We start from the raw sequence: 72,089 nt of genomic DNA on the forward strand, positions 1-72,089 counted from the left end.
TTCATGTATAATAAATATGCATTCATTTATGTTATGACATATCACAACTCATTCATGAGAACTTGACAAAAGTAATTAAAGTAACATTAAAAAGATTTCAACGTTTCTTCATTACCATCAAAATGTTAATATGATTTTTCCACAATTCTATAATCAACTACCAAAGCCATGAGCTATTAAATAAAAAAGGATCAAATGTTTCATTCTGAACAAACAAACATAAACAGGAACAAAATTCTATTTCAGTCTAACATCATCATGTCTATATCAATGACTTCATTTGAAAAATTTATATTTTAAATATATCACTTTTGACTTTATGTAAAATCATGTTCTACCAACTCAGAATTTGGAACTTGCCTTCAGAATTTGAAAATTAAACCAATGGATGTTGCATAATTCTATAACTGGAAATTTCTAAGACTCATTGAGACAGAATTTTGCTTCATCTCTTTGACATACCTTGAACTCAGTATGTAGACCTCACTGACCTTTGCCTTTTCCTCCCAAAAGATGGCATTATTATTGGGATGTTCAGATAATTTCCCACATTTTCCTCTTTCAAATTTACTGCAGCTTCCTTAGTTATTACATTTTTGTTTTCTACTCTTCACTTCTCATCCATCTTTCCATTCACAATTTCTGATTTGTCTCCAGTGATTGCTTATCATATCTATAAGTTACAAAGTTGGTTTTACCACATATAATTTAATAAATATTTATTACCATGACAGTATAGTCCATTAACACATGACACTGATTGTTGTGTTTGTTAAATTCTCACATGACAGCCTGCTAGCTCAACTTAAGCGCATTTGATTGAAAGTCCTTAATAAAAATATACTCAATTTTTTCATGATGTTAAAACTCATACCTCCATTCAAGAAATTTTCCCCTCGCCAATGTGTTCAATGATATTTCTCAATTTCTCTTCTATTAGATACATCATATATCATTTTATGTGTAGGTCCTTGATCCACTTGGACTTTATGCAAGGAAGGAGAAAAAAATGATCAATTTGCATTCTTCTATGAGCAGACTAACACCATTTGTTGAAAATGCTTTCTTTTTTCCACATTATGGTTTTGGCAACTTTGTCTAAAATCAACTGACCATGAGTGTGCTGGTTTATTTCTGGGCTTTTAATCTTACTCCATTGATCTACCTGTCTATCTGTACTAAACCCATGTAGTTTTTACCACTATTGCTCTGTAATGCAGCTTGAAGTCAGGGATGAGTGATTCCCTAGATAACTAGAAATGTAAAGAAATAGGGATCCTATTTATATATCTTCTGTTTTTTTCCCTTTCTTGGCTGAATATTTTTTTAATTTCAGAGTTTATTGTTAAGTAACTCCACCTTTGAAATGAGTCAATTCAAGACAGATTAAAATACACAGACAGGATTTTGGGGAGCAACTCTCGGTCAGGTTCATAAGGCCCAAGGAAGAAGGCCAGGGGATTTCAAAGAGAAAGAGCAAGAGAAGGAGCATGTGCAAGCATAGAGAAAAGATGTATATATGTTGGGTATAAAACCCAATAATTATGTAACCAAACAGAAAGATGATCACAAAATTTTATTAAAATACATAATCATATTTCAGAAGAAGTTTTTTGCCATATATATACATACATATATATGGACATATATTTCAATATATGTATATATTCATCTATATATGTATATATAGATAGATTAGATATAGATATAGTTCATACATATCTCATATATACATTATACATGTACATATACACAAAACACATATATGCACACACATTCATATACATATTCATACAGAGAGAGAGTGCTACAGAAAATATCTGAATGCCTGGATTACATAGTAAAGAGCTATTAGGGGAGGGGAAGCTGGAAATTTCTGCCCAGTATGTGGGATATGCTAGCCTACCTTATAACAGATAAGGGCTGAGGGATGCTGGAAGAATATGGAGGCCGGGGCCACTTTGGTATGATAAATACGCACCTCAGCCTCTTGCCCAGGGTCTAAAACCCAACAATTATGTAACTAAACAGAGAGATGAACTTTCACAAAACCTTATTCAAATGTTCAATTACATGTTAGGATTTTTTTCCACAGTTAAATATATGCAGTTTCTATGCTGAAAGCCTCCACACACTAATAACAAATAACTATGTATATTATAAATTTTGCTTTAAAGGAAGTCATTTTAAATTTTTGTTAAATTAGTGGTAGCTTCTAGCATTGTATAAAAGTTTTCACTGAAAATTTATATAGTGTTAACCTATCATTTGTTTAATTATTCTAAATAAATTATGACATTTGTGGTTATAAATATTTCTCCAGATCTGTATCAGGAGAGTGATGAAAATGAATATAAGCATAAAGTACCTCAATATGTTACTTAATCAAGATGAAGTCTTTTCCTACATAGAAAAATGTTTAAAACGTTGGTTAATAATCATGGGTAAATATACCTTTATAAGATATCCTGATCAGTTTTTGCTGTCAATTCAATGCAATCTAAAATCACTAGGGATGAGTGTCTCATTGAGGTTGAGACTTTCTTTCCCAAATCTGGTTGCCTGGGAACATGATTGAATAGCATTATATAGAGTTTTATTTGATATAGAAAGATTAAGACAATTGTAGATGGCATCATTCTCTAGACAGATGGTTCTGGACCATAGACAGATCAATAATTGAAAACAACCAAGAAGGCAAGACAGGATTCATATATCTTCTTGATCTTGTCTACTGACACTATTTTAATTATTGCTTGGAATCTGCAAAACAATGGATGGTGTGACCTAGATTTTTAAGCCAAATGAAGCTAGAGTAGTTTTTGTTTGGGTCCTTGTCAAAGGAACAGAAAGAAAATGAAACATGGAATGTGAAGGAAGTTAAATACTTTGAAAGCATTAAAATATATTTTTATTAATTGCAATTAAGAGAAATAATATTAAGTGAGCTAATGAGATAGCTCATTGGGTAAAATGTTTGCTTCCAAACATGATATTCCAACTGGACTGTAGAATCTATATGGTAAAAGTAGAGAATGAAGTTTCACCCATTTTTCTTGAACATCTCCATTTGTTATGGCATGTATGAGCACTATAAACACTCATAATAAAAATAACTAAACATCACTCTCACACAATAAAACTTCTTATTATATCAAATAATTACAGAGTTACTAATAGTAAAAAATTTACTTTCTCAGGTAAAAGAAAATAGTAAATCATTATTTATTAAATAAACATACATAGAATACTTGCAAAGAGTTCATAGTTCCAATTTAAAATCTGCTAAAATGTTATTTTATCAAATTGCAATTCACTATTTCTGGCTTCCAGGTCTATTTCATGTGTCATGTCCAAACTCCTAAGAAAGCAGCAGTGAGGAGCCCTTGATTCACAGAACCCCGTCTTCTGTAAGTCTTATTCACTGTATCATCTGCTCAGTTTGTGTTCAGGACATAAAAAAACAAAGCCACTTCAAAAAAGCATTTGCTTTTTTAAAAACAGTTAAAGAGTCTATGATTTTTGAGAACAGTCTTTGGCAAAGAGTTGATTGAAGGAAGGACTGAGGGGACCATTTTCCTTTTCTGTTTTTCTTAAATAATTTTTGCTGCAGGAAGCTTAGGAGGAGGGCAACCCTATAGGAGGATCAGCCGTCTCAAATAACCTGCCCCTCCCCTTCCTGGAGATCTCTCAGACACTGGATCACCAACCAGGCAGCATACACCAGCTGATATGAGGCCTCCAACACATAGACAGCAGAGGACACCCGGGTCTGAGTTCAGTCAGAGAAGATGCACCTAACCCTCAAGAGACTGGAGGCCCCAGGAAGTTTAGAGGTCTGGTGGGGTGGGAGGGGGTAAGGAGTTATAGGATGTGGAACAGTTGGAGGGAAGTAAAAAACTAGAGTGTAAAAATAAATAAATAGATAATAAATAAATAAATAAATAAATAAAATAATATAAAAGAACTTTTGCTTCCAAAATTTTCTTCTTTAAGGAAATTTTTCATATTTATCATATTTCCGTTAAAATACATTTCTCTTATTTCCCCTTCCCTTTTCCCTCCAATGTCTTACATGTTAATCTAATCTCACTCTCAAATTAATGGCCTCGTCTTTCTGATAAATTTTGTATATAAACACAATGCATAGACATACAACATATATATTCCTTAGAAATATATATATATATATTTCTTACATATGCACACATATACATATATATATGTCGTCATTACATTATATATAACATATTGATATATGGAATATATGTGTTGATATATATGAATAAATGTATAATACAACCTGTTAAGTCTCTCTCTTTCTCTCTCCTCTTTCTCTCTAGATAGATAGATAGATAGATAGATAGATAGATAGATAGATAGATAGATATAGATATAGATAGACACACTGAGAGACAGACACACACAGAGAGACAGAGACAGACACAGAGAGAGACAGACAGATAGACAGACAGACAGACAGATAGATATGCATATAAACAATACATAAGACAAACTGCTGTGTCTATTTTGTTATTGTGTGTATATGGTTTTAAGCCTGGACACTTGGTACTGGATAACTTAGGGAATATCCCTAAGAGATGCTAACATGTCTTCTCTCAGCTGCCAATTTATTTTGCCTGCAGTTATTCAGCTAACAACAGTACTTCATGAGACTTTTCTCACATTGTAAGCATAGCTATTGCTACTTTCATTGTTCTAGGCTTGTTCCTGAAACCATTTTTAAGAGACACAATCCTACAGAACACGTCCTGGTCCTCTGCCTCTTCCTGTCTTTCCTCCCACGCTCTCAGTGACTTCTGAGCTCTATGTGCAGGGGTTGTTTTGAAGACATATCCACTGCAACTGGGTTCCCTAGGACATTTTAATGTCTGCATTGTGTCCCATTGCAGTTTTCTGTAATGATTTCCATTTGTTGTAAGGAAAGGGTATCTAATATGAGACTAGTGTTACACTTGTATGCAAATACAATATGTTTTTGAATATAGTTAGTAATTATGTTGCTTTTGTACAGTGGAGTAGCAACTTTTCTTGTATGATCTATGATCTCACTAGCTCTGGAAAGTTGGTTAGGTTTCTAGTGCCAAGCATAATTCCCATCCTGAGTTGTGAACCTTAAGTCCAATTAGAAAACTCTCAGTCATAACAAAGATGTGGGTGCCACTTTTGAAACATTAGGGATATCTTATGCTGGTCAGGACTGGGCTTAATAGGAGTCATAGCTAGAAAGGACTGCAGATCACTTCCCTTCCTTAGCTTGCTTTTTGATACTTTGTAAAGTAGACCCCAGAAGGAGGCATTTTGGTTAGATCTAACTTGAATCATCTGATTATGTTTATTCCCTCAGTGTGTGGTGTCTTCAGCCATAGACTTACTTTCAACTTTCAAGAGACAAATAAAGGCAACAGCAATAGTTTACATTGTTTTGAGAGTCACTTGGGGTACACTGGACAGAAATTGGGGGAAAGGGCTTCTTAAGCAAGGTACTAGGGATTCTGTCAGATAGTCTATAGCTTTCAAGGAGAGCATTGTCAGCTAAAGATATGTGTCTTCCTTGACAATTATGTATGTTCGGATAATCAAAAGTTTTTTTCCTTTTATATACTTCAAGTATTAGATCTATTGAGACATAGCCAACCTCAAATACACACTTTAGCAATGTCCAATAAGTTCTGTTTTCTCCATTACATTTTTAGTAGCTTGAATGAACAAATTTAGGGATGTCTGTTTTACCTAAGGTAAGGCTCAGATATAATTTCTCAGTAGTAATTTTTGAGGTATGTCACATGCGCAATTTAATGTGGCATTGGGTTATTAAAAATTTCAAACACTGAATTAAAATATTTATCTCAAGTATCCAAATCATGAACATGGATCTGTCAAAATAAAATTAATGCTCAAACTACAGAAAAAAACTTAGAACTGTCTAAAAACCTGTATAACATGTAATTTAAAGAAATCAAGAGACAAACAAACAAAATATCTATGCTGTCAATAATATTTCTTATGAATTACTACAGATATAAAAGTTCCTTGAGAAAAATTCTTTTGCGTACAACTTTTGAAGTTTTCTTAAGTCACTGCCTTGTGGTCATAGGCATAGCAAAATTAGGTTCAGACATACACGTTCTCACAGGTTCATCTGCTCAATTTAATTAAACAATTTGGGCTAGTTATATAAAAATATATAGAAATATGTAATACTTGCATACATTGGAGATAAACTTATAGAAAATAGCTAATTAGTAGGTCTATGTATAATAGTCTCTGTGGTTTTAAACTACCTTAGAATTTTAAGTAGATAAATTGGAATTCTGATTCAAAATTCTCATAAGAAACAAACAAAAATATTTTAAAGCATTGAATTTCAATGTTTCTTAACATAAATTATAAATTTTTTATATTCTTACTAAATTATAAAAACAAATGAATTATTTCTTCTGTTGAGATTTGTTTTTTTATTTTATGTTGTTATTTTTAGCACTTATAATCAACTTTACTTCAAGAAAGGATAAATGGTTTTTATTCTACAAAATAATTAATGGAAAACAGTGCAGAGAAAAAAGTAGCATCCATTGAAAATGAATATGAAGTAGTAAAAGTTAAAACCAATGTCATTTTTACAACTTTTTGACTCCATGAAACTAAAATTAGATAAACAAAATGATTAAATTTAATTGCCATTCATTTATATAATAATTGCGTATGCCATATAGATACTGATGTAGTACATAAATCTTTTCTGGATATTTTTTGGATTTTCAGGTTGCTTTTAAAACATACTGAAAGTTTTTTAGCAAAAAAAGGGACATCTGAAAATTTATTTATATGTTCTGGATATGTCAATATTCAGAGGATGCCACTGTTTCATATTGCTGACTTGTGTAACTTGAGATGAGCAAGGTGATGGGTGTTTACAATGGACTGCTGAGTGTGTAAGAGCAAGAACTGGGTAGGATTGTCAGCGATGGTGGGAGGCAGGTACAGGACACTGCGTCTCTGAATCTCTAAAATCTCCTTTCTTATGAAAATGTTGCTTTTGGAGGTGAATGCGACTGTTGGCATTAAAAATTCTCCATATGCCAAAACAAGGTTTTGAAGACAGCAATTATTCACATGTTTTAAATAAAGTAACATTGCACATATGCTACCATCAAGAATCTGAGGGCATGGAGAAAGAGGGCCAAGAAAGGAAGCTTGGGTGGTGACTACGACGAAAACTACATGATGTTCTCAAATAAAAATGTCTTCCTGAACCACATCAACTATGTACAATAAATATATGTGTCTAGAAAAGAAAAACTTTAAATGATAGAATTAATGTGAAAGACACTGGACTATGGCTATGCATATCAATAACTAATAATTAATGGTCACCAGTTAGTGGAAATTGACGAGTATTGTTGTTCAGATGTATTTTTTGTAAATAGGAAAAGCTATCTGACTTTTATCATGTTGTAAAGAAAACTCCTTTGGACTATTAACGCATTTATAATCCTGACTAATTATCTGGATTGGTAAACAATATTTGGGGGATGTGGAGACTCCACAACTGAAAGAAATTTGATTGATTTGAGAATCTACTTCTCACATGATAGTAAAAAAATGAGAGAGGAGATAAGTAGACTCAACAGAGACAGAGAATCTCTATGGGCTTAAAAAGAAACACTGGCATCATGAAATATCAAAGGTTGTGAAAAATGATGAATAATAATCCGTAACTGACTATTTGAAGTTGATTAATTTCATTAATTGGAACTGTGGAAAATAGAATCACAAATTGATTATTATCTTTCAGAGTCACTAATTTTCTTTTTTTTTTTTTTTTTTGATTCTTTTTTTCTGAGCTGGGGACCGAACCCAGGGCCTTGCTCTTCCTAGGCAAGCGCTCTACCACTGAGCTAAATCCCCAACCCCCAGAGTCACTAATTTTCAGTATCATCCATTAGAATCACTAATTGATTATTGTCAGATAATCATTGATCGATCATTTTAAATCAATTAAATTCATTAATTGTAATTGAAAAAGTAGAGTAACCATCCGGAATTGCCATAAGGATATAAAAAGAAAATGACAGACAGAAAGGCTCTGGCTGGATCTATGGCTATTCTTCTTTTATCTCCTTTTCTGGAAGAAGGTGGGAATGGAGTCAGAAGTATTCTAGGCTGACCTTAAGGTTCACATGTAGGGAAGAATTACCTTGAACTTTTGACCTACCTGGTTCTATTAGGGCTACATTTATATCATGCTCTGTATCAAATTGTGGGTTTCATTCATGCAAGAGCAAGCATTTTACACTGAACTCTATTCAAGAACTCTCTCTTCTTTAATGTAAGATTTAAAGGTCAAATGTGATTTTTCTATCCTTTATAATGAGGGCTATATTATAGGAACTTTTAAAAGCTTATTTGTTTCAGCATTAGGAGAGAGTTATTTTGACAGCCAAGAACCCGTCTGCTGAACATCTTTTGAGAATTTGACACACAATAAATAAATGTTAGGCAGTAGGATGCTCGCATATTCCTTTCAAGTGATCTAGTGATAACGGTGTGAACATTACATAACCCTAGGGAAATATTTTCTTTCTTTTCTTCTTTTTTTTTTCTTTTAGAGAAATTAAATTTTTCCAAGCTAAAGTTTTCAGTTTTCAAGTCTGGGTTACTATGGCAATGTTATATCTTCCTACAGCTTCTAACTTAATTTTAGTTTAAAATTGACATGAGGTAATTTAAAGAAGGATTTTTAAACTAATTGCATGAAAAAGATTGTTTTGAATTTCACACTCTTTTAAAAGTTCATGTGAAGTGTATAAGGGGCACTTGATTATTTTTAGTTTGCAAATGAATAGCTTTTATTATTATAAAATTCATGATTTACGATTCATTTAGATTTTAATCTAAGTTATCTAAGGATGCTAGATCATTTGAACATAAACAAATATATACAGAATATCACCTTTTCAAATTATCTTACTATATTATATTTCTCTGTATAAATGAGGTTTTTCTTTGGAATTTTTGCTGTTCTGTTACAGGTGGTATGATTATGTGAACACTTTTCTACAGTCTTTATCCAATTGTTAATAACCTTAGGAATGTTACACCACTCATGGAACAGGTTTTATACCTAACACAAGTAAGTAAACAATGATCTGAAAGCAAGGTTTGATGTTTGTGAGCTCTTTCTACAGGCAGAAACCATATCACTTTACCACTTGAGATGCTAATCAACACGGTCTGCTTCACAGCATTTCTAGCTGTCTTTGTAAACTTTGGCAGCCATTTTTTTTTTCAAAATAGTGACAGTCTGTGTTTATAAAACCTTAAAATCTTTATTTTCTAAGCTTTATATCGTTGACTCTAAAGAACACAGACTTTTAATATTGAAATGTTAATGTCATGCTAAGGTTTTGTAACTGTTTGAATAGTCTCTGTACAATTGAAAACTGTAGTTTATGTGTTGTTTAAAATTCGTTGTTGCTTTATTGGTAATACCCTAAAGAACTTAATTTCTATAGTTCTGTTTTTTCCTATAATTATTTCCTGCAATATGTTGTATGGAAACTTAATCAACAACAGTACTTTATAGATATGTACATCTGAGATACGTATATAAATTTGAAATGTAATGCTAAGTTATTTAACCCAAAAGATACCTCCAGGTACTAGCCACATGTAGTTCTAAAATTATAGTCTCTATGAAAATAATTTCTGTAATTCTTTCTCTTCATGTTCATGTTACACATTAAATTTGAATTAAATTTTTAAACTATCACATATATTTTTCACTCTATACTAGAAAAACATATAAAAATTGTCATACCATCTCATCTGTTAATAACCAACAAAATTAGAATAAATAATGCTTTAAAGATTCCTAGGTAGTGAAATGAATATGAGAATATGCCAGGACTTAAAATGGCATGTGGCAATATATATGTCATAAGTCATATGGACTGTACAAAAAATAGGTGAAACATGTATAAAAATAAACTAAATTTTCTTCAACTGACAAATGGTTAATCAAAACTTGATATATGAACTGTATAAAATAATATTCACCTCTAATGAATTTTAAAATTTGCACATAAATGAAAGAATATAAAATGATTATATTGATTGAGATAACTCAGGCCTAGAAAACATAAACCTTGCATGTACTAATATGAGCTCATAGCTCAAAGTCTTCAGATTTGACTACATATGCTGAGGTAACTTCAGAAATTAGAAAAATAGAGACTAGTCAGCTATAATTGTGTGTGTGTGTTTGTGTATGTGTGTGTATGTATGTGTGCATGTGTGTGTATGTGTGTATGTATGTGTGTATGTATGCGTGTGTGTTTGTGTGTGTGTTTGTGTGTGTGTATGTCTGTGTGTATGTATGTGTGCGTGTGTGTGTGTGTGTGTGTGTGTGTGTGTGTGTGTGTGTGTGTGTGTGATGAAGTTATCAACAGAGACCATAGAAAGTAGTAAGGCACACTTGACATGATGGTGAGAAATATGTAAGTAGGGATCTTTAATCAGGGATGGAAGTGATAGATAAATAAGCAGAAGAAAGATAGAGGAGGATAAAATTACACAAGGTATTTCTGAAAAGTCACAAGAATACTAATAGCTCCCTAACTAAAATAGGTGTAATATACCTAAGTTGGTGAATAAACATACATATATAATATAAATTTAAATTTTCTCATTTCATCCCACATGCTCCTTGAAAGAGACGAAATATCATCCAACAAAACCCTAAAACCAGACGGGAGAACCTCCCCTTCAAGTTGTTGTTTAGGTTAGCTCAAGTCTAGGCCATTACTGATTACCGCTAGTAGCTTTCCTTGACATCAGAGTGGAATTTTAGTCCTCATGCTGAATCCCCTGCATTTCTTACATAGGTGTCAAAGACCCTATGAGGCGGAATTGACCTGCATGAAGACTAGCTTTGGCCTTATGAGAATATGACAAGTAAGTAAGTAATGTATATTAAAGAAAGAAGCAACCAAAAGTTCTACCCATGTTTGGTCCAGTAAGCACACCTGTGACCAGCATTGCACAATAACTCTAAGGGTGCATTTGTGGCACAAATGCTTTGATAGTAACGAACAACTCTTTAATTGTTCTTAATTCCTAGTCAATAGGAGGAAAATCATGTCTGACTGGAAACCTAACCTACTACCCACAGCCAGTGAAGTAATAGATCTAGGAACAGAACAGTTGACACTTTATCTAACCAGCATATGTCCTAACTATGTGTTCTTTTATTACCTACAGATGAGTGTAGTCCTTGACCTCACCAAGAAAACATCTCAGTAAAGGCCATTATACAAAACCACAACCAATCACGTGCAGAATTACGGATCCTTGTCTAAACATATTTAGAAAATAGCTTTTACCCCTCTGGCTCATGGAAATATTCAGAAAAGTTGATTGGAGGAAATGTGAGAGCTGGAAGAAAAGAGTTTGACAAGAGATTTGACTCCTAAAAATATCAAAATACTGGGTTGTTTAGGAATCTCCACAGGAATTCCTTGGCTAATAATTCAAAAACAATACAATCCAGTTTCACCACTGGGATCCTTGTATGTCTAAAAAATATGTTCCTCACTAGCTTTACCAGCGTAGATTGTAGGAAGTGTCCACTGCACCAGGTTTCCACAATGCTTATCAAATTATAGAAGTACCCTTACACTATAGAAGGATCTCCCAGAATTCCTTCCCTGAATCCTCCTCTCCTGAACTCTCTCATCCCCACTACCCCTAATTATTCTACAGAATCTATTCTATTTATACTTCCCAGGGAAATCCATGCATCCTCTCTGCATTTTTTCTATGTACCTAATCTTGCCTATTTGGATTATAACTCAAATAACATTTACTTAACTGTTAATATCCACAAGTAAATATGTGCCATATTTGGCTTTCTGATTCTTGATTTCTTTTTCTAATTGCATCCACTTGCTGGGAACTTTTTTGATGTGATTTCCTTTAACTACTGAATAATACTAGATTATACCACAATCTTTTTATTCGTTCTTCAGTTGAGGAACTTCTTTAAAAACTGACAGGAGAACATGATTCTCAAGAACAACTTCATTTAGCATAGAGAGAGTTGGATCCTTCACTCTTATGTTCTAATCTCTTTGGCAGTTGAAGGAATTCTGCAGGTTATGGAAAGAGAAACCTGAACACCAACCTGCCACAAAATCTTTCATCTGTGATAGGTCCTGTGTGCAGGATGTGCTAGGATAATGGTGTCACAAAACTTGAGAGAGTAGCTAACCCATCAGCCAATGTTTGCTTTAATTTGAGGCCCAATCCAGGAGAGGGAGTCCTACACTGCCTGAATAGCTAAGAACCAGAGACTGGATTTCCCAGAGATCTAGGGTAGAACAAAATACAACAGAAAAAAAAAATAAAATGATTCTAATGATATTCTGCTACAATCATTTTCTGCTATACTCATCATTGTTGTCTTGCTTAGTCATTATCAGAGAGGCTTCCTTCACCCAGAAGCAAATGGAGGCAGATGCAGAGACCATCAGCCATACATTATATACAGAGAGCTAGTTTAATTATGAGGTATTCATCAGGTCCCCTCAGAGACCGGGGAAACCTGGAGAAAATGAGAGGGATGATTGTAGTTGTCAGATAGGATGAAACACAGGAGAGATCATAGCCTACTGAATGGTCTAAGCCAGTCACATATGGGCACACAAAGACTGAAGCTGTGGCCAGCAAGGGTTTGCACCAGATCCTCTACATATGTCATGTTCTTGGTTTGCTATTTTTGAGACTCTTCATTCAATTGGATTGCCTTTTTAGCTTTGATATGAGGGTTTTCATCTTGTTTAGTTTTGTCCTATTTGGTAGTTGTTTCTTGGAGACCAGTTCTTTTCTGAAGAGGAAATAGAGGTGTACTAGATCTCCAGGACAAGAATTTTGTGGGGACTATGAGGAGTGAAGTTAGGGGAAACTGTGGTTGGGCTGTATTTCATGAGAAAAAAGTCTACTTTCAATTGAAAAATAAAGGAAAAATGTCAAAAGCTATATTCATAAAGCCTCACTAATTTCACTGCTTAAACATCAAGGACAGATCAAGCAGATCAAGGACAGTAACAGTGATTGCTAGAGTAAACAGAGAAAAGCCTAAGCAATCTAAACCATGCATAAGATATGACCAACAACTCTCGCAGGCTGAGAGTTGGAGAACAGGCTTCTGCAGGGAAGCGGACTCCGTTTTGTTATCCAACACTAAATGTTCATCTCTGAAAATAGGCGTGCGAGTACCATTCTGCAGATTGAAGAGGCTACCCTTCTGTCTTTAGAAATAAGTGTGTGGGGGACGATGTCATACAGGTGAGGCAGGTACAAGATAGAAAGAGGCCTGTCATTTGACGAGAAGGAAGGATGGGCAGGAGAGAAGTTTGAGGGAAGAGGAGGAGACTGGACCGGAAAGGACAGGAGACTGGAGGACACTGCAGAGAGGCCGCCGAGAGAACATGGAGGCTGGGGTGTACGTCTAGGTGGGCAATTATATCTTATCAATTGGATCAGAGGTTACTGTGATGTGTGTTCTTTCATGTGGTGATTTATGTTTAAAAGAGTGTGTGGCAACAGAGGCACGCATCAACAATTAAGGAAAATAGGTCATAAATTGATCATAAAAGGAATAATGAAATTTGAAAGAAGTGTTTAGAAGTGAAAGTACAGGAGGAGTGATGTAATAGTATCAAAATATCAAAAGCTAAATATTTTTTAAAAATAATTGAGTGAATACTATTGTAAAGTGCTTAGAATACTACAATGTTAAGTATATAATTTGGTGAATAAATTTCTAGGATCTCTGAAAAATAAAGATGATATTTCTGAAAGGTATATTAATTAACCTTCATTGCCAATCAATTATTTCATGTTCAATCCTGCCATGATAATGAATTTTGAGAGCCACAATTTTTATCTGACATCTTGGTCTTGTTGCTAGTACCATGTCCATTTCAAGAATACAGGCTTACCCATTGCTCCAAGATACTCTTTTTCCTTTTATCATTTGTTTTAGTGTTTTGAAACTGGATTTCATGAACTGTGACACGTATAATGCCAATAATTCACAATGGTAGACGGGAGAGCATTACAGCATCAGACAAATGTGTTCTTTGAAAAGGGTTTCTATGTCAAATTTTAGTTGTATTTTGTATAATCAGGATTATTTACCACAATATAATATTCAGTAATGGTTGATTTTATTTTAACAATGTGCTACAATGATCGGTTTTTGTTCAAAGGAACCCACTCTGATTTCAACTTAGAACATTCAGGCTTATACAAAGAGAGCAATTGCAAATTATCTGCTTTAAAAATGACTTGTAGAGTCCTTAGAATACTACATGTATGTCATTTTTAACATTATTCAGATTGCAAATATTCACAAAAAACTTCAGTGGCCAGGAACTTTGTGAATTATAGTGAAAAAAATTGTCAAAATTGTATGAGTTGGAAAATTTGTTCATTATTTTCTAGCTTAATGTTGGCTAAATACCTAATATACATATACAGTTTCATGTTCAATACCTACTGGAGCCCTCACAGCAATCCTGGACATCCTGAAAGTGCTTTAATCACTTAATAAAGGAGGAGATTAGAGACCAGAAATTCTAAAAGACTTGCCAAATGTCGTGCAGCTAGTAAGTAGCAGAACTGGACTTGGAGGCTAAGCTCGCCAGCTGCCAGAACCTACAGCTACTTCCGCTCTTTGCCAAGGACATGAACATCAGAAGCCAAGTAAGAATTGACCTTTCAGAAAATAATATAACTAAAGGTTCAAACAAGGTTAAAGATAAAATCCATGTTATCCTTTTTTCCTCTCCAAAATACATAGAGAGAATTTAATGACTTAAAGGAAGATGAAAATTTTTGGCTCAGTGTTTAAAACTTGATTGAGGAGGACATGGGAGAGCTCATGGCTGCAGAAACTTGTGGGTGGGACTCCTCACGCTAAAATGGTTCTGAAGTGGACATGAAAATACAGATGCTCACCTGATGTTTTTTCATCTTCCTTTTATATTCAGCCTAGAACCAAAGCATGGGATGATGTTGTATTCATTGCAGCTGGATCTTCTTTGATGATGCTTTCTGGAAGAGCATCCACAGCACCCTCACATATATGGCTAAGTTGGTTCTAGAAACAGGAAATCTAACAGTGATGATTTACTGCAGAATGGGTTTCCTCCGCATCAGGAAAGTTCTGTGCTTTGAATGCTCACTCCTCTGAGACTTAACTTAGTTACTCGCTAGCCTCTTCTGCACTTTTGGCATGATGCCTTGATCAAGCTGGTCGGAAACAAGAGAAGCAAAGCCTCTTCAAAGCTGTGAAGTTTTGATGAAACCCTTCTTTCAACACTAAGGTTCATAGTTTTTACTGTTCTAAACTATGGTATTATGTCATTTGAATTTTCTGACTTCACTACCATATAAATATTGTCTCATCTTGGCTATGTTGTTTATCCCTATATATTACTAATACAATCAAAAAATTGTAGCTTAAATATCACTTTGCATTACACATTTTGGATGAAAATGTTCTTTAATAGGTATGAAGGAAAGCTACATTCTAAATATTCCATAAATGAAGAAATTTCTATGATCAGTATCTATTATGCTTTTGTATGTATTATATCGTGATATATAAAACTAAGAAATGAATTATATTTCATAGTGTATGTTTTCTCCAGCGAGATGTGGGGCAGTAGAGGGTAGCCCACAGAGCATGGTTGGGGTGGGGCTGGTTGCTACCAAAATCAAGCTTTGGCCTACTTATCTCCACAGAGACAAAAGGCCGTGGATGTTAAAGCCAGTTAAGCATCTGTTTTCCTGCCAGAGAATTGGTTTCTCACAGATCATATGACAGCATTCCGTTCATCTATCCGATAGACTTAGATGGTCCATGCTTCCCTCCCCAACCACACACACACTACAACACTTTTTCTCTTACCCTTTTCCTGGCCTTCCCCTGAATCCTAGCTATATAATCTAGCCCTTCTATTTCAATAAACAGTTGTCCTCGAGCACAGGCTCTCCTGGTCCTTTATATAATGTTACTCACAGTTTCCCAGTTCCTCTGCAACTTAAGACTACGAGTGTTCTCTCAATCGACAACAAGATCAGGGGACTCAGTGTGGTTCTTGTATTTTTACATTTAACTAGAGAACTTAGATTTAAGATGTTTGCCTGAAATTTGTTGGTTTCCTAAAAGTAGTGCCTGACATAATTATTAAAAATTTAGGTTGACTAATTGAACATTAGTAGTCAAGTGTGATACAATTTTGTCTACCATCAGTATATCTCAAATTTTCATACCTAGGGATATAAACCATATATATAATTATGTGTGACATGAAATTAGCAAAAAGACACGTGGTTTGCTCTTTATTATTTAGGTAGGCCTTGAAGTATTCAGATAAACATCCTATAGAATTACAATAAGGGGGGCAGTAGAAACTGATAACATTTCAAATTTTATCCTTTCATTCCACAGAGAGTCTCCGGGTGCCTAAGGCATCAGGAACAAATTGCAGCGCTTTCTCCTTTGCTCTTGCAGTATTTTATGATGAGAGACCAGTCTCAGCAGAATGCCAAGGGCAACTTTAAAGGGGGAGAAGTACAAAATACACTGCTTAAGGAGTTCACAAGTCATGCTATCTATATTCTCATGTGGTCAAGAGACATGATAAAATAAATGTATAGCAGTCTCAATGTTCCTTCAAATGTTTTCTTTTCTTATTATTAAAGCGTTCTGTTGGAAAATAGAGAAAGTGATGTTTCACATATTCTGGTTTCACATACACATTTGCACATAAGTGATATCTAATGATTAAGACAAATTATATATTAAACTTATACTAGTACCAATAATATTTAAAAGGTTCTATTTTAAGGGATTTTAGCTTCTGACAGGTATCATTTAAATTTTTTTCAGTCTTGGTCCTGCACTCTATCTAGCATCACTATCATATATACATCATAATTATGTATTCTTTTCTTTTTTATTATTATTATTATTTACTTGAGTATTTCTTATATACATTTCGAGTGTTATTCCCTTTCCCGGTTTCCGGGCAAACATCCCCCTCCCCCCTCCCCTTCCTTATGGGTGTTCCCCTCCCAACCCTCCCCCATTGCTGCCCTCTCCCCAACAGTCTAGTTCACTAGGGGTTCAGTCTAGCAGGACCCAGGGCTTCCCCCTTCCACTGGTGCTCTTACTAGGATATTCATTGTAACCACGAGGTCAGAGTCCAGGGTCAGTCCGTGTATAGTCTTTAGGTAGTGGCTTAGTCCCTGGAAGCTCTGGTTGCTTGGCATTGCTGTACATATGGGGTCTCAAGCCCCTTCAAGCTCTTCCAGTTCTTTCTCTGATTCCTTCAACAGGGTTCCTGTTCTCAGTTCAGTGGTTTCCTGCTGGCATACGCCTCTGTATTTGCTGTATTCTGGCTGTGTCTCTCAGGAGCGATCTGCATTCACATTTTGATCATCTGTCTTGAGTTTCATTTGTTCTAGGCATCTAGGGTAATTCAAGCATTTGGGCTAATAGCCACTTATCAATGAGTACATACCATGTATGTCTTTCTGTGATTGGGTTAGCTCACTCAGGATGATAGTTTCCAGTTCCAACCATTTGCCTACGAATTTCAAAAAGTCATTGTTTTTGATGGCTGAGTAATATTCCATTGTGTAGATGTACCACATTTTCTGTATCCATTCCTCTGTTGAAGGGCATCTGGGTTCTTTCCAGCTTCTGGCTATTATGAATAAGGCTGCGATGAACATAGTGGAGCACGTGTCTTTTTTATATGTTGGGGCATCTTTTGGGTATATGCCCAAGAGAGGTATAGCTGGGTCCTCAGGCAGTTCAATGTCCAATTTTCTGAGGAACCTCCAGACTGATTTCCAGAATGGTTGTAGCAGTCTGCAACCCCACCAACAATGGAGGAGTGTTCCCCTTTCTCCACATCCTCGCCAGCATTTGCTGTCACCTGAGTTTTTGATCTTAGCCATTCTCACTGGTGTGAGGTGAAATCTCAGGGTTGTTTTGATTTGCATTTCCCTTTATGACTAACGATGTTGAACATTTCTTTAGGTGTTTCTCAGCCATTCGGCATTCCTCAGCTGTGAATTCTTTGTTTAGCTCTGAACCCCATTTTTTAATAGGGTTATTTGTCTCCCTGCTGTCTAACTTCTTCAGTTCTTTGTATATTTTGGATATAAGCCCTCTATCTGTTGTAGGATTGGTAAAGATCTTTTCCCAATCTGTTGGTTGCCGTTTTGTCCTAACCACAGTGTCCTTTGCCTTACAGAAGCTTTGCAGTTTTATGAGATCCCATTTGTCGATTCTTGATCTTAGAGCATAAGCCATGGGTGTTTTGTTCAGGAAATTTTTTCCAGTGCCCATGTGTTCCAAATGCTTCCCTAGTTTTTCTTCTATTAGTTTGAGTGTATCTGGTTTGATGTGGAGGTCCTTGATCCACTTGGACTTAAGTTTGTACAGGGTGATAAGCATGGATCGATCTGCATTCTTCTACATGTTGACCTCCAGTTGAACCAGCACCATTTGCTGAAAATGCTATCTTTTTCCATTGGATGGTTTTGGCTCCTTTGTCAAAAAATCAAGTGCCCATAGGTGTGTGGGTTCATTTCTGGGTCTTCAATTCGGTTCCATTGGTCTATCTGTCTGTCTCTGTACCAATACCATGCAGTTTTTATCACTATTGCTCTGTAATACTGCTTGAGATCTGGGATAGTGATTCCCCCTGAAGTCCTTTTATTGTTGAGGATAGTTTTAGCTATCCTGGGTTTTTTGTTATTCCAGATGAATTTGCAGATTGTTCTGTCTAACTCTTTGAAGAATTGGATTGGTATTTTGATGGGGATTGCATTGAATCTGTAGATCGCTTTTGGTAGAATGGCCATTTTTACTATATTAATCCTGCCAATCCATGAGCATGGGAGATCTTTCCATCTTCTGAGATCTTCTTCAATTTCTTTCTTCAGAGTCTTGAAGTTCCTATTGTACAGATCTTTCCCTTGCTTGGTTAAAGTCACACCGAGGTACTTTATATTATTTGGATCTATTATGAAGGGTGTCATTTCCCTAATTTCTTTCTTGGACTGTTTCTCTTTGATCTAGAGGAAGGCTACTGATTTGTTTGAGTTAATTTTATACCCAGCTACTTTGCTGAAGTTGTCTATCAGCTTTAGTAGTTCTCTGGTGGAACTTTTGGGATCACTTAAATATACTATCATATCATCTGCAAATAGTGATATTTTGACTTCTTCTTTTCCGATCTGTATCCCTTGACCTCCTTTTTGTTGTCTGATTGCTCTGGCTAGAACTTCAAGAACTATATTGAATAAGTAGGGAGAGAGGGCAGCCTTGTCTAGTCCCTGATTTTAGTGGGATTGCTTCAAGTTTCTCTCCATTTAGTTTAATGTTAGCAACTGGTTTGCTGTATATTTTTACTATGTTTAGGTATGGGCCTTGAATTCTATTCTTTCCAGGACTTTTATCATGAAGGTGTTGAATTTTGTCAAATGCTTTCAGCATCTAATGAAATGATCATGTGGTTTTGTTCTTTCAGTTTGTTTATATAATGGATCACGTTGATGGTTTTCCAGATATTAAACCATCCCTGCATGCCTGGGATGAAGCCTACTTGATCATGGTGAATGATTGTTTTGATGTGCTCTTGGATTTGGTTTGCCAGAATTTTATTGAGTATTTTTGCATCGATATTCATAAGGGAAATTGGTCTGAAGTTCTCTTTCTTTGTTGGGTCTTTGTGTGGTTTAGGTATAAGAGTAATTGTGGCTTCATAGAAGGAATTCTGTAGTGCTCCATCTGTTTCAATTTTGTGGAATAGTTTGGATAATATTGGTACGAGGTCTTCTATGAAGGTCTGATAGAATTCTGCACTAAACCGTCTGGACCTGGGCTCTTTTTGGTTGGGGAGACCTTTAATGACTGCTTCTATTTCCTTAGGAGTTATGGGGGTGGTTTAACTGGTTTATCTGTTCCTGATTTAACTGGTACCTGGTATCTGTCTAGAAATTGTCCATTTCCTGCAGATTTTCAAGTTTTGTTGAATATAGGCTTTTATAGTAAGATCTGATGATTTTTTGAATTTCCTCTGAATCTGTAGTTATGTCTCCTTTTCATTTCTGATTTTGTTAATTTGGACACACTCTCTGTGTCCTCTCGTTAGTCTGGCTAAGGGTTTATCTATCTTGTTGATTTTCTCAAAGAACCAACTTTTGGTTCTGTTGATTCTTTCTATGGTCCTTTTTTTGTTTCTACTTGGTTGATTTCAGCTCTGAGTTTGATTATTTCCTGCCTTCTACTCCCTCCTGGGTGTATTTGCTTCTTTTTGTTCTAGAGCTTTTAGGTGTGCTGTCAAGCTGCTGACATATGCTTTTTCCTGTTTCCTTCTGCAGGCACTCAGCGCTATGAGTTTTCCTCTTAGCCCAGCTTTCATTGTGTCCCATAAGTTTGGGTATGTTGTATCTTCATTTTCATTAAATTCTAAAAAGTCTTTAATTTCTTTCTTTATTTCTTCCTTTGACCAGGTTATCATTGAGTAGAGCATTGTTCAATTTCCACGTATATGTGGGCATTCTTCCTTATTGTTATTGAAGACCAGTTTTAGGGCCGTTGGTGGTCCGATAGCACGCATGGGATTATTTCTATCTTTCTGTACCTGTTGAGGCCCGCTTTTTGACCAATTATATGGTCAATTTTGGAGAAAGTACCATGAGGAGCTGAGAAGAACGTATCCTTTTTTTAGGGGTAGAACGTTCTATAAATATCCGTTAAGTCCATTTGGCTCATGACTTCTCTTAGTCTGTCTAACGCTCTGTTTAATTTCTGTTTCCATGATCTGTCCATTGATGAGAGTGGGGTGTTGAAATCTCCTACTATTATTGTGTGAGGTGCAATGTGTGTTTTTGAGCTTTAGTAAGGTTTCTTTTACGTATGTAGGTGCCCTTTGTATTTGGGGCATAGATATTTAGGATTGAGAGTTCATCTTGGTGGATTTTTCCTTTGATGAATATGAAGTGTCCTTCCTTATCTTTTTTGATGACTTTTAGTTGAAAATTGATTTTATCTGATATTAGAATGGCTACTCCAGCTTGCTTCTTCTGACCATTTGCTTGGAAAGTTGTTTTCCAGCCTTTCACTCTGAGGTAGTGTCTGTCTTTGTCTCTGAGGTGTGTTTCCTGTAGGCAGCAGAATGCAGGGTCCTCGTTGCGTATCCAGTTTGTTAATCCATGTCTTTTTATTGGGGAGTTGAGGCCATTGATGTTGAGAGATATTAAGGAATAGTGATTATTGCTTCCGCTTGTATTCATATTTGGATGTGAGGTTATGTTTGTGTGCTTTTCTTCTCTTTGTTTTGTTGCCAAGACGATTAGTTTCTTGCTTCTTCTAGGGTATAGCTTGCCTCCTTATGTTGGGCTTTACCATTTATTATCCTTTGTAGTGCTGGATTTGTAGAAAGATATTGTGTAAATTTGGTTTTGTCATGGAATATCTTGGTTTCTCCATCTATGTTGATTGAGAGTTTTGCAGGATACAGTTACCTGGTCTGGCATTTGTGTTCTCTTAGGGTCTGTATGACATCACTCCAGGATCTTCTGGCCTTCATAATTTCTGGCGAAAAGTCTGGTGTGATTCTGATAGGTCTGCCTTTATATGTTACTTGACCTTTTTCCCTTACTGCTTTTAATATTCTTTCTTTATTTTGTGCGTTTGGTGTTTTGACTATTATGTGACGGGAGGTGTTTCTTTTCTGGTCCAATCTATTTGGAGTTCTGTAGGCTTCTTGTATGCCTATGGGTATCTCTTTTTTTAGGTTAGGGAAGTTTTCTTCTATGATTTTGTTGAAGATATTTACTGGTCCTTTGAGCTGGGAGTCTTCACTCTCTTCTATACCTATTATCCTTAGGTTTGATCTTCTCATTGAGTCCTGGATTTCCTGTATGTTTTGGACCAGTAGCTTTTTCCGCTTTACATTATCTTTGACAGTTGAGTCAATGATTTCTATGGAATCTTCTGCTCCTGAGATTCTCTCTTCCATCTCTTGTATTCTGTTGGTGAAGCTTGTATCTACAGCTCCTTGTCTCTTTTTTTGGTTTTCTATATCCAGGGTTGTTTCCATGTGTTCTTTCTTGATTGCTTCTATTTCCATTTTTAATTCCTTCAACTGTTTGATTGTGTTTTCCTGGAATTCTTTCAGGGATTTTTGTGACTCCTCTCTATGGGCTTCTACTTGTTTATTTATGTTTTCCTGGAATTCTTTTAGGAATTTTTGCGATTCCTCTCTGTAGGCTTCTACTTGTTTGTTTATGTTTTCCTGTGTTTCTCTAAGGGAGTTCTTCATGTCTTTCTTGAAGTCCTCCAACATCATGATCAAATATGATTTTGAGACTAGATCTTGCTTTTCTGGTGTGTTTGGATATTCTGTGTTTGCTTTGGTGGGAGAATTGGGCTCCTATGATGCCATGTAGTCTTGGTTTCTGTTGCTTGGGTTCCTGCGCTTGCCTCTCGCCATCAGATTATCTCTAGTGTTACTTTGTTCTGCTATTTCTGACAGTGGCTAGACTGTCTTATAAGCCTGTGTTTCAGGAGTGCTGTAGACCTGTTTTCCTGTTTTCTTTCAGCCAGTTATGGGGACAGAGTGTTCTGCTTTCGGGCGCGTAGTTTTTCTTCTCTACAGGTCTTCAGCTGTTCCTGTGAGCCTGTGTCTTGAGTTCACCAGGCAAGTCGTTTGTAGCAGAAAAGTTTGTCTTACCTGTGGTCCCCAGGCTCAAGTTTGCTCGCGGGGTGTTGCCTATGAGCTCTCCACGGCCTCAGCAGCCAGGAAGATCTGCGCCGCCCCTTCTGGGAGGTTTGGTGCACCAGGGTTCCAGATAGCTTTTGTTTTCCTCTGGGGTCAGTACTGTGTGCAGCGTGCAGTCTCTTCTGGTTTCCCAGGCGTGTCCGCCTCTCTGAAGGTTTAGCTCTCCCTCCCACGGGATTTGGGTGCAGAGAACTGTTTATCCGGTCGGTCCCTTCAGGTGCGGTGTCTCAGACGCAGTGGATCTGCTGCTCCTGGGCCCTCCTCTACGGGTACCCAGAGGCCAGATACAGTTTCCTCCTGGGCCAGGGATGTGGGCAGGGGGGCAGCGTTGTGGTCTCCTCCGCTCTGCTGCCTCAGGAGAGCCCGCCCGACCAGGCGGCCAGAACTCCCCTCCAGGGGGCCTGGGAGCAGAGAGCTGCTGAAGGCAGGGATCCTCTGCTGGTCCGGGAGTCTGGCCAAACACCGGAAGTGTGATGTATTCTTTTCTATACAGAGGAAAATTAAGGCTTCAGAAAACTTGGATCTTAGCCAGTTGTACAGATCAGTAAGGGAAGAGTCTGGCATGAAACTTGAGTTAGACATCCAACTGCATTTTTTCCACCAAAGCAGAAATGTGATCTTCTCAACTCAGAGATCTATTAGATATATTTCTTGCAAATATTAAAAGAATCAAATTCATGTTTTTCGAAGATAATGATATTTTAACTATTAACTGAGTAGGTTTTGTTGTGTGACTGAGGGTTTTTTTAATTTTTTAAATTTCTTTCTTTTTGAGATTATAAGTTTATCATACACCTTTTTTCTTTCCTTTGTTAATTCATTGCCATGTAGCATTCCTGTTTCTCTTTAAATTCACAATGTCTTTTTTCATCAATTGTTGTTACATGCATATATGAATGTATATGCATATATACACATATATTTTTGTTTAAACACACATATACACGCACGGTATCGAGTAACCAATTAGCATGTTCTGCATTAAGAAACAAAGTATCTAACATTCTCATCATTCCCTCATTGTCTGGAATTTTTATGTAGAGTTGAGACATGCTGACTTTTTCCTATCTCCTTTAGCAGGTCTATTGTTGTCCTTATGGCTGATATTCATCATGCCCTGCTGGTAAAACTATGCATTTAGCTTATGATATTAGGAGGAGATGCAATCTCATGGTAAACGCTCTGCTTCTCTGGTACTTGCAGGTTTTTTTTTGTTGTCTTTTCCACACTGTGCCTTGAGTCATAGACTCAGAGTTGTTTTGTAGATGAGTCCAGTAGGGCTGGGATCTACATCTCTGCATTTGGATTAGCTGTAGCTCTCCATAATGGCCTCTGGTGTTCGCAAAAGAAATTTCTTTGATGAGAGATAAGGACTTTACTTGCCTCTGTATATAATGATATATATTTAGAATGTTGTTTGTCAGTAGGTTGGGTCTGCAAAATTGTAGTCATAGGGTCTACATCAGGACCATAAGTAATGAATAAATAAATGTAAAAAATATAGGAATAATCACCTGAACAGATGTCAATATAAGAAAACATTTCCAAAGTATGTTACATATTAATGTCTTTTGAGTTGTTTTATAATACTCTTTGACCTGTCATCATTTGCTTTATTACCAAGTCATGAACACATGGCTCCAGATGCATATGTAGCAGAGGATGGCCTTATCTGGCATCACGGGAGGGGAAGTTCTTGTTCCTGTGAAGGCTGGATGCCACAGCATAGGGGAACGGTAGAGTGGTGAAGCAAGAGTAGGTTGGTGGAATGTGGGTCACTGTTATAAAAGTAAGGGGAAGGGAGGATAGGGGTTTGTGGAGAAGAAACCAGGAAGGAGGATAATATTTGAAATGCAAATAAATAAAATAACCAATAAAAGTATACATAGTTATTGCCTTCATTTCTAATTCAATCACCATTAACATTCTGTAGACTTTATAAACAGTTTGGAATACTCTTATGTATTCATAAATTCTGGTGATTATATCATTGTTTTATAATCATGTATGATAATTTAAGAAAATTCAGTATTGACATATTATAGATATGTTAAGCAAATCAAATATATTTTATGTATGCAAATTATTTTAAAGGTAAATATATAGTATGCTAAAATATAATTTACAATATAAGTGCCTCTGTGGAAATTATATTAAAATGATTTTCAGAACTATTTTGTTCTGTTCCAGAAGACTGAAAGTCTGAACTATGTTGAAAGTGACTGAAAGCCACTACTAGTGGCTATAGTTCAAACTCCTTCCTTTTCTGTGTTAATTGTTCTTGCCAGAAACATTAGCATTCTTTGTCTGATATGCATCATTATTGATATATGCAAGCCTCTTTATTGTGTGCTTTTATATTTTTCCTTCAATGTCTATGTTCCAATTCTCAACTATCATATGCAGGATGACCATTAACCTCAGAACTCATTTTATATTCCTTTTATAAAGTGTGGCATATTCTTAGATAATATAACTATTTTAGAGGAATACAATCCAACTGAGGACATTCATTAACAACAAATATTTAGATCAGAGTTCAGGGTCTTTTCATAGTGAAATGATTCTTAGAAGACATTAGAAAATATTAAAATGTCTTTAGTAAATAAATTAAATTAATACAACAACAAATGAACTTATATGGGTAATAACAAAATACATTCTATAGTACTATAAACATTTAAGGATAATATATATATATATATATATATATATATATATATATATATATTCAACCACATAGAGTTTCTAACCCCGCAGACCTATCTATGTAAGGTATAAGGATTCATGCTTTTGAAAGTTCTAGAACCTAGTTCTGAATTTTTCCTGTCTTCACTACCTGAATCTTGTTCTATATTATGAAAAGTAGAGAAAATTGTTTAATATTTACTTGGCTCATGCACTTAAGAAAATGACCATGAAAAGCAATGATAAACTAAAAATATCTGTTGATTTGCAGGTGGATATATAACTGAAACACAGAAAAGCAGATAACAAAATCCGTTTTTGAATCAGTTATAATAGCCCTAGTAGAATGGCTTTAAATATGATTATATTTTAAGTACATTCTCACTAGAACCCTTAATAAATAGAACTACTGAACTAGATTCTTCCTAACTATAATTAAGTATATGAAGGGGAGCTTCATCTTAAATAAAAAGAATGTGGTTGGTGAGTATATAGGAAAAGCACTACCATTAGATTTCATCGGTTCATTAAAAAAATGTAATATTCTCTAACCAAAAAATGTAGATGTGAATATACTACTGATGCAAAATGAAAATTTAAATAAAGACATTCCTACCTACACAAAATATGACTAATGTGCCTTCCCAAATGTGAGTTGAATGAAGATTAAAAACTAGTGGCCAGCAAAAGTGGACAAAGAAAATTCTGTAAGCCCTCAAAACTACTCAAACATCTATTCCATACTGAGAAAAGCTGGGAACAGAGGTGATTTTTACCAGAGATGAGCAAATACATTCGTTGCCCAGGGCCAAGTTGTCACATGGAAAACATAAATATTAGCAATATTTTATGTACTGAGCAGATATATAATTATTTTTATTTATACATGTGTGTGTGTGTAGAGATATTCAATGTGTATATGTAATAACAATTAATGAAATAAAAATTTCATGATTTGGAAGAGAGCGGGATGAGGTTTATGAGAGTATTTGAAAAAAAGTAAAACTAAAAGAGTTATGCAATTACATTAGAATCTCGAAGAAGAATGGGAGAAAGAAGCAAGTCTCAAATTTAGTAAATAGCTTGTTGTATCTAATGTTAATTCTAAGGTTGTTATTTAAAAAAGCATGCAGTTGCCACCTTCAATTTCTTCCTACATATTTCCCCAAAATTATTGAAAAAATGACTGACTACAATATATTAACAATTAATGGACCCAGATGAAACATAGCCTATTATACATTAAAATGTTTCTTCAATTTAACATAAATCTAACAATCCTTAAAAATTAAAGCTAATTTGAAAAAAAAATGCAGTCAACAACAGGATTCTCCCAGTTCTTTGTTTTACTTTTTAATCATAGGAAGCTTCTTGATATATTTAGAATCATAGGAAATAAATTCTGAAAATCTGTGGAAGTTTCCATACAACTGACAATGCACTCAATCTTGAAATCTGTAGAGTTCCTGAGAGCAGAAGTGGAAGAGATCTATACTGGGTAGGCCAATGAGTCAAATACAAAGGCTGAGCACTCTTCTCTTGCTGTGGACAACAATAACTGCGGTTCATGACTAACTTGCTCAGTTCCCAAAGGGTGCATTGGAAATTGAAATAAACGGTTCAGTGTCCTGAAAAATATATCAATAAAAAGAGACTTGTTGAAAAACACTAGGTGATAATTGAGTTATTTATATACAAAGGAATATTATATGCAATTAAACAATTAGATTATGATTAGCATTCAAAAGAGTATTAATCATTTGGAGAAATAAATATCAAATATTTGAATTAGTATTACCCAAGTGTGATATAACTAAATGAATGAATTTATAATCAATTTAAATATAAAGATGATATAGAATATTTACAGTTTGGAAAGAATTATTGCAAATACCTAGTAAACATTATTTACTGTGAGGTCTCAACTAGTATATTTAATGCAGTAGTACAAATAGCAGAAATCTTTTGATTGCAATCTAAATAGGTATACAATTTATTTGGGCTTCTGAAGATGTTTTCTATGGTGTTTCATTATGAATTTTCTCAATATAATTTGTCATATGTAAATAGTCTCTGCAAAAAAATTTATATAAATATTTTATTGTCTATTACACTACATGTGGTGAACTTTCGTGTGTAAAATGAATGTGATATTCAACGTACCATGTGATAGACCATCGCATTGTTGCAATTTGGGAGATTAAAATCAGTTTAGATTTATCAGTTTCCACATGCATCACTATTTTATGTTGAAAATAGTATTCTGTAGTCATTTAAAATGACACCGTTCAGTGTACTACACAGTCTACAAAACTCCTGACTCTTATCAATTTTCTGGGTTACTGCTTTATTTCTGTGAAGAGGCAACAAAGCAGAGGCAACTCTTTAAGAGATCATTTATTTAAGGGCTTGCATGTACCTTCCAAATTTGAGTTCATTATCATCATGGTGGGGAGCATGTGGTGATATGCATGTAGTCATGGTTCTGGAAAAGTAGATGAGAGAGCATTACATACAGATCCACAGACAGTAAGAGGAGAAACTGTGGAAGTGACCTCTGGACTCTCAGAGTCCAGTCGCAATGATACACGTCCTCCCAAAAGGACACATCTCCTAATCCTTCCCAAACTGTTCATCATCTAGGAACTAAGGGTGCAAATATATGGTCCAATGAGGTCAATCTCATGCAAACTACCATACCTAACTGTAGAATGGTGTTATTGACAGAAGTCACCACCTGCAACACTTGTACTCCCTAATATGAAGCAATCACTACTTGATTCTAGAATCATTGGTTTAATATTTAATGTTTTGCCTATAACTCAGAATATGTGCTTTTCTATATTAATGTCTGCTTTTCCTTACATAACATACAGATCTATAGTTTTCTTTGCAAGTCTATGGAAATAGGATGATATACATGGTCTCTGGTATAATTTTTCACTTGTGTTTTTAATGTTTGAAACTACATGTGATGATTAAAAATAATTTTATTGCTTAGTTCTGTTATAATTAAACAAATGGGGATTAAATGATAATTCTGCTCAGAATATTGAATTCAAACTTTAAGTTAAATAGCAGATACAAAGGTCTTGTCCAGGTTCTTTTTATGTTTTTATGTTTTTATGTGTTCCATTTATTTCAGTTTATGCTTTACCAGAAATATGTTTGGCAAGTTCAGCATCTTTTGACTCGTGATAGAAAATATTTTCATTCGAAAATACTTTCTTGTAGAAAGAATGACAATAGTCAAAAAAGGACCAACAAGAAAAGGAAAACCCACTAAGTATGCTACAAATCAATATTTTGAAAATAGCAAGAACTCAACTTTGAGAAAATAATATGTAAATTTTTAAAAAGCACCTTCAAAATCTATAAGCAGCAATTAAATGTGGGAACTTTGGTTCAAGACAGAATTAAAATTAGTTAATAATGAACTGAAAACTGCAGTCCCATCAACCCACAAACTGCAGAGGTTTGGGGTGGAGGTAGCATATACCGTAAAGTATGGGAGCCGATTCTGCCATGGACATATGGATTGTGTGTAACAGTGGAGGTAGAAACCAGAAAGGAAAGAGCCAATGCTGTGTGCTTCTGGAGTTTACTTAATTTTGAGGAACAAAATATAAAGTCTTCCCAAAAAAATCAAACAGTGTGTAGCTGTAACCATAAAAATCACAGAAACAGATAGTAAAACTACTCTAAATATTCATGTGCAACTTAATAAAATCATTAAAAATTGCTTGGTTGTATAGTTATTTTATCAAAGTATATTCATGAGTACATTATAAAGTGTAGTAAAAAATGAAGAAAGCATTGATATATTATAAGGAGTTATATTTTGAAAAATTTTTGTGATTGAACATCAAATGTTACCGTCAGATAAACGGTACCATCATATTTAACAGATATGTGTTGCCAAGCAATGTGAAAAAAAATAATAGAACTTCTCCAATTAAATAAACAACCCATAAGGTAAATGAAGAAAAAAACATAATCTTAACATGGCTAAATACACTAATAGCAGAATATAAATACAATACATAAAGCACTAACTACGATGGGTGTGAAAGATTCCTAACATTAAAACTGAACTTAATTGATAGCAGGAAAGAAACTACTATGCAAATGTAAAGTGCCAAATGGTCACTCATGAAAAGAAACATGCAAATAACATTGCATGAGCTGTTAAGGTATTATTTGTGAGTACGTGTGTACATATGCTTAAAAGAACAATCAGAGAAATAAGAGGTTATGATTTTAAGGGAGAGTGGGGCAGGTTTGGTGAGGATTTGGAAGGAGGGAACGTTTGGAAAACAAAGGGAGTGAGTTTAGAGCTCTAGAAATGATGGACCTTGGAGAATGGATTCCATCCTGAGAGGATTAAGTCTCCTGCAGAGTGTGAAAGCTTCAGTCCTGCTTAGGAGGGGGAACAAAACAATCAAAAGAGGTAGATGGAGGGACGTGGGGGCAGGGTCAGGTGTGGAGGAGACAAGGGAGAAGTACAGAGGGTCAGGAACCTGAACAGAGGTGTGTAGAGATAGAGGAGGAGGAAATGGAGGTAGCCACCGGAAAGTCCCAGGTGACAGGGAATAAAAGGCTCCCAGGACCCAACAGGGATGACAATAACTAAAATACCCAGCAAAAGGAAGAGAGAACCTGTAGAGACCATATCCAGAGGCTAGGAATGGCCTCTCATTGAGGGATGAGGGCACCCACCCATCTCAAAAATATTAACCCAGAATTGCTCCTGTGAAAAGGAAACAAAGGGCCAAAAGTGAAGCAGAGACTGAAGGAAAGGCCATGCAGAGACTGCCCCACCTGGGGATCCATCCCATTGCAGACACCAAACCCAGGCACTATTGCTGATGCCAACAAGTGCATGCTGACAGGAGCCTGGCATAGCTGTCCCCTGAGAGGCTCTGCCAGAGCCTAACCAATACAGATAGGGATGCTTGCAGCCAACCATAGGACGAGCACCAGGTCTCCAATGGAAGAGTTAGAGAAAGGACTGAAGGAGCTGAAGGGGTTTGCAACTCCATAGGAAGAACAAGAATATTAACCAACCAACCAAAGAGTAGACTTGGAGAGAACCATGGGTCCAGCTGCATATGTTGCAGAGGATGGCCTTATCTGGCATCAGTGAGAGGGGAGGCCATTGTTCCTGTGTAGGCTTGATGTTCCAGAGTGAGGGAATGCTAGGGAGGTGAGGCAGGTGTAGGAGTGGTGGTGCTGGGGGAGCACCCTCATAAAAGCAGGGGGAAGGGGAGGGGGAAGGATGTTTGCTATGGCAAAACTGGCAAGGGGGATAACATTTGAAATGTAAATAAATAAAATAACCAATAAAACAAACAAACAAAAAATGAAGGATCAAAACTGAAAAAAAAATGGCCACAGCTTAACAAGTAAAGCCGCGAGACGAGATAAACCCCAAGGAGCTATGTCATGCCTTACCTAGGGTCCAACTGGTTATTCAATTTCTTATTAATAACATTGGTCAATATAGGTATCTTATATGTGATGATATGGCATACAGAGTATATTATAAATATGGTTTTCATATCTACTTGTAGAGAACAAGAAATTAAGTACCTTACTTTAAAAATCATTTCTTTGGTGATCCTGATGATCAAACCAAGGACAGACACATGATCAAGAAGTTCTCTTTTACAGAGATATACAGCCAGCCCCAGCCGCTCACTTTACGGAGTTTCTTACTTTATTGCACTGATCTGTAGCTAAAGCCTTGAAGTCTCTGAGGTATGCCCGTGCTTATGTGAGTAGCACTGCAGTAAATTTACTTGCAAGCACATTGACATGCATTCATAGGAATTTATTCTACTACAATATTGAGAGAGGTGAAATACCATTAGGTGACAAGGCTTTCTTATTAACATCATAATCATCATAAGTATATAGAAGGAGCTCTATCCTATACATATATTAGATTGTGGTATGTGAAGACATAATTTTTCTGTGTATGTCTTATAAAGGAATACACATCGACATCTAAATTCTAGTCTTTTACGTTTATATTTTAACAAATCCGGACAAGATAAGCAGGAGAAGCAAAACTACAGTTTTTCTAATAGTTTCATTTAACTGTGCAATCCTAGAGCATTAAACATTAATTTTATAGTGCTTTATTCCACATATTACATAGTTAAAATTACATAGACATAATTTCAAGAGCCCATATACAGGAAGATTTTACAACAATACTTTGCTTGCTTTTATACAAACTACTGTTTACAGGTTTATATCGAGAACTTTTAATAATTAAGATGCATTATGGCTTGAATACCTATATACTTAACTAATAATTAATTAATTCTGAAGCTCTTTAGTCTTAGTATACTACAAATGGATAATAAAAAATAACTGACTTTATCATTTTTGGCCAATACATTTCACTTGCTCTGCAATGCAATCTTCTTTAAACAAGCCTCCTACCGTATTTTACACAACATATAATCTTTTATGAACTTTTTTGTGACCAAAAAAAGTGTATTTCTTCCCTAAGTGGTAAACAGTATGTAGGTGCACTGATTTGCCCTTTGATGTGAGCATCATTATGCATTTTTTCCTCAAAGCAACCAATGTATCCAAATGTATCTCAAATATTGGTCCTATATCATTTCCTTCTATAAATTAGAAGCTGGAAATAGTCTCTTTACTTAAGCATAACTAAAAAAATCCATTAATGAGGTTGTTTTCTTAGTCTGAGTTCCCTGAAACTAGGCCCCAAGGAAAACTACTGTCTGCCATAGTTTATTTTTAATGTTATATAAGGAAACAGAAATGTAGGGCAGGAGAGACAAACAGATATTCAAGCAAGGTTAGTTTTAAAAAATGTGACTGCTAGGGCAGTGATCCTTCCTTATTCAGGACCTATTTAATAATTTTTATGAATTGTTCACTGAGGAACAAAAGAAGGAATCAATTTTCCATTGGTCTTCATCACGTACTCATTGGCGTTCTCACACCCCTTCATTTTCATGATTTGCATTGGTACATCAGTGCAAAAAGGGTGATGTTAGAGACCTATTAAAACAGAACTCAGGTTGGGGATTTAGCTCAGTGGTAGAGCGCTTGCCTAGGAAGCCCAAGGCCCTGGGTTCGGTCCCCAGCTCCAAAAAAAAAAAAAAAAAAAAAAACAGAACCCACAACAGGAGTGAAGTATGGTTCAGTAAAGCTCTTTCCAATCAGTGTTTCTTACAATGAAGTGCAATGGTTTGTAAACCCACTCACAAGGCAGGTACCAAGGGTAAAGAAGTGCAAAAAAGTTTTAAACAAGTGTGTGTGTGTGTGTGTGTGTGTGTGTGTGTGTGTTCCTTTTTGTATGTGTATATGTTTGTGTGCATATTCGTATTTATTTTCTGAAGCAGATAATTTGCAAAGTGACCTTGAAAAAATTAAGAAATAAGAGTGAGGGAATCCATTTGTCTAGCATGGTTAGTGGCTTGAAATTGATCTCTAATACTTCAGTGAGAGAATGGATGAAAGGGGAAAGTGAGAGGCAGACAGGAAAGGAGGAGCTAGTTGAATAATGTTCAGTGTTTTTCCATGTTAGGATAAATTTTAGTCAAATTTCCTTCACGCACCCTTTCTTGATCACTCAAAAAAATCAGATAGGTATTTTATTGAAACTCGATATCATAGTACACTAATGGTATGGAACTCTGAAAATATGGAGCTGGGATTGAGTACCTTTATATTCATATTAAAAGAGAATTACTTATTTTCATTATAATAAGTAATAAAAGGTGGACAGTACGTTAGTTAATTTCTGGGGCTTGGCTAATGTTTTTTATAATTTCTCTTCTCATCCTCATGAAATATATCAGGAAAAACAGGTTCAGAAAAAATGTTTGTAGGTCAATTTCAGCATCTCAAATATCCTGGCCATTTAGAGTTAATGTGCACCATTATATTCAGCTTTAAATTTATTACTGAAAAATTTAAATTTCATTAAAGCTGTGCTCTCAGCTTTTCATAGTCTGATAGGAGCTGCTGATCTCCAAAAACTTCTGAGTCGTAAACTTCACAAATGTGAGATGAGATTGGCTTTAAATCTACCGTAAGACTCACATTCTATTTAACTTCTATTTTGATTTTTTGGAAGAAAGAGCCTGAGGCCCATACTACTTCATGCTCTTGGATGGTAATTTCAAATAATAATTATAAATAGATGGATGCTAAATTTATGCTCATTCTATGCCTTTTTCATTTGAAAGCCATACTCTACCTTTAGTGTATCCTTCAATTCAAATTATATGATTGAATAGTTGAAGCTGAAGCTTTATTTTAATAGTGTCACCCCCATCCGTCTGCCAACAGATCAACATTAAAACTTATATTCTACTTCTGTCAGGTTCCATCCTGATCGAGGGGGAAGGTGGGTACTGCTCATCTATGCAGAGAGCTTTTGACATTTAAAGTAATTGAAGCAAATGAATATGATTTTTTTCTAATGTTTCATACATATTACCTTTCTTTAAAACCCAAACTGCATATATAGTGAGAAGCATAAACCTTTTGTGAATATCAATTTAAGATCAGAGTGGGAGTGTAGCAAGTGGAAAAATAAAAATAAATTTGACTGAAATTGCCGACCTTTGAATTACACAAAAATTAAATGACACTTAAATTTCAGGCCAAACAGAAAGTATTTTTTTCTATTCCTTCAGCTGCCTTAATTTACTCAAGCAATTAAATGAAAAAGAGAAATGACAATATTCCAATAATAAATCGTGAATATTTTATTCAGTGTGTGTGGGTGAGTGTGGATGTGGGTGTTTGCTACTTGAGTTTTCAAGGTTAAACCAGGATAACTGACTAATAATGAGATTTTTAAAAGCAAAGAATTTAGAAATAATCAGGCTACAGTTAGACAGAATATCCTAGATCCCAAGTTCTATTATATCCTTCTTGGTTTAATTATTAATACACTTAAAGTGTTTAAGAAATTGCTGTGTTATAGCTACTCTACAAATATTTATTGGATAATTCTATATCATTAAATCTTTAAGTTATTAATTTATACATATGCACAATGTGGTTATTTTGTAACTTTCAGATTAAGGCAGATCTTGGAAATTCAAAGATTAAAGATAAAAGACATTAATATTAGTAATCACAGGTTAGAGATGAGATTGGTCTATAAATACTTGTTACAAATGATAACATAATTACATGCTGTTCTTCAATGTTCTTACATAATGAGGTTTAGTGTAAATAAAAGACAGTGGTTGGCTTGTGTTCTTGCAAAACAGCAGTGAAGAGAGTCCAGTTACTGTAAAAACAGCAGAAGAGATTGTAGAGTAAGGTTGCAGAGATCCTATAAGACCTGTCCTATTAGTTACTTTTATCATTGCTGTAACATACAGATCTTCCCCCTCAGATTCAGGATACAGCCTACCATGTTGGAAAAGTTCTGTCAACAGAAAACTGAGGCGGCTGCTTACATGTCTTGGCAACACGACTGTGCAGGAAGAGGACTGACGCTCAGTCTACTTCTTTCATTTTATTCAAGAACAATGCCATATGGAATGGTGCTCAGGATGAATATCCTCTCCTTAGTTGAATCTTTCTGCAAACACAGTCATAGACACATTCTTGACACATAGTTGCATTCCCACGGCAATTCTAAATGCAGTAAACTCCAATGAAAAATAACTGTAACAACTCCTGTTTTTAATGGAGCAATCACAGGCATCATTTAAAAAAAATAATCCCAACTGCCTCCCAAAGCCACATCTTCATCTCTTAATTCTGAATGCATTTTAGCACTCTCCCAAGGGCCTCACAATCTTTAACAATCTGAACACTTTCAAAATTCAAATTCAGTTCTGTCAATCAAAACAACCTCTTAAGTTGAGCATCTGATAATCAAAAACGAGTTACACTTATGGCATAGAACTCAAAAACATGGAGAAATAGGATCATAACACAAATTTGTAAGTGAAATGAATACTTCAGTCCAGCAAATCAAGATCAAGCTGTAATTCTGTATGCGACATTAGGAGTACACACAGGAAACATTTATACTTCGTGCCTTTGTTCAGTCCTCAGACTCCAGTTCTGTTTGCTGCAGCACAAGCCCGTGTTCTTTGGGGCTTCCTCCACTTGATGCAGTGGACTTCCAGCCATCTGTACATCTCTACAATCCTGTGGTTCTTCATTCAAATTAGTCTTCAACTTCTAAGCTTCACTTTCTATCTTCCCACTTTCTATCTTTCTATCTTCATAATTGTAAGGAAAGCTACCCTTCTACATGTTGCTTAGGCACAAACATTTTGGCAAGTTCCTTAGAAGCCTTCAGAAAACAATGTCTCTTGATTTGTTGTTGTTTTGACAATACAACCCTCTGTGCTTCTGTAGTCTGCTGCTAGCTAGAGAGTTAGACTAGTCTTTATGAAACAAAATGACAGTGGTGAATTCTTGATGACTGTAGAGAAACACTTTACTTGGTGTTTTTTCTGTAAAAGGGGTTTGTTCCCTTCCTGGTGATTTCATATCTGATGTTCTCTGCTCTCCTTTGGAACGAATCTCCAATTTTACAAGTTGAAACGTCAATGATTGGAATTAAGCCCTTTCAGTAACATTTCTTTTATTCTAGCGAAGGTCACTTTTTTTTTTCAAGACTACTGCTTCCTTATGAGCTTCACATGCTTTTTTCTGTGCTTTGTGCTTGACTCTAAACTTGCCCATGTGCTCTGTCACCAAACTTCAAACTGTTGTATCCCCTTTCCATGTAAATTCGAATAAGAGCAGCGATAAAGAGTCAGGAAAAATTCTGAATGTGAGGCTTCACAAAAATTATTCCTTGAATAAGTTTTTGGCAATAATTTGGTATATTGATTTTGAATTCTCTGTCATCTATCAGGTCATAGTGAAAACATAACAAGAATGGACTCAACTTATTCTTCTTTCAAATATCATGAGCTGGTCTTTACTGTTTGCATTTCTCTTGGCAGCCTGGGTTTCCAAATGTTTATCTAGTGTTTTTCTACAAACTCTATTTACAACATCTTGGGGTTTCTGTATACCTCATTTTCAATCTCTTCAAAAGTACAATAATTCCAAAGATCTACACATGTGTTGGTTTATTATGGCACAGGTCTTCTGTATTGGTTAATGTTCTTGTTACTGTAACGGACAAGAGAAAGGGTTTATTTTAGCTTACGGTTTGGTGGTAAATTCCATCAAACAGATAAGTGACAGCACAAGATGACTGGGAACAAAGTAACTCCTCTCAAGCAGGGCAGGTTTTTTAGGGAACAAAAACCTTTGTGTTTAGTCCCTGACAAAGCTTATAAGAAGGTCCAGCCGATGTTCAGCATGGGGCTTTCTTCTTCAGTTAGGCATCTATGTAAATATTTTCATCGGTTCACTAAGATTAACAATTTAATGTGATTCTACATCCAGCATTATTGTCAATGGTGGCAATAGGTGAGAGACTATGTACATTAAATTGTACATATGTGTGTCGAGTAATCCCAGTCACCAACTTTCTTGTATAGGCTCTTATAAGGAATCCCCTTCAGTTAATGATATATGCCATGGACTTGAATCACATGGTCAAATCACAGAAATGTTATTTTCATATTATATATTAAAATGTTGAAGATATTTCTCTAATGAACTTCCTGGAAAATAAGATAGTGATATTTTGCTTATATTTTAAGGTATACATTTGAAATTTAGTCATCATTTATGTTTTCTTAATATGATTACGACAATATATGGAAATACTCCTTATTACTAAACATTTATAAAATGTGATAAATTTGCTGATGAGCTACAGAACTCTGAGGACATTTTAAATGTATGCAGTCATGTTGCCTTCTAATTAGATTAAGGATCCCATTACCTCATTCAATTAGTAATGATTAAGGATAATAATATGAAACTGGTTGTTCTTAAATATTTTATGTTGCAATCTTTTATTGTAACAATTAAAATTTTTCTTTCTTTGTATATCTTCATGCCTTTGAAACAGATTTAATTCTCTTTGTTCTTTAGACATCTTTAAATTTAATCCTTGCTCTAGTATTTAAACTCATATGATTTCAACAAAACTCATCACTTTACTCTTTCTTCTTTATCTCATATCGAATGTCTCACAAAAAATGGCCTTGCACAATAAAATCTCAGCAATGTTCTCTTATGACAACCCAAGCCTTATTAAAAGGGAAATTATTTTATCAACTGAGTATATTCTCACTAGTGCATATTACCTGAATTGCTAATAAAGTCCCTTAATGTCTTATCTAATTAAAGTAACACATAATGTTTTGATGTCATGGCTGTTTCTCAGGCAAACTCATATATTGTATCAAAGTTTATTAAATTTGTTGTAGTATGGATTTTTGCAAGTGATACATGAAGCATATGATAATCAAATGATTTCTAAAAAGATTTAAATTCCAAGTAAAAGTATGACTTGAGGGATGATTTAGGACATGTGTATAATGGGAGAGGGGGGAACGAGGAAAGGAGATAACATTTGAAATGTAAAGACAAAATATCCAATAAAAAAAAAGACATGTATAGAGAACTAAAACATTAATGATCTTGATCTACATGTAAAATAGATTTGGAAGGAAATAAGAATAAAATATTCTTTTACAAAAATATTTTTATTGAATTTTTTATTTAATTACATTTCAAATATTATTGCCTTTCTCAGTTTCCTGTCCACAAACCCCCATCCCATCTCCTCTCCCCCTTCCTCTATGAGGGTGTTTCTCCACTCATCCACCCACTCCTTCCTGCCTCTCAGCCCTGACATTGCCCTACACTGGGGTGTCCAGCCTTAGCAGGAGCAGCGGCTTCTCCTCCCATTGATGTCTAACAAGGCCATCCTCTGCTACATATGCAGCTGGAGCTATAGGTCTGTCCATGTGTACTGTTTGAATGGTAGTTTAGTCCCTGGAAGCTCTGCTTGGTTGATGTTGTTCTTATGATGTTGCAAACCCCTTCAGTTCTTTCAATCCTTTCAATAACTCCTCCATTGGGGATCTGTTCTCAGTTCATTTGTTGGCTCTGAGTGTCCACCTCAGTTTTTGTCATGCTATGGCACAGCCTCTCAGGAGATGGCTATATCAGGTTCTTGTCAGCATGCACTTCTTGGTATCTCCAATAGTGACTGGGCTTCTGTTTGAGGCAAGTTTATTACTTACATCTTTGGATTAGATTATTTCAAATATCAGTCTTCTGTATTCCCTTGAATTTCATTTCTGTAGATCAATTGTGCTGTAAATAACAAGAAAACAAATTGGCCATGCTATGAGGTTTAGGGCACAATATCTTCTATGAATATCATTGTTGAGTCTTCTGAGGTTGAGAAATAGTGTTCAAGAAAACAAGAGGCCCGAATGATGTAGCATTTATATGTCATGAACTGTAATCAAGAAAACACAAAGGCCAGCATTTGTGGAAGACCCAAGCTCAGGAATTATTCTGTGGGCAGGTGTTCTGAACTTTTATAAATGGATATTTCATTCATGAAGGAAATAAGAGATGATTATTAAAATGAGCTATGAAATCATTTCTTTTGTATATAAGAACGTACATACTTTGCCTGAAAACAAAAAGTAATTTGCTTTCTTTTATTTTACAAATATTGGAATATCCATTTGAGTGTGTTGTACCTGAGTATTCACCTGAAACAATTTTAGAGTATAGTGTAAAATGATTATATTAGGGGATTTTTACTTAATATTGTGCAATTAAGATAGAAAAAAATTTAAAATTTAATGCCTGGCACTAATGAGTAATATACAAACCAACTGGATTTTTAGGTCAAGGTCAGCCCACCAAGAATTTAATTTGTCCATACTCAGCTGTGATAAAGAGCTTTAAAAAAACAACATATTTTTCACATTTGGGAAATTGATTTGTTGATTTGCTTTGATCTTCATTTGTCACGGGCAGTATGAGATTTTTTTTTTCGTTGCTATAAACCTTTCACAGGTTTTAAAGGGCACTTTTGCAGATCTGTCTTGCAAAGTGAGATGTATATGAACATGCACTAGAACAGGAATCCAATTTATTTGATCTTTTGTTTTAATCTGTCAATCAAATAAAAACAAAAATTCTCCACTGAATAGCTTACAACAAGTTATTGAATAGTGAATAAAATATCAGGAAATATATAAGTAGTCATCAAAATAGTATATCTTTGAAAGAATGCAGCATATTAATATACTACATAAAATATGAACCTACACTTAGAAAAACAGTAATATAACAAGTAATTGCCTCCATTTCCCATATTAACAATTCAGTCTCTGATAATATGCTTCAAATGCTCTTTTTATTTTCAAATAAAGCGGTTACTTTCAGAGAATGATTTTATCGTTACTTTTACAAAAATATTCATATGAAATATTCAAATGATGTGATTACTTATGCTCAGGTTGTGTGTGTGTGTGTGTGTGTGTATGTGTGTGTGTGTGTGTGTGTGTGTGTGTGTGTCTGTGTGTGTCTGTGTGTGTTTGAGACAGGATTTTTCCATATAGCTCTGGGAGTCTTGGAACTTACTCTGTAGGTCAGGTTGGTCTTGAACTCTGAGAAATCTTGCCTCTGCTCCTTGAGTGCTGAGATTAAAGGTGTGCACCATCACCACCTGGCAATATATAAATATATAAACTTTCAGATAACTTCTGAATCAAACATTCAATTGTAATAAACGTTATATTTAATACTTATATTAAATATACATTTATATACTATTTTTATTTTATATTTAACTGGTATTTTCCCTATAGTACATTAAGAATTTAAGAATGCATTTAGTCAACATTTTACTTACGAGAAGTAATTACTCCAAATATACTGTAAAGATGTACTGTAAATATACTGTTCTCTTCTGTTGTCTTTTTAAATATTCCCTGTGTTGGAAGGATAGCACTTATATAAATGTGTGTGTGTGTGTGTGTGTGTGTGTGTGTGTGTGTTACTATGAAGCCATTTACAAATAAATATACTCTTATATATAGAGAAATCTTAAATGGACAAACATTTTCTAGCTGGGAGTATAACTTAAATAGCCACAAATTTACAGTGAACATGATTTCCCTTTTCAGTGTCTTACTTAAGAAAAGTTGCTTATTAAACCTATTAGGTGCCAAAATCAGTCTTATTATTGTTGTCTTGAGATTAGTATACTTCATATAATTTATATTTTATTATTGTCAGTTATTTATTTAAATACGTGGGTGAGGGACATACATGTTATACCATGTATATGAAATTTAGAGGGCAACTGTGAGTCTTTGAGCATCATATGGCCTGAAACTGGATATGGCCAATTTAATGTAGCTATATGATGCTCAAAGATTTCCCTCTCTGGAGATCTCTAGATAGTTCTCTGCTTGAGACAGATTTCTCCTGCTATTCGAAAAACCCTTTAGATAACTCATTTTTCGAAGAACATTGAGCCCATATCAATTCTTTATTTTACATATCAATCCAGTCTTTATCCCAAGTTCCCTCCTGACAATCCCACGAATCTTCAATCCGTGACCCAAGCCCCTTGACTCTCAGAAAGAGAAATTACTACAAGCACAAACAATAAGATAGCTGGGCAGGACCCCGCCCTGAGACCACCATTCTGACCACATCTGGACCGAAATCCCAGTTTGACCATGAACCCAGGAATCCACCTACTCCCATAATCATAAACAAAATAACTTAGCTTGGTGAGCCTTACCTTGCAATCACCTCTTCCTAAGTCTCTTCATCTCCTTCCTTCATGTCTTTCCGACTAGGTGGTTCCCAATATTTGCATTCAATTCCCACTACATTCCTATATTTTGCATAATTGAGAAATTTCTTATTTTCAAACTCGTGTCTTCAGTGTTCCCTTCCACAGCCTCATGGGTTGTGTCAAAGGTCACAGTACCCCACACACTTGCCTTTGCCTCCAGGAATTGCCTCCATACCCAGTCATCATGGAGCTATGAACCCTGGGAAAGAGGACATTCCTCAAAATAGGAGCATGCCAATATGTTCACCATTATACAAAGAAGCTTCAAACCACTGCAACCATCAGCACTCCTGGAGACCCACTCTGCCGGCTCTGCCCCAGGGGCACAAATCATCATACAGTCCCTTTCATGGCCACGGTGGACTTAGCAGATATGCTGATGTGGATAAGGAAATCTCAGGAGGCTTAAATTAAGAACCTCAATCTGCTACAGAGTGCTGTGAGCAATCAAAGGAAGTAAGTTTCTCTAGAAAGCAGCACAACAGTTGGTTTTACAATACCAAATGTTTGACCCGGATAACATACAGGAATCTGATGTTATTCACCCTAATCAATATAATGTTATGTATGCAAAAATATGCATGTAGGAAAATACATATATCATGTGCATATATAAGAATATAACAATTCATGGAAAAAGGGGTTATATATTAGAAAGAGAGCTGTAGGTTGATGTCTTTATGCAGGAAGGCAGGTACAGGATAGAATGAGGCCTTTCATTGGACCAGAAGGAAGAATGGGTGAGAACAAAGTTTTAGAAAGAGAAGGAGCCTGAGCAAGGGGGACCTTGGAGAACATGGCAGCAGATGTTAAGATTCTTCTCTGCACATAGATATAGTTTGTTATAAATATTTTTGAGGAATGGGTATGTACAGGATTTCATTCCATAGATAGCATGAAATGGGCAAATTATATCTTATCAATTGAATCAGAGGTTATTGCGCAGTGTGATCTTTCATATGGTGACTTAATTGAGTTCAACAGAAGGTGCAGTGGCTGGACACACCAAGCAATATGGAAAGCTGTCTACAGACAAACATAGGCCATCAGTTCGGACCCATGATTTGACTTCGAGTCCTTTGTTTTGCTGCCCTGAAACATCACTTCTTTCAGAGTCCCACTCAAGCCAAGGATAGTCCTTGGCACATTGCTATTGTAGTTTTTTTTCCTTTGATGTGTTTTTTGTTTTGTAAGATCCTGACCCTTGGTCAGTGGTACCTACTTTGAGACACCCCTGAGGGAGACACAATATGCAGATCGATGGAAAAGCAAGAGGTTTATTTTCCAACACATAGGGATCAACCCTCAATTACTACCTCAAGGCGAGTGACTAGGAGGTGGTCTAGAATGGCTATTGCCAGCAGTTTTTATACTTTTTAGGGGTACAGGTCACATCAGCAAGGTTACAGTTCAAATTTGGCTAAGCATATTGATCTTTAAATCTACTGGCTAGCAAACATGGGAAGATCATGACTTGCACTTGAACTCTGTGACTTTCCAGAGGATCGGGCAACTATCAGTCAGTATATTATGTGGTTTTTTGAGAAGGTTCCTGCTCCTTCCAAGAACTGTAGGAAGAGAATGGAACTTGGCCTAGCCTTGACCTGAGGTGGGAGGCTGGAAGTTGGCCTAACCTTGACCCAAGGAGAGTGGGTGTAAGGCTGATGAAAGCCCCTATGGTCCTTCAGACACTCTGAGTGTACCTCCTAAAATTTCTATGAGACAAAAATCAAACATCGAATACCAGAATCCTCTTGGTTTTACAATGTGTCTGCCCCAGTTGTGCAAATTTCTTTGAAACCTAGGTGTGGAAGATGTTTTACATGTACCTTTTTTGTCTGGGAGGAACAAATTTACATTTTGATTGGCTATAGTTCTGTAATGGTCTCTATTGCAAAGAGACGTTTCCCTGAGGAGTGAGAGCCACATGTACTGAGGTACAGGGACACATATTTATGATGTACTTAGAGATTTTATTGGCTTAGGTAAAAGAAAAAACAAAAGTTCCTGGTCCTCCTCAATGTGGTAATTGATATGTTCATAGTACCAGGCATTACCAATATCCCTCTTGTTGAGCAGATGTTAAATCCAATTAGAGAGCTGTTGGTTACTGCTAATTATGTGTACCTCCATCATACCCTTAGGATTATTATGGCGTCTGGGTCACTATAGTTGTTCAGAGGTGCCATTCCCATTGATCACTTTGCACTCCTAGATGCCTGTGTGGCATTTTCTAGTGTGATGATTATTATTTCCCAGGGAGAAGGCTTTCAGGTAACTTAAAGCTCAAAGGATTTTAAACCCTCTTTTCTGAAATGCACGGTGTCTTCCTCATCAAAGGAGACCACTGGGAGGAGCAAGCAAGGGCAATAGTAATACCTGGATCTTTTATGGTTGCTTTTGTTTTCGATTTTGAAGTCTTTTAGACAACTCTGTCCAACAATTTGAAAGAGGGCCTTTTATGAATCGTGTTGAATTTTGTTTTGTTTGTTTTGATTTTTTAAAGATTATCTTTTGATTGGGAGGTTTGATTGCCAGCCAAAATGGCAAATTTCACTTAAACTATATTTGTATCTTCATACCAAGCTTATATGTATTAAATGCATGTATTATAAGTAGATAGCTAATAGTTTCATTTCTTATGAGTTTTTCAGACACCCTTACTGTTACTTTACTCTCTTAACTTCTTATTTTTATTTCTTTTGAGAACTCTTGGTTCAGATCAACCTGAACAAGGACAAAATCTGTGAATATGCTAATAATGCAAGGTGAAATGTCATGAGGACTCATTCCTAGACAATAAGTACAAGCAACTGAAAATTCTGAGAATGGAATTAATAGTATCCCATAAGGAAGATCATACCAGTTGATTTCTAATATAAAACACCAACCATGAAGAATACATACATACATTTTACATAATACCAACTGAGCATGCTATATTTCTGTTTATGAATATATAATATATGCAATTATATATACATATTTGTGATTTTACAAATATGTATGTATAGAAATTATTTTAATAAGAGTAAGGAAATTATATTGGAAGGAAGAAAAACAAGGAAGGAATGAGGCATCCATACTATAATCATAAACTGTTAAAACAAATACATAAAGATAATTTTTACTGGAAATAAAATATTTAAGTTTATACCATGGATAATCAACTAAATGAGCAACATTCTAAGCACTGGATTACAATTACCCACAAAACTGTCACATTTATGAAAGGCCTCACTATAATGAATGTTGAGATATGTATGTTGGAGGACAGAGTGGCTTCAATTTTATTATATAATAAATAAAATGACCTTTAATCACTACAAGATTCACATGTTCTTCCCTTAGATACTTTCATTTAATCTTTGGAGTAGAACGTTAAGAACAGTTGCTAACAAGCAGAGGAAAAAAATCAATTGGATTTCTCTATTATGCAGTTTTGATAACTGATGATTATAAGTAATAAAGGTTTACTTTCCTCTAGGTAAGTCTTCTTGTACATTGATATTGTGTCATTTTCTTCTTTATTCCATTTTACTTTGAAAAGACAAAATTGTCACATAATTCTAATTTATATCAATTCCAAATATCCTCTTTCACTGGACTCATACTCTGTAGTGGTTTGAGTGGCATTGCCTACCCAGTTCCTCAGCATGCATTGTAGCCTTGTTTGCCAGTTGGTGAAAACGTTGAGAAGGTTGAGGAGTTGTGGTCTTGCTTGTGTGAGGAGTTGGGTCACTCAGAGTGGACTTTCTTGTTTCTAAAGAACATGAATTCCAGTTCTTCCACATCTCTCCCTCTTTGCTCCCTCTTTCTCTCAGGATTGTTGTCTATCTTTAAGCTACTACCCCAGTTCCATGCCACCTTATTATCTTCTTTTCGACCTACCATGACGGGCATGGAATGTAACCCTTTGCAGCTTTTAAAAAAATAGTAAATGAGACAAGAAGGTGGCAAATTACTATAACAGACTTTATGAGGCTATTAATGAAAGATGAGGAAATCCTTTGGACTACAAATGCTACAAAAATTGTTAAATACTATGAGCAAAGATTAATGAGCCATCCTCCTAGGATCTTGGAAGAGTAGGGCCAAGAGCTATGTGACTATAGAGGCCCAGCTAGAGAGGTTTCAGAAAGGAACAGCATTAGGAACTGGGTAGAAGCCATTTTTGTGATTTTTTTTTCCAAAGAATGTGGTTACTTTTTAAATTTTTATTTATTTTTATTCTTTAATCCTTTTTTAACAGTGCAGACTTCATCCTCTCTTCCCCTGACTGTCCCTCAACCACTCCCCATTCCATATTTCCTACCATGCCCCCAGTCTCCAAGAGGATGTCCCGACCCACCCATTTCACTCATCAGACCTCCCCACCCCCTGGGGCCTCCGGTCTCTCTAGAGTTGGGTTCATTTTCTAAATGAGGCCAGACCAGTCAGTCCTCTACTATCTATGTGCCAGGGCCTCATATCAGCTGGCGTATGCTGCCTGATTGGTGGGTCAGTGTCTGAGAGTCCTCAGGGGTCCAGGTCAGTTGAGAATGCTGGTCTTCTCACAGGGTCGCCTAACTCCTCAGCTTCCTCCAACTTTTCCAAAATCATCCACAGTGGTCCCCATATTCTGTCCATCGTCTGGGCGCTAGTATCTGCATCTCACTCTTTCATCTGCTTGTTGGGCCTCTCAGAGGGCAGGCATCCTGCAAGCACACCACAGTATCAGTAACAGTGTCAGGGCTCCAGGGCTCCCTTTAAGCTGGTTCCCAATTTGGGCTTGTCACTGGATCTCCATTCTCTCCTGTTCTTCTCCATTTTTGTCCCTACAGTTCTTTCAGACTGGAACAATTCTGTGTCAGAGCTTTTGACTATGGGATGGCAATCCCATCCCTCCACTTGATGTCCTGTCCCTCCACTGGAGGTGAACTCTACAAGTATCCCCTTCCCACAGTAGAGCACTTCATCCAAGGTCCCTCCTTTTGAGTTCTGAGAGACTCTCACCTCCCAAGTCTCTGGAACATTCTCGAGGGTTTCCCTGCCTCTTAACTCCCAAGATTGCCTGTTTCCATTCTTTCTGCCAGTCCTCAGGGCTACAGTCCTGCTGCCACCCTCTCAGTACCCAGTGGGATTGCTTCAAGTATCTCTCCATTTAATTTGATGTTGGCTGGTGGTTTGCTGTATACTGCTTTTATTATGTTTGGGTATGGGCCTTGAATTTCTGTTTTCTCCAATACTTTTAATATGAATGGGTGTTGTATTTTGTCAAAAGCTTTTACAGCATCTAATGAGGTGATCATATAAATTTTCTTTGAGTTTATTTATATAGTAGATTATGCTAATGGAGTTTCATACATTAAACCAACCTTACATCTCTGGGGTGAAGCCTACATAATCATGGTGGATGATGTTTTTGATGTGTTCTTGGATTCAGTTTGCAAGAATTTTATTTAGTATTTTTTCCTTTGATATTCATAAGTAAAATTGGTTTGGAGTTCCATTTCTTTCTGTTTGATTGGGTCCTTGTGTTTTAGTTATCAAAGAAATTGTGGCTTCATAGAATGAATTAGGTAGTGTTTCTTCTCTTTCTATTTTGTGGAATAGTTTGAGGAATATTAATATTAGCTCTTCTTTCAAAGTCTGGTAGAATTCTGCACTAAAACCATCAGGCTCTGGGTTTTTTTGGTTGAGAGGTTTTTAATGACTTCCATTTCCTTAGTGGATATGGATCTGTTTAGATAATTTACCTGCTCTTGATTTGACTTTGGTACATAGTATCTTTCTGGAAAATCATCCATTTCATCTAGATTTTCATGTTTTGTTGAGTATATTCTGATTTCTCGGCTAGATATTAGATATTGTTATATAATCAAAATAAATTTTGAAGTTTGTATCTACAATATTTCTACCAAATACTCTAAAGCTAGATTGCTTCATGTGACATTAAACAATTTTTATTGTAATAAAATACATTTAAATATTATTTGTTAATTCATATCACTATATATGACATATGACCCTATATATTACATGTATTATATATGCATTTGAACACATATATCCATGAACATATATATACACTATAGACACAAGAACAAGTACATGAATGCAAATAAAAATTACTTATATTTGAAGTAGTTTTGAATATTTAATCATTCCTGAATGAAGTACTTGGTAAGACTATCTTATTTTATGTAACAAAATGTTGAGTTAATCATTCTACTAAATATTATCAACTTTATTATTAAAAATAATACTTGAATGGAGTATGGTTCTGTTGTTCATACTAGTAACTCATTACACACATGAATGCTGATGGAGATACCTGTAATCCATGCACTCAGAAGGCAAAGCTGTGTAGATAACATGTTTTATTTGTAAACAGTCCTGACTGCAAAGTTGCAGATCAATCTTCAGTACACAGGGAGACTACCTTACCGAAACATAAAAGTGCAAAATCTAAAAGAAACATACATTTATTAAGCACATGTTTAAAAAATTAGACTATGAACAACTGTGAATATTTCTTATTTACATATTATTAAAATATTTTAACAAATGTCAAATGATAATAGATACCAAACTCAAGATGCTATGAAGTTTTCTATAGTAAACTTGGAGAATCCAAGATATTATATTAAAAAGAGTATTTATACAGCGACAATATTTATATGAAGATGTTCTGTTTGGAGATGTTTAGCCACTTTTTTCCATATGTATCAAATTCAGGTAAAATCTCAGTCACTGTTAACGCTATTAAAACAAATACCAGTCAATTTTATATATAAAAGTACTTTTCCTGTTGCAAAATTTTACTTTATATAGAATTGTTGATACTGGAATTTCAACTTCAGTTCCAAGTCAGAAAATCTAGGACAAGGAACAGGCAATCTTTACGGGGAATCTCTGGGGCATCACCTTTCCTAAAGACATGCTTTTATTCCGGTAATCAGGGACACAACTGAATCAGCACATGCTGACAGACCTGCTTACACAGGCTTCACAGACTAGGACTCGTCTGAGAGAGTAATTTTGACAAAGAGCATGCCAGCTTTTCCTTTAAGTTGTTTGTTCCATGTTTGTCCATTTGTCTTTATTGTTTGATCATTATTTTTCCTTCAAGGATGCTGGTGAATCCTTGAAGGCAGAAAAGCCATGCTCCTAGAGTTAGTTACTGAAAGAAAAATACTACCTCATAAAACAGGCATAAATCAATAATTGTAATTTGGTTATTCACAAAATAATAATCAAGACTAAAGGGGCAGTAGTTTTGCACACAAACTTGTTTAATAAACGTTTAACACAGTATGAAGTCAAAGTCATCCTGCAATATCTCAGGATAGGAAATTTCATTCTGTAAATGCAACTAAACACTGAAACAGGCAATCAGTCAATACTTAATGCCTCTCAAGATAAAAGTTGCATTATTTTAAAGCTTTTCACACTTGAAAATGTAGAACCATGTATAATCGCTTTAGAAATGTCATTTTTATATATTACTATTCCCCGTAATGTAAAATAATCTGACTTTTAATATGTGAAGGTTTTTTTTTGTTTGCTTTTAAATTTCATGGAAGTGGAAATGTGAATGTTTTAGCTGTCATTTTTTTTCACTGTCATCCTGTAGTTCCTGTGAGTTCACCTTCCTTTTGAGAGAGCGCTCCATTCTTTACTGTTTTTACAATGCAGTTGATACGCATTCAAATCATTTGACATTTGAAACAAATGATAAAGCTCAAGAGTTGTTGTGCATATTTCAGTGTACATATGCAGACTTCTCAATACACACTTCGAAGTCAAAATTGCTTCCTGAGTGGTACCAATTCACATTATGAAAGGGTTGTAGAAGAGCTTATTGACATGGTTGTTGAAGTCTGTCCTATTTCAGAAGTTACAGGTCTTTTATCACCATAAACATTTTAATTGTTTAGAGCTTACAATGTTGTTCTTTTAGATAGTGGGGGTTTCTCCCTCCCTCTCTCTTAGCTGTCAGAACTCTACCATCATGGGTTGCATGCAAGCTCCTGGGAAGGGCTTTTTCCATGGTAGTGCCACCATGTAGTTGAGGTTAACTTCTTATGCTCTAAAGGAACAAATTTACAAACTGACCGAGATAGACCCTATCAAATAGATGGGAGGGGATCACACAGGGCTGCATAGGTCTGTTTTGTGACCAGTAATAAAGCTTTGAGAATCCTTAAATGTAAAGGCCTTGCCCCTGATCTCCCTTAAGATCCCTAGCATTTGATTAAGAAAGTGCTCAATGTCCTCAAGCATCTTGAAAGGATGATAAGGATATTAAATTCGGCCTGCTTCTAGTAGGGAGCAGAATTCACCTCTTGGCTTGTTACTGTAAAAGTGAGCTGGACCTCCCACCCAATTGGAAATAGGAGTAGTCCACAGCCTCTTCTCTAGTGGCATAAATTATCTATATGAACGATAAAATCACTTTAAATAGTTTTTTTTAAATGCTACATAGGACGTTGTTGAAGATTTATCTTAAACAGTACTTTGCTAAGAGGATGAATGTCATGAAAATCTGAGATTTCTAGAATGTTCTGAGAATCTCCATCACCGTTAGCAGTAAACAAGTATATTAAACACGTGACTCCATTACCCAAAATTGTTACTGTTGACTTAGGTGTTCAACAGCCTTGCTTTCATTTTTTTATTACCAATCAGCTTATAAGTTAGTTCTTTATAAATAACCAATTGCTACTTGTTAACAGAGAAATGCTCGCACACTTCAGAAATCTCAATAGAAAAATTCATCGTATTACAGTAAGGCACACTTTACTCCAAATAAATTCATCTACTAACGTTAAAACTTTAATTTTTATTAATTATTGATATGTTGCTGTACATCCTGAGAAAGAATGGCATCTTTCTCAGAATGGCACAGGAGTAAAAAAATTTAATGACTGAGATGTTATAGGTATCATTGTTATTAAGTATTACTAGGTTGGATACATTATAAAAAGATATTTCACTTACTACATGACTCGTTGTTACATGTTACTATTCATAAAACCCTTTCTATTATTAAGTAGATATACAAGAAGTTCAGTGATATGTTGCTACTTTGTAGATGTTTTCATATTTAGCTGAGCATATTAATGTGCACTCCAGAGAATCTTCAAAGCCTCTTTGTTTTTCATAAGGCAGTGGAAGTTCATTCAAACTGCTTCTATGCATTTAATATCCAAAGTATACCATATTAAGGATTTTAATATGTATGGATGCATGGCCTAATAAATGAACAGAAAACTCCAAATTGCTTGTATAATCTATAAAATAAAGTACTATATAGTCCCTAAAATATAATTAAATAACATTACTCTTTTCATATATATTTACATATATATTTATATTTACATATAAAATATTCCATTAATATTACCACACAAACATAAAAAATAAAGCTCTGACACACATGCTTATGAGGAGTAATTTTTCTAAGTGCATACTAAATTTAGGAGTTGATGCTACTATATTTGATTATACCACTCCATTATTTAGAAATATTTATATATACTTTATATATATATACTTTACTAAATGCATCTCATGTAACAAATCTTCAGATAATAATTGATTTTCTTATTGTTTCTCTGAACCTTTTGAATAAAATCTCTGAGGTTGCTGGAATCTATTAGAACTGCATGTCTTAGGGGTTGGGGATTTAGCTCAGTGGTAGAGCGCTTGCCTAGGAAGTGCAAGGCCCTGGGTTCGGTCCCCAGCTCCGAAAAAAAAACAAACAAAAACAAAAACAAGAACTGCATGTCTTAGTTTAAAAATTGACTTAAAATTACAGTGAAAGCACATGTATGTGCATGAACATATCTCACCTAAAAGATCAGGCATATCAGCAGAACTAAAATATATTATAATGCATATTTGAATTTACAAACATTAATTTCAATATCTAAACCCAGGTATTCTTCTTAAATTCCTGTTGGAGGAAGATGATTGCAATAATTTAAAAACATATTTAAATATTTCAACATATTTTAAATTATAATCCACTAAAGTAGACATATTATTTAAGTGTAAATGGGCAGCACTAATTAGAAAAACATATTTTTGTTGCCTTTTGTAGTGACTTATACAGAGGATTCAACAAGTTATCAGCTCAGCATAACAAAACAAATAATAGCACAAATAACGGAAAAATATCAAAGTGGAAATTCAGAAAGTGGAGATGTGTTGTTCACTGCCATCATGATCACACTCCAAATGTGTCTCTTGCACAAACATGACTACAAAAAGATGACATAATCACACAAGGGTATTACTTAGATGTAGAAAGAATGTTAGTAAAAGTTGTAGGGGAAAATAGAATGTGATGGGACAGCTTGTTAGTAATGTTTGGCACACAAGTATAAAGTATATAATACAATAAAATTATTGCATAGTAAAATTATTAACAAAAAAGAACAATGGGTATGCATGTTTTTAGCCAAAGTTGAGAAACAGATTTGCATTCTTGTATCAAATGTACAGGCAGAGACAGACAGACGCTCTGTGACAGACCTTTGTTTTTCATGGAGAAACCTAGGAAGAGTAAATGGGATGTTCCCCTTCTTGTTTTCCTCTGTTTCATGGAACAGATGGAAGGCAAAGTCATACTGTTCATGGAAGAGATTGTGGAGAAAGAAGTGCACATAAAGATGACTCTGGACCCCAGCAAATGTCCCTGATTCTCCATCAAATTACTCACCACTAAATCAATGTTGAGAAAGTATCAGAAGGAGAGAAGGAATCACTCACAAGACAATAAAGGAAAAACACATGGTCAAGTACAAAATACTACATCCCATGAATCATAAAATAAAATTTTAAATAAGGCATAAAATATTTTAGTCTAAAAATTCTAAATGAATTAAACTTTAAATAAGTAAAACTTTTAAAATAAATAAATAATAAAGTAAAAGTTAATAAATTATGGGAAATGAAGTAGAGTGCTCAGAAATAGTACATGAAACACTGTTTTTGCCTATTTTAGAATATTATAACAAATTTGGAGGAAATATTTAGCAATTCTGTAATGATGGACTAATAATTCAGTTAACATAAAATTTGTACATGTATTTCACTGAACATCCAACCCTCAGACATCTCTTAGGTACTTATTTAATACTTGTCTGGTCCTGCAGATCATTGTCAATTTTCAATGAGAATTACCTTTCATTTATGAATTCTTATGCAGTTATATTTATGCATTTCATGTGATGTATTAGCTTACAATTAGTGAGAAGTACAAAATTATTTTAGTAGATTAATGAATAAACTCTATTAGTATGTGCACATAGGGAAATGATATTCAGTAATAAACAGTTGGAAATCTAATTATGAATTAATATTACAAATTGATGTTATATAGCCATGTTTTATCTAAAACCATAAAATGTAATTATGTTGTGTTTTAGTCATTTTTAGAATATAGAAACATAACCAAGGGAAAGCATGTTTAAGTGTCTGTTTGCTAGCATATGGAGTGTGTATGTGCCTGTCTGTATCCCTGTTTTATTCATCTTTGGTCACTCATATAATCAGGAAATTCTACAATTTATGGCGAGTCTCAGAAGATTTGTTTTATGGTAAATAGAGTTAAAAATTAGAAAGATGAATTTACAGGAAACAATCGCAATCTTAAGTGAAAATAAAGAGCACTACAACCTAGAGAGAGAGAGAGAGAGAGAGAGAGAGAGAGAGAGAGAGAGAGAGAGTCATAGACAGAGACAGATACAGACACAGACACAGACATAGACACAGACATAGACAGAGTATTGTTTCAACATTTTCTGTCTATTCAGATCTCTTGAAGATCATATGCTGAATTTGCCTTATCTCAATTATGATAGAACATTTGGTTTACAGACTCTGTCAACTTAAATATTATTTTGTTTCCTGAAACATTTTACAAATACACCCAAACCAGTGTTTGACCAGGTATCAATGCATCCTGTGGTATGTTCAACTTGACACAAAGAATAATCTATGTGAATCCATCTCTTATTAACTTGCTAATTATATCCAATGTACAAACCAAAATTATACCAACCTCACAATTCTAGCAAGCTTTACAAAGATCCTTTTGTGCAATTGAAATAATACTATTTACCAAATTCCTAAAGGAATAAGAAGAACTCCAGTTAGGTGTATTGGAAAATGATTGTAATCTTAGCATCAGAGAGGTAGAGTAACGAGGATTAGGAGCTTGATGATAGCTTCAGACATAAATAAGTAAGGCCACCATGAGCTCCATAAAACCCTGTCTCAAAAGTGAAGAAGGGGGGAAAAGAATAAAAAGACAAAGAGAGAGATTGGGGGAGGGGGGAACAAGGATAAAGACTCGAAGGACAATGAAGAGGAGAAGAAGGAAGGAGAAGAAGCATAGTGAAGAGGAAGAGGACCTTTCTTAGAAAATGTATAAAATGTAAATTTTTTTAGCATTAGATCTCTTACATGCTATGATGTCAAAATTAAGAATACTTAAATATTAAGATGCAAGGTAAATGTATCAATTTCATGTAATATGGGATCTAGTAATAGATAAATAAAATGTTAGCACACACACACACATATATATATGTATATATATATATATATATATATGCTTCACAATATTATCTTACAAATATGAGGAAGAAAACACTTCAAATGCTATGTACCTCATTTCACTAGCAGGTCATATGAGGTTTCAGCAGAGAAGGATAGTTACAGTCTTCCAATATTCATTAACTGTGTTTCCTTTAACTTCGAATCTTATCAGCTGCCCATTCTTTGCATGGTATGACGTCCCAACCATTCACTTTCAAAATTCCTAAATATCCAATCATATTGTTTCAAAATTCCCACCTTAATAAAATCATTGTTGCATTAGTTTTGGAAATTAGTTCTTTCAAAATTGATAGCAACAGACTAGTGGAATGAAAGTATTTGAAACTTAAGGCTCACTTTTAGAGGAGGGAAAATAGACTAGTGACTAGTGCATTTGACTTCACACTTTGATTTTACTCATAAGAAAGGTAAATGCCAACAACAAGAGGAAAACACTATAAATTAGACTATGATTCAAATCATAAATAGCCTACTAAAGATCCTTGCTTTTGCAAAGAAAGACATTGGCATCTAATTAGAGATGCTACAGAATCTTTGAAAGGCCATTTTGTCATTCCCTAAGGACTTATCAGTCAGGCTAGTGAATAATATGGCATGAATAGTGCAATCACTGAACATGGGTTCATGGCTACACTTGTTTGATATTGAAGAGATTTTTTTATTAGAAGCAATGTTCTACAAAGTATCAAAGTTTAAGTCATAACTGTAATTTCACAGATGGTTTTCCTGGCTGAAGCTAGGCATGTTGAGAAGACAAATCCATACTCAGGATAAATATATCTTCCAGGAAGACAAGAATGTAATATTTCTTTTTATGACAGAACCTGTTCTAAATAATGAGCCTACCCCTAGGTTTCTGGCTGATCACCTATGAAACAGAGTCATACCTGCATTTCACAGTGTGTTCTCTGCTATTGGCCATTTACAAGCTCAACAATATGAACATGCAGGTTGACCTTTATGTGTGCGACCTAAATTCTAAAGTCCATGCCCAATGCGATAGTTACCACCACAATCAATCCTTTGTTCATGAGACCACAGTGGAAAAAAAGATGATTAAAAAATCTTTTTGGTATGTCCAAGTCTTGTTATTCTAGAATCATACCAAGAAAATTCTTGTCTGATTAGACTGTTGATGAGTTAGCTTTTACCTAGGACACAGCTGTCTCACTCCTCTTTTTCCTGAATACTCAAATGTATCATATGCCACTTCGACAGCTATGCTACCAATAATTTCTAAATCACATTCAATATTCTTTTTACTGGAAGCAGTTTGAGCATAATTGTATAATTGTGCATCTAGACCAGCATTACACACACAAGGTGACTAGAATTCTCACATTCATTTCATGGAAAGGAGTTCCAATGCTACTGCCTCTCACACATGCTCTAGAAAGGGGCTGTGATATTATAGGTAATCACTTTTGATTGGGTATAATAGCAAAATTGCCTGTACTTTTTCCATCCATTGATGACTGTGATAAACTTCATCTGCGGGTACATAGGAAGAGACTAAGACGTCTCAGAAATGGCCCAGAAATGGATAGAATGAGTATTTGAGTTACTTTTCCTGTTCTTTACTTGGTACTGCTATATGTACTTGTCATAATTCAATCATTGTATAAACAGCTTTGCTATAGTTACAAAATTGTACTGTATATGCCCAATGTTATATCCAGCCCAGCACGCTGTATCACAATGATGCACGGTATCTTGTCACCTACACTGAGCATGTGAGTCTCTACTGAGGTCTAGTTCCAGACATAGCAAGGTTTCCTATGATGCAACAAGTTTTCTAGATACATGGCAGAGTTTTTCTTTACAGTCTTTGGATATATTATTGCATTTGTCTTTATGTTGAATTTCTGAAGCAGCTACTCTAGGTGCCAACTGACACCTAAACGAAAGTGAGCTTTCCCAACTATTTATGGTTTTCTTAAGATACAAAAATCCTAGACTAATAGATCTCCTATGGAAAATAGATACGTTTTGTTCACATTTGGAAAAAAAGAGATAGCATAAAATGTGAAGAAGTTACTAAGTGTATAAGAAAAAATATGATATATCAAATACCTGAGGAAATCCAAGTGATCCCGAGGATGATATACGTGAAAAAGTCTTCGGCTACTTTTGGCCTAATATGTAGTCTATTGCACTAGTAGAATGTAGGGTTTTCTTTAACCATTTAAACATTATATATAAACATGGATACAATTCACTGTGTAAAAAACATGGGTTCTGGCATAACATCACCATCCTCTAGGGGATGAGGACTCAAAGCTCATTCTTCGCCTCAACATGATTCAATTTGTCTACCCATGGAAACAAAGATAAATATAGGCTTCCTCATTGTCAGTGAGGTGGCACAGTTGGCAAAACTGTTAGCACCAAGTCCGAGGACCTGAGTTCAAATGTTGGGACCCATGTAGAAGAGGAAGAAAATTGACTCCTACAAGCTATCTTCAGAATTCCATGTAGGAAGAAGCCCTTATTCTCAATAAAGAAATAAATTTTAAAATCATATTTCAAAATGTACTCCACTTACAATTATTAAAATCATCAACTAGAAATATATCATACCTTCAAGGTAATTTACCCTTAAGAAATTATAAATCTCTTCTAAATGATAGTAAAATTATTGTTTTCCCTCAACAGGGCGCAAAATGGTATAAGACACTTTATTACAATATGACTTTTATTATTCTCCTGGGAAACATTTTTCTACTCAAAACCTTTTTTTTTAAGTTTTCTGTCTTCCCTCTTGTACTTTTCAACCCTTGGTGTGAAGATTTTCTATAATTACTAGGTCAGGTTATCTTTCAATAGTCAATAGAGATTTTATTCCACACAAAACCCCACCTTCAAATGACATGCCATACATTTTATTACCTATAATTGCTCTTGCCTCTCAAAATAAAATTAAGAGGTTTAATAAATCTTTAATGAATGTATAAAATACAAACAACTAGATTGTACTTTTTTCTTTGACCCTCTGTTTAGCCCTTTCACCAGATAATTAGCTTGACTTATATTAAATTTAATGATTTATCTAATTTAGCAATGCTTTTTAAGAAAAAAAAATCAACAGACATATAAACGACTTTTCATTTAATACTTACTTTTATTCTTGTAGTTAAATGAATTAATAGGATGATCTAAGAATTTCTAATTATGTTATAAATTATTCTGAAATAAAGCAAATGCATTTTCTAATTAGATTTAGGAAAAAGACCAGGACAAACAAAAGATAAATGTGGCCTCAGTTAAACATATTTTAAGTCTTGACTTAATAATAAAAGAGATTAAAATGTATTTTTGAAATATCTAAGAAATATAGAAGCTGTTATTTCTATGAATTCATAGAAATTCATAAAAATCTGGACATTTGAAATAAAATAAGAGAATAATATTATTGGACATAAAATAAAAAGCCCAAGAATGTCAAAGAAAATACATTTTTCGGCCAATTGTACTTTAACTACATTAACTACATTGTATATTCACATATCTATTTTCATTGACATTTTGCACTTTAACATGTCAGTGATAGTGATTCCGTTGTCTTCATTCTAACCAGGCTTTTAATAAATCTCATAACTGTAAAGTAAAGGCTCTACTATAGGATACAAGATTAATGTTTGTAACTTTAATATCCGGTAGCCTATGCCTTCACCTCCAGACCATGAATGCAAAGGGAGAACAGAAGGTTGCTATGGAGCAAACAAATCAAGCTAATCCAATTATTCAACATGGTACTCAGAGTGAGGACACAAACTTTCTATTAATTTCTCTGAGTTTTGATGCGGTACTTGGTATTAATAATGTATATTCAAATGTCGCTTGAAACGCCTATAACAAACAGAGTGAAAGTTGGCCATTGTCTGTATGTTACTGAAGGAAGTGTAAGTATCAGAATTTGAAAAAAGATATCAGTGACAAGCAATATTTATTATTTCTTTCCTTTCTTCATTTTTAATTCTTTAATCTTTTTATCTTTTTTTACAGTCCAGTCCTATTTCCCCTCCTTGTCTACCCTCTGACTGTTCGACATCACATACTTCCTTCTCATCCACCCTGTTTCCAAATGGATATCTCTACCACCTAACCCCCTACACTCACTCCCATCCCACTAGACCTTCCCACTCCCTGGGGCCTCTACTCTCTAGAGGGTCAGGTGCACCTTCTCTGACTTAGTCAACCCCTGGCTGTCCTCTGCCGTATATGTGTTGGGGGCGTCATATCAGCTGGTGTATACTGCCTGGTTGGTGGCTTAGTGTCTGAGCCATCTCAGTGGTCCAGGTTAGTTGAGACTGCTGGGATTCATTGGACCCTTTGGTTTATTAACCTTCTTTCTGTGGATTGTATCCTGAGCATTCTTTACTTTCTTGGCTAATATCCACTTATTAGTGAATACGTACCATGCAAGTTCTTTTAGGTCTGAGTCATCTCACTCAGGATGATATTTTCTACTTCCATCCATTGGCCTGCAAAATTCATGTTGTTCTCACTCTTCATAGATGAACAGTATTCCATTGTGTAAATGAACCACATTTTCGGTGTCCCTTCTTCTGTTGTGGGACATCTGGATTGTTTCCAGCTTCTGGCTATTACAAACAAGGCCATATGAACATAGTGGAACATGTGCCCCTGTGGCATGGTAGGGAATCTTTTAGGTATATGCCCGAGAGTGGTATAGCTGGCTCTTTAGGTAGATCCATTTCCAATGTTCTGAGGACATTCCAGACTGATTTCCAGAGAAGTTGTACCAGCTTTCAATCCCACCAGCAATGGAGGAGTGTTCACCTTTCTCCACATCCTTGCCAACATGTGCTATAACCTGAGATTTTGATCGTAGCCATTCTGATTGGTGTGAGGTAGAATCTCAGGGTTGTGTTGATTTGCATTTCCCTGATCACTAAGGACTTTGAACATTTCTTTAAGTGCTTCTCAGCCATTTGAGATTCCTCTATTGTAAATTCTCTGTTTAGTTCTATATCTCATTTTTGATTGGGTTGTTTGGTTTCTTAGTGTTTAGTTTCTTCAGTACACTTTTTATAATTTAATATATACTTTTGCTATCTTGGACTTCAGATGTTTTTATAAAATCTTTCGCTTTTTTCACTTTCCTCCCTTCTTTCATTTCATATTCACAATAGTAATATTAATAATTAATTTTGTTTCTTTTTTATTGCCTTTGCTGACTTATGAAACATTATTTTATGAGGGCTAAAGAATATTATCATCATCAGTAAAGGCACTTAACACTGGATATCACAAATTGAGTTTAGTTCTTGTGATTATAATAGTTGAAGGAGAAAACTAATACCCACAAGTATTTTCTGATCAAATACACACACACACACACACACACACACACACACACACACACACACACACACAAAGCATCAAAATATTCTTTGAAACATTAAAAATAACAGACAAGTCATCACTAAAAATATAGTCATGGTTAATATGACCTAAAAATCTTAATGAACTAATTAGAAAACTCAAGTTGAAGTTCTTATACCTTTCTGTTTGTTACATATGAAACTTCACGAGAGTCAAAACTTTCAGATTAAGATCGTAGTTCCACAATCTTTATGACATAAACACAAAAATGAATTCAGTTTCCAGAATATATCAATTGTTATATTCATTTTTCAAACATATATTGAGTTCTTATTATGGAGCAGAAAAGGTTCTCAATGCTGAGATTTATATATTCAAATATTTGTGCAGGGAGATAGCTCAAGAAATTTAAGTGCTTTTTGGTTAATAATGCAGTGCTAATTCTAAGTAGGAATTCTGAAAATGTGAGCTGAAATAATGGTGATATAAAAATCAGTTATTATTGGTAAACTTAAAAATCTACAAGACTCTAACAAAATATAAGTTTTTCAAGAATGCAGTGGACTGTCTTCACATTTGGTAAATTTATTTAGTTTTGCCAATTGCTAAAAATAATAGATTTTGTTGACCATCCTTTTAGCACATTTTATAAATGTGAGGACTCTTGAATGACTGAGTAGCACCTAAAGAAATGTTCAACATCCTTAGTCATCAGGGAAATGCAAATTCAAACAGTCCTCAGATTCTACCTCACACCATTCAGAATGGCTAAGATCAAAAACTCAGGTGACAGTAGATGCTGGCAAGAATGTGGTGAAAGTGGTACACTTCTTCATTGTTGGTGAGGTTGCAAGCTGGTACAACCATTATGGAAATCAATCTGAAGATTCCTCAGAAAATTGAACATAGTACTACTTGAGGACCCAGCTATACCACTACTGAGCATATACCCAAAAGATGCTCTAACATAGAACAAGGTCACATGCTCCACTATGTTTATAGCAGCCTTATTTATAATAGCCAGAAGCTGGACAGAACCCAGATGTCCTTTAATAAAGGAATGGATACAGAAAATGTGGTACATTTACACAATAGAATACTACTCAGCTGTTAGAAACAATGAATTTTTGAAATTCTTAGGAAAATGGATGGAACTAAAAAATATCATCCTGAGTGAGGTAACCCAGTCACAAAAGAACACACATGGTAGGCACTCACTGATAAGTGGATATTAGCCCAAAAGCTCAGAATACCCAAGATAAAATTCACAGACCATATGAAGCTCAAGAAGAAGGAAGACAAAAATGTGGATGCTTATGGGAGAAAATACCAGGACAAAGAGTGGAGCAGAGACTGAAGGAAAGGCCATCCAGAGACTGCCACACCTAGGCATCTATCTTTTATGTAGCCACCAAACTCGGCTACTATTGTTGATGGCAAGAAGTGCTTGCTGACCGGAGCCTCATATGGATGTCTCTTAAGAGGATTGGCCAGAGCCTTAGTGATATACATGACGATGCTTGCAGCTAACCATCAAACTGATCATGGGATCCATAGTGGAGAATTTAGGGACAGGACTGAAGGGGTGGAAGGGGTTTGAAACCATATAGGAAGAACAATAGCCACGAAACAGGCAACCTGGAGTTCCCAGGGACTAAACCACCAACCACAGAGTACACGTGGAGAGACTCATGGCTCTAGACACATATGTGGCAGATGATTGCCTTGTCTGCCTTCAATAGGTTGAGAAGCCCTGTAAAGGCTCATTTCCCCAATGTAGCACAATGCCATGGTGTTGAGGTGGCAGTAGGTGGGTGGTAGGGGGAACATCCTCATACAAGCAGGTGGAAGGGTTGATTGGAGATGGGGTAACTGGGAATGTGGATAACATTTGAAATGTAAATAAACAAAATACGAATAAAATAAAAGAAAAGGAGAAGAAAGAAAGAAAGAAAGAAAGAAAGAAAGAAAGAAAGAAAGAAAGAAAGAAAGAGAGAAACATTGACAATCCAATAGGTTAAAGGCTCATAGATTTATCTACAAAATGCAATATTTATTGTGCACTCTGTATGAGATTTTGCCTGTTAATTTAAACTGCATGCTCTATAGCATTTAAAATCTAGAGCAAAATCAAATGTTCAGGACACTTTCTGTTTCAGTCCACTCCAATATTCTAAGATGAAACAGGAATCTGAATACGGACACATCTTTATTTTATGCTTTTATTTTATCTTTGCGTGGGTAGGAGCACAATTTCCAATATTCTCCAGTTTAGAGTTAGCTTTGAGATGTGTGTCATCACTGTATGAAATTTTCAGAAGCAGAAGCACAATTAATGACTGACACATTGAATCTTGGTGTATTGCAATAAGGACTGGTAAATGCTTTAGGGAGGGAATAAAAGTAATAAATTGTCTTTAACTTCTTTCCTGGCACTCTTCCAAATTTCATCCTGCATGCCATTCTATTAAGCTGTCGCTTCCACCTACACACCGTCATATTTCTAGTGAAAGTACATCAAAAATACAGGCATTAATGTACGGAAAAGTTCCCTCTGATTCCCATTAGTCTTATTATATTCTGAAATGCCGAGTTTCATATACATGACAACCCAGACACATCGACTGTGCTAGAAAACCTCACTAGAAGAACCCACTTGACACTGGCAGTTGAAGGAGAAAGGCAGCAAGAATTATAGGATATGAGACAAAGGCAGAGCATAGCATTAGCCACACTTCTTATGAAAGTGGAGAGGATCCACTCTGGGCACTGAGTTTAATTGGTGCAAACAACCTCAGAGGGCTGCACTTTCATTCCCATTGTAGGTCAATGAGCATATTTGCATGGTAGAAATTATTAGCAACTAGGCCTGTCCCCAGGAGATCATCCATGATGCTATTCACAGACCATTAACAGCAGAATTCACCCATGACCAACAGAGTCTGTGAAGAAATGTTCTCTCCTTGGGAACCACATTAGTGGATGCATGCCACTCTTTTTAGATGCATTTCTTATGTACTAAGCAACTATTACAGATTTTGAAGTGAAACTTTTTAATAAACTTAAAATATCACCTAACAGACATGAAAGTAAGATGTGTCATAAGCTTTAGAAATAAAGATTCCTCATAATCTTTAGCACAAAGAAATACTTTGAAATTCCTTGTTTATTATTGCTTTGTTTTTATGTTGGCCTTCTAAAAGTAAATACATTTTGAGTGGGGAGATAAATAATTTGAAAAATCCAAATTAGTTGCTCTTTATCATGGATATTTTAACCAATTTTTAAAATTTATTTTCTTGCATAAATAAAGTATTTTACTGCCACTGTTTGACCTTCTGTGGTCTTCCCTGAGGAGTCAGTAGGTCTTGTCTACATAGAAATGATGCTATGATGTTTAAGAGTGTAGTTTTTTTCCTCTCCTCTGTTCTTACATTTTATTCTGCTTATGATTTAATTTCATTGTAATTCAAAAACACAGGATCTTTCACGTTCACAAAACATTAAATGTGGAAAGCATAACATGTGGAGGCATTAAGCATTCACAGATGGAGATAGCTGTGTCTCATTACCTGTCTTACCTGAGGAGGCTTGATATTTACTCTTGACTGATGACCTCTCACACATATTTTGTAACTACAGTTCCATTCCTGGATATCAATGGACATTCATAAATAGCATAACTAGTATGAGTCATGAACTATTTTTCTGTCCTTTTAATTGTTTAATTTTTATTTTTGAAGTTTTTTTGCAATATATTTTAATTTCAGTTCCCAATCTCCTATTTCATTCCAGCTCCTGTTCACCTTTGTAACTAAACAAATCCATACTCTTTTTAGTTTGTCTCTCCCTAGAAAACAAACTGGCATCTAAAATTTAATAATAAATTAAAAGACAAAACAAAGAAACTAGAATACAACAAACCAAACAAACCAATAGAAGAAAAAGAGCCAAAGATGGAAAACAAAACAAAAAACCAAAAAACCCAAACAAACAAAAATGAAAAAACAAGGGATACATGTAGACACACTGGGTCACATATTTCCACACTTGAAAATTGCATTGAAGCACAATACCTAAACAATAATGTATACACAAAGGACCCATAAATGAAAGAAAAAAGAAAAAATAGAAGAAAAAAACAACAAAAATCTAACATCTTATTATGTGAAAATGAATATACAAAACTACTATTGAATTCATTTTCGGTGGGCCATCGTTATTGGGCATGGGATCTGATCATAGGACCTGTATTAGTTCAAATTCTATTGCTGTGCACAGACACCATGACCAATGCAGGCCTTATAAATGACAACATTTAATTGGGACTGGTTTACACGTTCAGAGGTTCAGTTCATTATCATCAAGGAGGAAGCATGGCAACATCCAGGCAGGAATGATGCAGGAAGAGCTGAGAGTTCTACATCTTCATCCAAAGGCAGCCAGGAACAGACTGAGCATCCTCAGGCAGCGAGGAGGAGGGTGTCCAAGCTCAAACCCACAGTGACACACTTCCTTCAACAAGGCCACACTTTCTAATAATGCCACTTCCTGGGCCAACAATATGCAAACCATCACAGGACCCATTTGTATACTCAATGGGACTCCATTGGTAAAACCAATTTTTCATTTGTGAGTGGTTATGAATTTGACAACCTTCTGGCTGACATCCCATCTATCCCTGTCTTGTGTATACCTCATATATGTTTCCACATACTCTTTCTTAGTTCACATGTACATCAGTTCTCTGTGTGTAGAAGGTATCATTTCAAAACTCATCCAGAGACTGCCCCACTTGGAGATCCATCCCATATACAGACAACAAACCCAGACACTATTTGGGATGCCAAGAAGTTCATGCTGACAGGAGCCTGATATAGCTGTCTCTTGAGAGACTCTGACAGAGCCTGACAAATACAGAGGAGGATGCTCGTAGCCAACCATTGAACTGAGAATAAGGTCCCCAATGGAGGAGTTAGAGAAAGGACTCAAGGAACTGAAGGGGTTTGCAACCTCATAAGAAGAACAATATCAACCAACCAGGTCCCCCAGAGCTCCCAGGGGAGCTCAACAACCAATGAGTACACATGGAGGAACCCATGACTCCAGGTACAGATGCAGCAGAGGATGGCCTTGTTAGGCATCAATGGGAGGAGACGCCCTTGGTCCTGTGAAGGCTAGATACCCCAGTGTAGGGGAATGCCAGGGCAGAGAGGCAGGAGGGAGGGTTGGCTATATCAGGGAGCACCCTCATAGAAGCAGGGGGATGGGATAGGGGGGTTTCCAGAGAGGAAACTGTGAAACAGGATAACATTTGAAATATAAATAAATAAACATCCAATAAAAATGTCCTCCATCCCCTCAGGCCTGTACAGTCTTTCCACAGCCTCTTCTGTAGGGTTCCCAGATAACTTTTAGTAGGATTTTTATGTTTGGTTATTTGTTTGTTTTAAACATAAATGTCACCCTGAATAGAAAACAAAACCTGTTTCTTGTTAAATATCAAGAATGTAGCACATTGGTTTATTGAATATTATTTCTTAAAGGATTTCCTATGAAAAATATGATTCTTTTTCCCAGAAATAACAATTCATTTAAATACTATAAATATTTTGGGTTGTAAAAGTTATCTTTCATTTTATATTAATACTTAGGATAATTAAAAGTTGTTCACAGGGAATATTGTCACTTTTAATAAAGTCATTTAATAGTAAGGGGACTAAAAGCTTCATCAAAGAAATTTGGAAAAATTTCGCATTCTCCATGTATTTTAAAAATAACCACTGATTTTTTTTAAAGTGGTAAAACTAAAGGAATACCTTTTACTGAGACTGTTTTTATTATGCAAAACTTCACAACGATGTAGATAGATTTGAAAAACCACATTTGTCAAACTGGCCCTTCATATGCTCGTTGAAAGTCTGAAAAGAAATGAAAGGAGAAAGAAAATGGTAAATTATCTGCAAACACATAGCAATATCTATATGAAGCCAAGCTCGCTACAATTTGTGTAGAGTATAGTTGGAAAGATTTTGCAATAGATGAAGAAAATTATTAAGGAAAAAGACCAAAAGGAAAAATGTAGTTTGTAAAGTATAAGAAAGACAGTATCTATGATGAAGTTATACAAATTTGTTTCAGATTTGGAGAAATGGAACTTACCAAATGTGATGGTTTGCATATGCTTGGCCCAAGGAGTGAAATGTGATGGTTTGCATATGCTTGGCCCAGGGAGTGGCATTATTGGAGGTGTGGCCTTGTTGGAGGAAGTGTGTCACTGTGGGGGTGGGCTTAGAGACCCTCCTCCTAGCTTCTCCTAGGATGCTCAGTCTGTTCCTGGCTTCCTTTGGGTGAAGATGTAGAACTCAGCTCCTCCTGCACCATGCCTGCCTGGATGCGGCCATGCTGCCATGCTCCTGCCTTGAAGATAATGGATTGAACTTCTGAACCTATAAGCCAGCTCTTATGAAATGTCGTCCTTTATAAAACTTACATTGATCATGGTGTCTGTTCACAGCAATAAACCCATAATTAAGACACCGGACTTACATTTAGCTTAGTTGTGTTTTTATCTGCTGACATTCACAACATCTTCTACATGCAACATATAAGAAAGAAGGAGGAAAGAAATATCATAGATGCAACAGGTGATTTTATGCATCAATGAGAATTAAAGATTGCTATGATAGAGAAATAGGCAGTAAAGCGGGCCAATTGAGGACAACATTGTCTTTTATTTCTATTTTCTCACAGTAAGAACTCTTCAGAAATTTGTATGTAATATTACTGCATAGTGCATTGAATAACTTTAAAAGATGATGTAGCTGAAAATTTGCCTTTAAAAGCTGTTAAACAAATACCATAGTTTTAATGAGTTTCAAGGAGTCTCAAGCACCTGAACATTGGGTATGTTTGGGAGGTTTGGGTTAGCTGAAGGAAGGATTTTTTTTGTTGGACTTTGAGAATTCAAATAGTCACATGTCTTTGCAACTGCAATTTCTTCTTGCTCTCAGTTCAAGATCCAGCCCCTATCCCTACTGCCTACTGTTATGCTGTTTCAACCATCATGGATCCCAAAGATCAAGAAGCATAATCCCCAAATAAACCCTTCATTCTATAAGTTGCTTTGGTCATTGTGTTTTATCACAGCGATAGAAATTTAAGTGAATGCTATATGATCATTTTCAGTAATTATGACACTGGCATAAAATTTACAAATATATCAATACACACAAATAATTTTGACTTAAAATATTCCAACAGATTCTGAAGACTAAAATACTGGTGGAGAGTTATTGAAAAAAATTACTAAATCCAGGATTTTAATATGAAATTTCAGATTCATTCTTCATATAATCAGAAATTTTTATACTTTTCTATGATGATTAGGCTATAACATTCAGTATCATATATAGTAAACATCTACTGTCAAATGTTTTCTACATAACACAATGATTCAATAACATTACAAGGAGATACCATGCCATAACCTAGGATAACTAGATAATTGCGGATCTACAGACCTTAACTGGACTTGAACACACTTGTGCACGTTAATTCTGACTTACCTACTCTAAGAAAGCTTCAAGCATAATGACAAAAAATATATGATTATTCACTCTGCTTTTCATCCTTCATCATTGTAGCTGGCCTATGTCCTTCTCATGGTGATGAACCCAAACATAAAGGTTTAAAAATATGCAAATATATTTATCAATTCTCTCCTCATAGTATGCTCTTCAGATTACACTATTCAAAGCAAACCCTATAACGAAAAGCTTAAGTAGAAAAGAACAGTATTGTAAAGTAACAAAATGAGTTATTGAAATATTAGCTTTTAGTGAAAGTAATTCATCATAATATATAGGAGGCTTAAATTAACATATATCTATTCTTATTGATATGAAACACACACATATGTATGTATTAAATTCACTTGAAATATAAGATGGGCCTCTGGGGAGTTTATCTTGCTTGAAGGAGGTATAATGTTCGATCAACTCTGAAGGACACTGGAGGACAACATGTATTAAGTGGGATGTTCTTCTGAATTTATAAAACCGTGGTTGGCTGCTGGCACGCATGTATTCATTCACATCTTGCAACTATTTGACAATGATTGCACCCTAACCTCTGGTCCTGATCTTCTGCTGCAGAAATTTCTAGAGGGTGGTAGATTATAGCCTAGAACAGTGAACTGAAATGTCTTACCTTTTGAAAGTCTCTTTCTAGGGGTACTATTATAATAACAGTAAAATAAATTAAGATTTATATTGAATATGACTATATACGTATTTATGCATGCAATATATTTGTATATATATAAATATCTATATTTTCACAAAATGTTTTCTTTCAAAATGTAATCACTACACAATATAGAAACAGTAGGTTTTTGAATATTATTGATCTCTTTGTAATTCATAATTTGACTTAAGACTCAAACTGGAGAGTCAAGCAGCAAACTCCTCTGACCCTACGGGATACAGGGAATAATAACTGCTTTCCTTTGGTTTCACTGTTTGTCATTTCTGAGGCAGAGAGGAAAAGATGGAGATTCCACCTATCTGATCTTCTGCTACCCCAGCATCAAGGGAATTAAATAAAATATCTAAATTTATAAAACATGGCTCAGCAGGAGACTTTTCAATTCTCTTACTTTCATATCTCTTATTACTCTTACATTTTCATCTGAAAAATGGGCTTCTAATGAGGAAGATCTACTTAGTGTTCTTCATCTAAGATTTCCTATGATTTTTTAAACATGCCTGTAATAAGTTATAATAAATAATAGTAAAGCACTAACTCCATAAACTGAGAAATCAGAAGAGCAGCTTTAGAACTATCTTTCCTTATACCATTAAGGTATCTCTCATTCTTAAAGATTTAGATTCTTTCTGTCTTCACAGTCAGAAGAATCCTCCTTTTGGCATTTTTTCCCTTTCTTCCACTGAGGATATTTAGAACTTCATGTCATTGAATGCTTTGATGACACCACCAGAACAAGCCATATTCTAGGTCATGTTTCCAGAAGCAAAAGGAGACAGGGAGGAGCAGAGATCTAACCTGCCATGATTCCTGCCAAAATTCATAATGAACCCTGGAATTTTTTTCTGATATAAACATTAGTAACACTGGCTACTATGAAACCGTGTACCAAGGGACTGAAGTAATTCCTGTGTTAATCATTATATGGCTCAAGGATTACTGTCCACCTCTAGGTTTATCAAGCTGTGACAGGCATGGCCCAATCCAGGTTCTTGATTTCTCTTAATACCACACTCAAATTTTAAATGAGACATCTGTGGTTGCTTTGGTGATGCATGCTTCTTAGATGCAGCATTACTTAATAATGTTCACATCTGAGTCAGTTAATCTATTTAAGATAATCTCCATGAAAACTAAGTGAATCGATGTCATATTTAGAATTGGAATCAGACCTGCGTCCTCTTAGATTAAGTTAAGTAAGAGTGAGCCCCAATTTGAGTTTTCTCTTTTCATCCTTTGTCTTCTGCCTGGCAGTGGTCTGTGGCTAATCTGTCTTTCCTGTTGCTCATTCCTAAGAAAGGCTTTGCTGTGTTCGTATGAAACAGCACAGAAATCATGACATGAAAGGGATGAAATATTCTTTACAGAAATCTTTAACAGAATTTTGCAAAGGGAGAAGTTACTTTATTTACCACAACTGGTTCAGAATAGCAAACCTAGCTGAACAGATTTATCAAGATTTATCCACGTGTTATTTGCCAAATTATGGTAAATATTTGCTATACAAAGTGCACGGTATCTGTTGTCTGCTTTTCAAAAGATGATTTCCACAACACAAGAGTATATGTCTGGACCTGCAGCATGATTGAATATATAATTTAGGATTGTAGCAATGGATTATTGCAGGTAATACAAGATGATTGTATGGATAATCAGACATAGGAGGGATGGTTATTACATTGTTCTCTGAACAGGCTTGGTTCATAATAGGAGAACCAAGAACTTTAAGTTATCTCAAAGTGTATTATTAACTCACCTGTGAGGTGCAGCAAAAGTTCATTCTTCTGAACTTAAGAAATGTTTTCATAAAATTATGTAACCACATAAGCCTAAAATATTTATTGTCTGTAAAGTATCTCACTAGCTTTGACTGTTCTTTGTCTGGAAAAAGAAATTTCTGGCTTAGTCTTCTTCATAGTTCGATAATTTAATGAAAACATATTAAGAACAATAAGAATTGAAATATGTATTTTCCTGTGAATTAAAGGACAAATCAATAGTGACTCATTTTCTGTAATACTTTATTTTAGTCAACATACTGAATAAATATCTAGAGGCAGGTTGAAACTGCTTATAACCTAACTTGAAGGTAGTCCTTGAATTTATTAAGCAATACCGAAAGACACTACTTGTCACTAGGGTCTACATGTGTATTCTTATTTTATGACTAAATATTGAGTGGCAAAGTAGAAGTTATGGATATCTGTTCATATAAATAGAAAAAAAACGAGTTATTTCCAAACATTTTCAAAAGAATTTAAGCAAATTACAGGTTTTTTTTCATGCATCAAATTTCCAAGCCACAGGCATTGTGGCTTTTAAACTCTAGAGTCATTAAAGAAGATAAGATTTTCTGAACATACATACATATACATATATATATATATATATATATATATCCCTATTAGTCAATTCTTGCAAATGCAACATAATTATTCTCTTCTTGATATAAAGATAAAATATATTTTATAATGCCACTTGAGACTGCATTTATATAAGCTACCAATTTTAATGGAATGAGATATTTTATGAGAATATACTTAATTTTGGGTTCTAGAATCCGTGCTCGAATCAGGGTACGTCCATTTTTCAGCTTTAACAGGCATTAACGAGAAAATAATTTTGTAAATTCAGGACTCAAAAATATGTTCTTTTCTAAGCTTCCTTCACAAGGAACTTGGGTTAAGCAGGCAGTATGATGTTTTTAATGTTGACAGTTATAGACAGGAACTTTCTTGTAACATTAGTTACTTAAGTTGTAGTTTATGACAAACTTCACTGTATTTATTTATTTGTGTGTGTCTGGGCTCTCTTAAAACATGGCAAACAGATGAGAAAGTATCATACTTTGATTCTGAATACAGAAATTTGGAAAAAAAATTTAAATCCTATATTCTTATCTGATTAGAACAGACCATTAGAAGTAAAACACATGATTCTAATCTCATAGAGTCCAGGTTCTTATAAAACATCCTGGTTTTCTAAGGTATCATTAATAAAATGACCCTCAATCTGTTCACCCAGCTCTATATCTCATTTTAGGGATCACATATGACTTGCCAAATTTAATGTTACTTGTTACGTTAATCTTTCTATTGTCTCCTCTATATGTCAAATGTTTGCATCAGGGTTTGAAAGGGATGGTGCTTTTTAAAGAAGAAAATTTTCAGATTCATATGATTATACTTCCTATTATAAAACTAAATACACGTGAGGAAATATGATACCACATTTGCTTTATTGGGGGCAGCCATACGGAGTTCATCCTGTTTGTATAGTGATTGGGAGTTGTCAGTATGACTGTCCTGCATCTGACATGCAACTTAATGTTGTCATCAACAGTCTAACATTAAATGGTGCTTAGTGCCACTTGTTTAGAAATAATTTATTGTTATCTGTTCTAGATGTCATAGGGAAATTGTTATTTTAAAGTCTATATGTACAATAGATAAAATTACAATTTATTGCTTTTTTGATATTCCTACTACTGTATCTGATAATATGAGGTTTCCTTGTACTTATATATTGAAAGAAGAAATAGAAAGTGTCTCTGGCCTTTGTACAAATAAATTATTTAAATTTAATTATGAATTATTTGCTTTAAACTAGGAAACAGTATTAATTATACTTTTTCTAAATATGTAATATAATGGTATTATTTATAAGTTTTGAAATTTGTAAAAGTAGCTACTGTTTGTGAGATGTGTTTGTGTCTTGAAGACTTACCTCTCAATAAACTCATGGTTTTTAGTTCTTCCTGAACACTGCTCAGCTGCTCCTGCTCAAGCTTCTTTCCAAGCTGACCGAGTCACGGTGGCCTGTCTGGGTTTCTGCCTGAATTGCTCTGCTTGGCCTCAGGCTCTGTCTGTTTTAATCTTCTGGCTCCTTCTCATTTCCTGGCTTGTTTTGTCTTCACCTGTAATCTGCCTCTGTAAAACTGTCCCAGTAAAACTTCCTCTTCACTCTGTTTCTCTGTCTTTGTCTCTGTCCCTGTCTCTGTCTGTCTGTCTATCTGACTATCACTTCACTGCTTCCTTAAGTTGGCTTTCTTTCTTGTGCTGTTTTTTGAGATCTGGGCATATCTTATCTCTGAATAACTCTGGTAAGTCCCTAATTCATTATTTTTTTCTGCCCTTCAATTAAATGTCATTTTCAAACACAGCTACTTTCTTCTATAAAATAATCTTTCTTTCATCGTTCGGGATTAAAATGTGTACTAAGGGAATGTCTGTATTTCAGACAAAGAGATTAAAGATGTACAATCACACAGACCTAGGTTTTTGTATGTGATTCTTTGCCAGAGAATTCATGCTGGTGGATTAAAATTCCTGTACAAAACTGTAAAATTATATTGATGATTTGCTTTATATCACAGATATGTTTCACTTGTGTTTAGCATACATACTAGAGTTCCAAATATAACCTATTTTATTTCCTCATGCTAAAGAGGAAGCATAGGTTTAGGGATGATAAGTAGAATTATTACCTAC

This window comes from Rattus rattus, chromosome 4, assembly GCF_011064425.1.
Source record: "Rattus rattus isolate New Zealand chromosome 4, Rrattus_CSIRO_v1, whole genome shotgun sequence".
NCBI lineage: Eukaryota > Metazoa > Chordata > Mammalia > Rodentia > Muridae > Rattus > Rattus rattus.